Consider the following 72,089-nt stretch of genomic DNA (forward strand, 5'->3'; position numbering starts at 1 on the left):
TAAATTTTTAGAGATTATTCGAAAGTCAATTATTAAGATTAAAATATCTCCCGATCTGTAGGAATCTGAGAGACAAAACTTATGTCACTTTGAGGGAACGTGTATGTCAACTTCCTGTCAGAGTTACGTCAATGTATATCCAAGGGTTTGGAGGATAGAGACATTTAAATTTTTATAGATTATTCGAAAGTCAATTTTTAATTTGCTAATATCTCCCGATCTGTAGGAATCTGAGATACAAAACTTATGTCACTTTGAGGGAACGTATATGTAAACTTCCTGTCAGAGTCACATCAATGTATGTCCTAGGGTTTGGAGGATACAGACATTTTAATTTTTCGAGATTATTCGAAAGTCAATATTTAAAGGCAAATATCTCCCGATCTGTAGGAATCTGAGAGACAAAACTTACGTCACTTTGAAGGAACGTATATGTCAACTTCATGCCATAGTCACGTCAATGTTTGTAAAGGGTTTGGAGGATAGAGACATTTAAATTTTTAGAGATTATTCGAAAGTCAATTTCTGAAAGGCAAATATCTCCCGATCTGTAGGCACCTGAGAGACAAACCTTATGTCACTTTGAGGGAACGTATATGTCAACTTCCTGTCAGAGTCACGTCAATGTAGGTTCAAGGGTTTGGAGGATAGAGACTATGAATTTTTCGACATTATTCGAAAGTCAATTTTTAAAAGGCAAATATCTCCCGATCTGTAGGAATCTGAGAGACAAACCTTATGTCACTTTGAGGGAACGTATATGTTAACTTCATGTCAGAGTCTCGTCAATGTATGTCCAAAGGTTTGGAGGATAGAGACATTTTAATTTTTCGACATTATTCCAAAGTCAATATGTAAGGGAAATATCTCCCGATCTGTAGAATCTGAGAGACAACCCTTATGTCACTTTGAGGGAACGCATATGTCAACTTCATGTCACAGTCACGTCAATGTATGTCCAAGGGTTTGGAGGATAGAGACATTTCAATTTTTCGAGATTATTCGAAAGTCAATTTTTAAAAGGCAAATATCTCCCGATCTGTAGGAATCTGAGAGACAAACCTTATGTCACTTTGAGGGAACGTATATATCAACTTCCTGTCAGAGTCACGTCAACGTATGTCCAAGGGTTTGGAGGATAGAGACATTTTAATTTTACGAGATTATTCGAAAGTCAATTTTTAAAAGGCAAATATCTCCCGATATGTAGGAATCTGTGAGACTAACCTTATGTCGCTTTGAGGGAACGTATATGTCAACTTCATATCAGAGTCTCGTCAATGTATGTCCAAAGGTTTGGAGGATAGAGACATTTGAATTTTTCGAGATTATTCGAAAGTCAATTTTTAAAAGGCAAATATCTCCCGATCTGTAGGCATCTGAGAGACAAGCCTTATTAAACTTTGAGGGAACGCAAATGTTAACTTCATGTCATAGTCACGTCAATGTATGGCCAAGGGTTTGGAGGATAGAGACATTTAAATTTTTAGAGATTATTCGAATGTCAATTATTAATAGGCAAATATCTCCCGATCTGTAGAAATCTGAGAGACAAACCTTTTGTCACTTTGAGGGAACGTACATGTCAACGTCCTGTCAGAATCATGTCAATGTAGGTCCAAGGGTTTGGAGGATAGAGACATTTGAATTTTTTGACATTATTCGAAAGTCAATTTTTAAAAGGCAAATATCTCCCGATCTGTATGAATCTGAGAGACAACCCTTATGTCACTTTGAGGGAACGTATATGTCAACGTTCTGTCAGAGTCACGTCAATGTATGTCCTAGGGTTTGGAGGAAAGAGACATTTAAATTTTTAGAGATTATTCGAAAGTCAATTATTAATAGGCAAATATCTTCCGATCTGAAGGAATCTGAGAGACAAACCTTATGTCACTTTGAGGGAACGTATATGTCAACGTCCTGTCATAGACACGTAAATGTATGTCCAAGGGTTTGGAGGATAGAAACATTTAAATTTTTAGAGATTATTCGCAAGTCAATTTTTAAAAGGCAAATATCTCCCGATCTGTAGGAATCTGAGAGACAACCCTTATGTCACTTTGAGGGAACGCATATGTCAACTTCATGTCAGAGTCACGTCAATGTATGTCCAAGGGTTTGGAGGATAGAGACATTCAAATTTTTAGAGGTTATTCGAAAGTCAATTTTTAAAAGGCAAATATCTCCCGATCTGTAGGGATCTGAGAGACAAACCTTATGTCACTTTGAGGGAACGAACATGTCAACGTCCTGTCAGAGTCACGTCAATGTATGTCCAAGGGTTTGGAGGATAGATACATTTAAATTTTTAGAGATTAATCGAAAGTCAATTTTTAAAAGGCAAATATCTCCCGATCTGTAGGAATCTGCGAAACATAACGTATGTCACTTTGAGGGAACGCATATGTCAACGTCCTGTCAGAGTCACGTCAATGTAGGTCCAAGGGTTTGGAGGATAGAGACATTTGAATTTTTCGACATTATTCGAAAGTCAATTTTTAAAAGGCAAATATCTCGCGTTCTGTAGGAATCTGAGAGACAAACCTTATGTCACTTTGAGGGAACGTACATGTCAACTTCATGTCATAGACACGTCAATGTATGTCCAAGGGTTTGGAGGATAGAGACATTTAAATGTTTCGAGATTATTCAAAAGTCAATTTTTAAAAGCCAAATATTTCCCGATCTGTAGGAATCTGAGAGACAACCCTTATGTCACTTTGAGGGAACGCATATGTGAACTTCATGTCAGAGTCACGTCAATGTATGTCCAAGGGTTTGGAGGATAGAGACATTTAAATTTTTCGAGATTATTCGAAAGTCAATTTTTAAAGGGCAAATATCTCCCGATCTGTAGGAATCTGAGAGACAAAACTTATGTCACTTTGAGGGATCGTATACGTCAACTTCCTGTCAGAGTCACGTCAATGTATGTTTAAGGGTTTGGAGGATAGAAACATTTAAATTTTTATAGATTATTCGAAAGTCAATTTTTAAAAGGCAAATATCTCCCGATCTGTAGGAATCTGAGATACAAAACTTATGCCGCTTTGAGGGAATGTATATTTCAACTTCATGTCGCAGTGACGTCAATGTATGTAAAAGGGTTTCGAGGATAGAGACATTTAACTTTTTAGAGATTATTCGAAAGTCAATTATTAAGATTCAAATATCTCCCGGTCTGTAGGAACCTGAGAGACAAAACTTATGTCACTTTGAGGGAACGTATATGTAAACGTCCTGTCAGTGTCACGTCAATGTATGTCCTAGGGTTTGGAGGATACAGACATTTTAATTTTTCGAGATTATTCGAAAGTCAATTTGTGAAAAGGCAAATATCTCCAGATCTGTTGGAATCTCAGAGACAAAGCATATGTCACTTTGAGGGAACGCATATGTCAACTTCATGTCAGAGTCACGTCAATGTATGTCCAAGGGTTTGGATAGAGACATTTTAATTTTTCGAGATTATTCAAAAGTCAATTTTTAAAGGCAAATATCTCCCGATCTTTAGGAATCAGAGACAAAACTTATGTCACTTTGAGGGAACGTATATGTCAACTTCATGTCATAGTCACGTCAATGTATGTCCAAGGGTTTGGAGGATAGAGACATTTAAATTTTTAGAGATTATTCGAAAGTCAATTTTAAAAAGGCAAATATCTCCCGATCTGTAGACATCTGAGAGACAAGCCTTATGTCACTTTGAGGGAACGTATATGTCAACTTCATGTCAGAGTCTCGTCAATGTATGTCCAAAGGTTTGCAGGATAAAGACATTTGAATTTTTCGAGATTATTCGAAAGTCAATTTTTTAAAGGCAAATATCTCCCGATCTCTAGGCAACTGAGAGACAAACCTTATGTAACTTTGAGGGAACGCAATTGTCAACTTCATGTCATAGTCACGTCAATGTATGGCCAAGGGTTTGGATGATAGAGACATTTAAATTTTTAGAGATTATTCGAAAGTCAATTATTAATAGGCAAATATCTCCCGATCTGTAGGAATCTGAGAGACAAACCTTATGTCACTTTGAGGGAACTTATATGTCAATTTCCTGTCAGAGTCACGTCAATGTATGTCCTAGGGTTTGGAGGATAGAGACATTTAAATTTTTAGAGATTATTCGAAAATCAATTTTTAAAGGGCAAATATCTCCCGATCTGTATGAATCTGAGATACAAAACGTATGTCACTTTGAGGGAACGCATATGTCAACGTCGTGTCAGAGTCACGTTAATGTAGGTCCAAGGGTTTGTAGGCTAGAGACATTTGAATTTTTCGACATTATTCCAAAGTCAATTTTTTAAAGGCAAATATCTCCCGATTAGTAGAATCTGAGAGACAACCCTTATGTCACTTTGAGGGAACGCGTATGTCAACTTCATGTCAAAGTCACGTCAATGTATTTCCAAGGGTTTGGAGGATAGAGACATTTAAATTTTTCGAGATTATTCGAAAGTCAATTTTTAAATTGCAAATATCTCCCGATCTGTATGAATCTGAGATACAAAACTTATGTCACTTTGAGGGATCATATATGTCAACTACCTGTCAGAGTCACGTCAATGTATGTTCAAGGGTTTGGAGGATAGAGACATTTAAATTTTTAGAGATTATTCGAAAGTCAATTTTTAAAGGCAAATATCTCCCGATCTGTAGGGATCTGAGAGATAAACCTTATGTCACTTTGAGGGAACGTATATGTCAACATCCTATCAGAGTCACGTCAATGTATGTCCAAGGGTTTGGAGGATAGAGACATTTAAATTTTTAGAGATTAATCGAAAGTCAATTTTTAAAAGGCAAATATCTCCCGATCTGTAGGAATCTGAGAGACAAAACGTATGTCACTTTGAGGTAACATATATGTCAACTTCCTGTCAGAGTCATGTCAATGTATGTCCAAGGGTTTGGAGGATAGAGACATTTGAATTTTTCGACATTATTCCAAAGTCAATTTTTTAAAGGCAAATATCTCCCGATCTGTAGAATCTGAGACACAACCCTTATGTCACTTTGAGGGAACGCATATGTCAACTTCATGTCACAGTCACGTCAATGTATGTCCAAGGGTTTGGAGGATAGAGACATTTAAATTTTTCGAGATTATTCGAAAGTCAATTTTTAAAAGGCAAATATCTCCCGATCTGTAGGAATCTGAGAGACAAACCTTATGTCACTTTGAGGGAACGTATATATCAACTTCCTGTCAGAGTCACGTCAACGTATGTCCAAGGGTTTGGAGGATAGAGACATTTTAATTTTTCGACATTATTCCAAAGTCAATATTTAAAGGCAAATATCTCCCGATCTGTAGAATCTGAGAGACAACCCTTATGTCACTTTGAGGGAACGCATATGTCAACTTCATGTCACAGTCACGTCAATGTATGTCCAAGGGTTTGGAGGATAGAGACATTTCAATTTTTCGAGATTATTCGAAAGTCAATTTTTAAAAGGCAAATATCTCCCGATCTGTAGGAATCTGAGAGACAAACCTTATGTCACTTTGAGGGAACGTATATATCAACTTCCTGTCAGAGTCACGTCAACGTATGTCCAAGGGTTTGGAGGATAGAGACATTTTAATTTTACGAGATTATTCGAAAGTCAATTTTTAAAAGGCAAATATCTCCCGATATGTAGGAATCTGTGAGACTAACCTTATGTCGCTTTGAGGGAACGTATATGTCAACTTCATATCAGAGTCTCGTCAATGTATGTCCAAAGGTTTGGAGGATAGAGACATTTGAATTTTTCGAGATTATTCGAAAGTCAATTTTTAAAAGGCAAATATCTCCCGATCTGTATTCATCTGAGAGACAAGCCTTATTAAACTTTGAGGGAACGCAAATGTTAACTTCATGTCATAGTCACGTCAATGTATGGCCAAGGGTTTGGAGGATAGAGACATTTAAATTTTTAGAGATTATTCGAATGTCAATTATTAATAGGCAAATATCTCCCGATCTGTAGAAATCTGAGAGACAAACCTTTTGTCACTTTGAGGGAACGTATATGTCAACGTCCTGTCAGAATCATGTCAATGTAGGTCCAAGGGTTTGGAGGATAGAGACATTTGAATTTTTTGACATTATTCGAAAGTCAATTTTTAAAAGGCAAATATCTCCCGATCTGTATGAATCTGAGAGACAACCCTTATGTCACTTTGAGGGAACGTATATGTCAACGTTCTGTCAGAGTCACGTCAATGTATGTCCAAGGGTTTGGAGGAAAGAGACATTTAAATTTTTAGAGATTATTCGAAAGTCAATTATTAATAGGCAAATATCTCCCGATCTGTAGGAATCTGAGAGACAAACCTTATGTCACTTTGAGGGAACGTATATGTCAACGTCCTGTCATAGACACGTAAATGTATGTCCAAGGGTTTGGAGGATAGAAACATTTAAATTTTTAGAGATTATTCGCAAGTCAATTTTTAAAAGGCAAATATCTCCCGATCTGTAGGAATCTGAGAGACAACCCTTATGTCACTTTGAGGGAACGCATATGTCAACTTCATGTCAGAGTCACGTCAATGTATGTCCAAGGGTTTGGAGGATAGAGACATTCAAATTTTTAGAGGTTATTCGAAAGTCACTTTTTAAAAGGCAAATATCTCCCGATCTGTAGGGATCTGAGAGACAAACCTTATGTCACTTTGAGGGAACGAACATGTCAACGTCCTGTCAGAGTCACGTCAATGTATGTCCAAGGGTTTGGAGGATAGATACATTTAAATTTTTAGAGATTAATCGAAAGTCAATTTTTAAAAGGCAAATATCTCCCGATCTGTAGGAATCTGCGAAACAAAACGTATGTCACTTTGAGGGAACGCATATGTCAACGTCCTGTCAGAGTCACGTCAATGTAGGTCCAAGGGTTTGGAGGATAGAGACATTTGAATTTTTCGACATTATTCGAAAGTCAATTTTTAAAAGGCAAATATCTCGCGTTCTGTAGGAATCTGAGAGACAAACCTTATGTCACTTTGAGGGAACGTACATGTCAACTTCATGTCATAGACACGTCAATGTATGTCCAAGGGTTTGGAGGATAGAGACATTTAAATGTTTCGAGATTATTCAAAAGTCAATTTTTAAAAGCCAAATATTTCCCGATCTGTAGGAATCTGAGAGACAACCCTTATGTCACTTTGAGGGAACGCATATGTGAACTTCATGTCAGAGTCACGTCAATGTATGTCCAAGGGTTTGGAGGATAGAGACATTTAAATTTTTCGAGATTATTCGAAAGTCAATTTTTAAAGGGCAAATATCTCCCGATCTGTAGGAATCTGAGAGACAAAACTTATGTCACTTTGAGGGATCGTATATGTCAACTTCCTGTCAGAGTCACGTCAATGTATGTCCAAGGGTTTGGAGGATAGAGACATTCAAATTTTTAGAGATTATTCGAAAGTCAATTTTTAAAAGGCAAATATCTCCCGATCTGTATGAATCTGAGAGACAAAACTTATATAACTGTGAGGGAACGTATATGTCAAATTCCTGTCAGAGTCACGTCAATGTATGTTTAAGGGTTTGGAGGATAGAGACATTTAAATTTTTATAGATTATTCGAAAGTCAATTTTTAAAACGCAAATATCTCCCGATCTGTAGGAATCTGAGATACAAAACTTATGCCGCTTTGAGGGAATGTATATTTCAACTTCATGTCGCAGTGACGTCAATGTATGTAAAAGGGTTTCGAGGATAGAGACATTTAACTTTTTAGAGATTATTCGAAAGTCAATTTTTAAGATTCAAATATCTCCCGGTCTGTAGGAACCTGAGAGACAAAACTTATGTCACTTTGAGGGAACGTATATGTAAACGTCCTGTCAGTGTCACGTCAATGTATGTCCTAGGGTTTGGAGGATACAGACATATTAATTTTTCGAGATTATTCGAAAGTCAATTTGTGAAAAGGAAAATATCTCCAGATCTGTTGGAATCTCAGAGACAAACCTTATGTCACTTTGAGGGAACGCATATGTCAACTTCATGTCAGAGTCACGTCAATGTATGTCCAAGGGTTTGGATAGAGACATTTTAATTTTTCGAGATTATTCAAAAGTCAATTTTTAAAGGCAAATATCTCCCGATCTTTAGGAATCAGAGACAAAACTTATGTCACTTTGAGGGAACGTATATGTCAACTTCATGTCATAGTCACGTCAATGTATGTCCAAGGGTTTGGAGGATAGAGACATTTAAATTTTTAGAGATTATTCGAAAGTCAATTTTTAAAAAGGCAAATATCTCCCGATCTGTAGACATCTGAGAGACAAGCCTTATGTCACTTTGAGGGAACGTATATGTCAACTTCATGTCAGAGTCTCGTCAATGTATGTCCAAAGGTTTGCAGGATAGAGACATTTGAATTTTTCGAGATTATTCGAAAGTCAATTTTTAAAAGGCAAATATCTCCCGATCTCTAGGCATCTGAGAGACAAACCTTATGTAACTTTGAGGGAACGCAATTGTCAACTTCATGTCATAGTCACGTCAATGTATGGCCAAGGGTTTGGATGATAGAGACATTTAAATTTTTAGAGATTATTCGAAAGTCAATTATTAATAGGCAAATATCTCCCGATCTGTAGGAATCTGAGAGACAAACCTTATGTCACTTTGAGGGAACGTATATGTCAACGTCCTGTCAGAGTCACGTCAATGTATGTCCAAGGGTTTGGAGGATAGAGACATTTAAATTTTTAGAGATTATTCGAAAGTCAATTTTTTAAAGGCAAATATCTCCCGATCTGTAGGAATCTGAGAGACAAAACTTATGTCACTTTGAGGGAACTTATATGTCAATTTCCTGTCAGAGTCACGTCAATGTATGTCCTAGGGTTTGGAGGATAGAGACATTTAAATTTTTAGAGATTATTCGAAAATCAATTTTTAAAGGGCAAATATCTCCCGATCTGTATGAATCTGAGATACAAAACTTATGTCACTTTGAGGGATCGTATATGTCAACGTCGTGTCAGAGTCACGTTAATGTAGGTCCAAGGGTTTGTAGGCTAGAGACATTTGAATTTTTCGACATTATTCCAAAGTCAATTTTTTAAAGGCAAATATCTCCCGATTAGTAGAATCTGAGAGACAACCCTTATGTCACTTTGAGGGAACGCATATGTCAACTTCATGTCAAAGTCACGTCAATGTATTTCCAAGGGTTTGGAGGATAGAGACATTTAAATTTTTCGAGATTATTCGAAAGTCAATTTTTAAAAGGCAAATATCTCCCGATCTGTAGGAATCTGAGAGACAAACCTTATGTCACTTTGAGGGAACGTATATGTCAACTTCCTGTCAGAGTCACGTCAACGTATGTCCAAGGGTTTGGAGGATAGAGACATTTTAATTTTACGAGATTATTCGAAAGTCAATTTTTTAAAGGCAAATATCTCCCGATATGTAGGAATCTGTGAGACTAACCTTATGTCGCTTTGAGGAAACGTATATGTCAACTTCATATCAGAGTCTCGTCAATGTATGTCCAAAGGTGTGGAGGATAGAGACATTTGAATTTTTCGAGATTATTCGAAAGTCAATTTTTAAAAGGCAAATATCTCCCGATCTGTAGGCATCTGAGAGAAAAACCTTATTTAACTTTGAGGGAACGCAAATGTTAACTTCATGTCATAGTCACGTCAATGTATGGCCAAGGGTTTGGAGGATAGAGACATTTAAATTTTTAGAGATTATTCGAAAGTAAATTATTAATAGGCAAATATCTCCCGATCTGTAGAAATCTGAGAGACAAACCTTTTGAAACTTTGAGGGAACGTATATGTCAACGTCCTGTCAGAATCATGTCACTGAAGGTCCAAGGGTTTGGAGGATAGAGACATTTGAATTTTTTGACATTATTCGAAAGTCAATTTTTAAAAGGCAAATATCTCCCGATCTGCAATAATCTGAGAGACAAAACTTATGTCACTTTGAGGGAACGTAAATGTCAACGTTCTGTCAGAGTCACGTCAATGTATGTCCAAGGGTTTGAGGAAAGAGACACTTAAATTTTTAGAGATTATTCGAAAGTCAAATATTAATAGGCAAATATCTCCCGATCTGTAGGAATCTGAGAGACAAACCTTATGTCACTTTGAGGGAACGTATATGTCAACGTCCTGTCACAGACACGTAAATGTATGTCCAAGGGTTTGGAGGATAGAGACATTTAAATTTTTAGAGATTATTCGAAAGTCAATTTTTAAAAGGCAAATATCTCCCGATCTGTAGGAATCTGAGAGACAACCCTTATGTCACTTTGAGGGAACGCATATGTCAACTTCATGTCAGAGTCACGTCAATATATGTCTAAGGGTTTGGAGGATAGAGACATTTAAATTTTTAGAGATTATTCGAAAGTCAATTATTAAAAGGCAAATATCTCCCGATCTGTAGGAATCTGAGAAACAAAACGTATGTCACTTTGAGGGAACGCATATGTCAACGTCCTGTCAGAGTCACGTCAATGTACGTCCAAGGGTTTGGAGGATAGAGACATTTGAATTTTTCGACATTATTCGAAAGTCAATTTTTAAAAGGCAAATATCGCCCGATCTGTACGAATCTGAGAGACAAACCTTATGTCACTTTGAGGGAACGTACATGTCAACTTAATGTCATAGACACGTCAATGTATGTCCAAGGGTTTGGAGGATAGAGACATTTAAATTTTTCGAGATTATTCGAAAGTCAATTTTTAAAGGCAAATATCTCCCGATCTGTAGGAATCTGAGAGACAAAACTTATGTCACTTTGAGGGAACGTATATGGCAACTTCCTGTCAGAGTCACATCAATGTATGTCCTAGGGTTTGGAGGATAGAGACATTTAAATTTTTAGAGATTATTCGAAAGTTAATTCTTAAAGGGCAAATATCTCCCGATCTGTAGGAATCTGAGAGACAAAACTTATGTCACTTTGAAGGATCGTATATGTCAACTTCCTGTCAGAGTCACGTCAATGTATGTCCAAGGGTTTGGAGGATAGAGACATTCAAATTTTTAGTGATTATTCGAAAGTCAATTTTTAAAAGGCAAATATCTCCCGATCTGTAGGAATCTGAGAGACAAAACTTATATAACTGTGAGGGAACGTATATGTCAAATTCCTATCAGAGTCACGTCAATGTATGTCCAAGGGTTTGGAGGATAGAGACATTTAAATTTTTAGAGATTATTCGAAAGTCAATTTTTGAAAAGGCAAATATCTCCCGATCTGTAGGCATCTGAGAGACAAACCTTATGTCACTTTGAGGGAACGTATATGTAAACGTCCTGTCAGTGTCACGTCAATGTATGTCCAAGGGTTTGGAGGATAGAGACATTTTTATTTTTCGAGATTATTCGAAAGCCAATTTGTGAAAAGGCAAATATCTCCAGATCTGTTGGAATCTCAGAGACAAAGCATATGTCACTTTGAGGGAACGCATATGTCAACTTCATGTCAGAGTCACGTCAATGTATGTCCAAGGGTTTGGATAGAGACATTTTAATTTTCGAGATTATTCAAAAGTCAATATTTAAAGGCAAATATCTCCCGATCTGTAGGAATCAGAGACAAAACATATGTCACTTTGAGAGAACGTATATGTCAACTTCATGTCATATTCACGTCAATGTATGTCCAAGGGTTTGAATAGAGACATTTAAATTTTTAGAGATTATTCGAAAGTCAATTTTTGAAAAGGCAAATATCTCCCGATCTGTAGGAATCTGAGAGACAAACCTAATGTCACTTTGAGGGAACGCAAATATCAACTTCATGTCATAGTCACGTCAATGTATGGCGAAGGGTTTGGATGATAGAGACATTTAAATTTTTAGAGATTATTCGAAAGTCAATTATTAATAGGCAAATATCTCTCGATCTGTAGGAATCTGAGAGACAAACCTTATGTCACTTTGAGGGAACGTATATGTCAACGTCCTGTCAGAGTCACGTCAATGTATGTCCAAGGGTTTCGAGGATAGAGACATTTAAATTTTTAGAGATTAATCGAAAGTCAATTTTTATAAGGGCAAATATCTCCCGATCTGTAGGAATCTGAGAGACAAAACGTATGGCACTTTAAGGGAACGCATATGTCAACTTCCTGTCAGAGTCACGTCAATGTAGGTCCAAGGGTTTGGAGGATAGAGACATTTGAATTTTTCGACATTATTCGATAGTCAATTTTTAAAAGGCAAATATCTCCCGATCTGTAGGAATCTGAGAGACAAAACTTATGTCACTTTGAGGGAAAGTATATGTCAACTTCATGTCATAGACACGTCAATGTATGTCCAAGGGGTTGGAGGATAGAGACATTTAAATTTTTAGAGATTATTCGAAAGTCAATTTTTAAAAGGCAAATATCTCCCGATCTGTATTAATCTGAGAGACAAGACTTATATAACTTTGAGGGAACGTATATGTCAAATTCCTGCAAGAGTCACGTTAATGTATGTCCAAGGGTTTGGAGGATGGAGACATTTAAATTTTTATAAATTATTCGAAAGTCAATTATTAAAAGGCAAATATCTCCCGAACTGTAGGAATCTGAGAGACAAAACTGATGCCGCTTTGACGGGAATGTATATGTCAACTTCATGTCGCAGTGACGTCAATGTATGTCCAAGGGTTTGGAGGATAGAGACATTTAAATTTTTAGAGATTATTCGAAAGTCAATTATTAAGATTAAAATATCTCCCGATCTGTAGGAATCTGAGAGACAAAACTTATATCATTTTGAGGGAACGTATATGTCAACTTCCTGTCAGAGTCACGTCAATGTATATCCAAGGGTTTGGAGGAAAGAGACATTTAAAATTTTCGAGATTATTCGAAAGTCAATTTTTTAAAGGCAAACATCTCCCGATCTGTAGGAATCTGAGATTCAAAAGTTATATCACTTTGAGGGAACGTATATGTCAAATTCCTGTCAGTGTCACGTCAATGTATGTCCAAGGGTTTGGAGGATAGAGACATTTAAATTTTTATAGATTATTCGAAAGTCAATTTTTAAAAGGCAAATATCTCTCGATCTTATGAATCTGAGAGACAAAACTTATGCCACTTTGAGGGAATGTATATGTCAACTTCATGTCATAGTCACGTCAATGTATGTCCAAGGGTTTGGAGGATAGAGACATTTAAATTTTTAGAGATTATTCGAAAGTCAATTATTAAGATTAAAATATCTCCCGATCTGTAGGAATCTGAGAGACAAAACTTATGTCACTTTGAGGGAACGTGTATGTCAACTTCCTGTCAGAGTTACGTCAATGTATATCCAAGGGTTTGGAGGATAGAGACATTTAAATTTTTATAGATTATTCGAAAGTCAATTTTTAAAATGCTAATATCTCCCGATCTGTAGGAATCTGAGATACAAAACTTATGTCACTTTGAGGGAACGTATATGTAAACTTCCTGTCAGAGTCACATCAATGTATGTCCTAGGGTTTGGAGGATACAGACATTTTAATTTTTCGAGATTATTCGAAAGTCAATTTTTAAAGGCAAATATCTCCCGATCTGTAGGAATCTGAGAGACAAAACTTACGTCACTTTGAAGGAACGTATATGTCAACTTCATGCCATAGTCACGTCAATGTTTGTAAAGGGTTTGGAGGATAGAGACATTTAAATTTTTAGAGATTATTCGAAAGTCAATTTCTGAAAGGCAAATATCTCCCGATCTGTAGGCACCTGAGAGACAAACCTTATGTCACTTTGAGGGAACGTATATGTCAACTTCCTGTCAGAGTCACGTCAATGTAGGTTCAAGGGTTTGGAGGATAGAGACTATGAATTTTTCGACATTATTCGAAAGTCAATTTTTAAAAGGCAAATATCTCCCGATCTGTAGGAATCTGAGAGACAAACCTTATGTCACTTTGAGGGAACGTATATGTTAACTTCATGTCAGAGTCTCGTCAATGTATGTCCAAAGGTTTGGAGGATAGAGACATTTGAATTTTTCGAGATTATTCGAAAGTCAATTTTTAAAAGGCAAATATCTCCCGATCTGTAGGAATCTGAGATACAAACCTTATGTCACTTTGAGAGAACGCAAATGTCAACTTCATGTCATAGTCACGTCAATGTATGTCCAAGGGTTTGGAGGATAGAGACATTTAAATTTCTAGAGATTATTCGAAAGTCACTTTTTAAAAGGCAAATATCTCCCGATCTGTAGAATCTGAGAGACAAAATGTATGTCACTTTGAGTGTATGCATATGTCAACTTCCTATCAGAGTCACTTCAATGAAGGTCCAAGGGTTTGGAGGATAGAGACATTTGAATTCTTCGAGATTATTCGAAAGTCAATTTTTAAAAGGCAAATATCGCCCGATCTGTAGGAATCTGAGAGACAAAACTTATGCCACATTTACGGAATGTATATGTCAACTTCATGTCATAGTCACGTCAATGTATGTCCAAGGGTTTGGAGGAAAGAGACATTTAAATTTTTGGAGATTATTCGAAAGTCATTATTTTAGATTCAAATATCTGCCGATCTGTAGGAATCTGAGAGAGAAAACTTATGTCACTTTGAAGGAACGTATATGTCAACTTCCTGTCAGAGTTACGTAAATGTATGTCCAAGGGTTTGGAGGATAGAGACATCTAAATTTTTAGAGATTATTCGAAAGTCAATTTTTAAAAGGCAAATATCTCCCGATCTGTAGGAATCTGAGAGACAAAACTTATGTCACTTTGAGGGAACGTATATGTAAACTTTCTGTCAGAGTCTCGTCAATGTATGTCCTAAGGTTTGGAGGATACAGACATTTTAATTTTTCGAGATTATTCGAAAGTCAATTTGCGAAAAGGCAAATATCTCCCGATCTGTAGGAATCTAAGAGACAAACCATATGTCACTTTGAGGGAACGAATATGTCAACTTTATGTCAGAGTCACGTCAATGTATGTCCAAGGGTTTGGAGGATAGAGACATTTAAATTTTTATAGATTATTCGAAAGTCAATTTTTAAAAGGCAAATATCTCCCGATCTTAGGAATCTGAGAGACAAAACTTATGTCTCATTGAGGGAACGTTTATGTCAGAGTCATGTCATAGTCACGTCAATGTATGTCCAAGGGTTTGGAGGATAGAGACATTTAATTTTTTATAGATTATTCGAAAGTCAATTTTTAAAAGGCAAATATCTCCCGATCTTAGGAATCTGAGAGACAAAACTTATGCCACTTTGAGGGAATGTATATGTCAACTTCATGTCATAGTCACGTCAATGTATGTGCAATGGTTTGGAGGATAGAGACATTTAAATTTTTAGAGATTATTCGAAAGTCAATTTTTAAGATTCAAATATCTCCCGATCTGTAGTTATCTGAGAGACAAAACTTATGTCACTTTGAGGGAACGTATATGTCAACTTCCTGTCACTGTTACGTCAATGTATGTCCAAGGGTTTGGAGGAAAGAGAAATTTAAATTTTTAGAGATTATTCGAAAGTCAATTTTTAAGATTCAAATATCTCCCGATCTGTAGGAATCTGAGAGACAAAACTTATGTCACTTTGAGGGAACGTATATGTAAACTTCCTGTCAGAGTCACTTCAATGTATGTCCTAGGGTTTGGAGGATACAGACATTTAAATTTTTCGAGATTATTCAAAAGTCAATTTGTGAAAAGGCAAATATCTCCTGATCTGTAAGAATAACAGAGACAAACCTTGTGTCACTTTGAGGGAACGCATATGTCATCTTCATGTCAGAGTCACGTTAATGTATATCCAAGGGTTTGGATAGAGACATTTTAATTTTTATAGATTATTCGAAAGTCAATTTTTAAAGGCAAATATCTCCCGATCTGTAGGAATCTGAGTAACAAAACTTAAGTCACTTTGAAGGAACGTATATGTCAACTTCATGTCATAGTCACGTCAATGTATGTGAAGGGTTTGGAGGATAGAGACATTTAAATTTTTAGAGATTATTCGAAAGTCAATTTTTGAAAAGGCAAATATCTCCCGATCTATAGGCACCTGAGAGACAAAAATTATGTCACTTTGAGGGAACGTACATGTCAACTTCTAGTCAGAGTCTCGTCAACGTATGTCCGAGGGTTTGGAGGATAGAGACATTTTAATTTTACGAGATTATTCGAAAGCCAATTTTTAAAAGTCAAATATCTCCCGATCTGTAGGAATCTGAGAGACAAACCTTATGTCACTTTGAGGGAACGTATATGTCAACTTCATGTCAGAGTCTCGTCAATGTATGTCCAAAGGTTTGCAGGATAGAGACATTTGAATTTTTCGAGATTATTCGAAAGTCAATTTTTAAAAGGCAAATATCTCCCGATCTGTAGGAATCTGAGAGACAAAACTTATATCATTTTGAGGGAATGTATATGTCAACTTCCTGTCAGAGTCACGTCAATGTATATCTAAAGGTTTGGAGGAAAGAGACATTTAAAATTTTCGAGATTATTCGAAAGTCAATTTTTTAAAGGCAAACATCTCCCGATCTGTAGGAATCTGAGAGGCAAAAGTTATATCACTTTGAGGGAACGTATATGTCAAATTCCTGTTAGTGTCACGTCAATGTATGTCCAAGGGTTTGGAGGATAGAGACATTTAAATTTTTATAGATTATTCGAAAGTCAATTTTTAAGATTCAAATATCTCCCGATCTCTAGGAATCTGAGAGACAAAGCTTATGTCACTTTGAGGAAACGTATATGTCAACTTCCTGTCAGAGTTACGTCAATGTATGTCCAAGGGTTTGGAGTATAGAGACATTTAAATTTTTAGAGATTATTCGAAAGTCAATTTCTGAAAGGCAAATATCTCCCGATCTGTAGGCACCTGAGAGACAAACCTTATGTCACTTTGAGGGAACGTATATGTCAACTTCCTGTCAGAGTCACGTCAATGTAGGTTCAAGGGTTTGGAGGATAGAGACTATGAATTTTTCGACATTATTCGAAAGTCAATTTTTAAAAGGCAAATATCTCCCGATCTGTAGGAATCTGAGAGACAAACCTTATGTCACTTTGAGGGAAAGAATATGTCAACTTTATGTCAGAGTCACGTCAATGTATGTCCAAGGGTTTGGAGTAAAAAAACATTTAAATTTTTAGAGATTATTCGAAAGTCAATTATTTAAAGGCAAACATCTCCCGATCTGTAGGAATCTGAGTGGCAAAAGTTATATCACTTTGAGGGAACGTATATGTCAAATTCCTGTCAGTGTCACGTCAATGTATGTCCAAGGGTTTGGAGGATAGAGACATTTAAATTTTTATAGATTATTCGAAAGTCAATATTTAAAAGGCAAATATCTCCCGATCTTAGGAATCTGAGAGACAAGACTTATGCCACTTTGAGGAAATGTATATGTCAACTTCATGTCATAGTCACGTCAATGTATGTCCAAGGGTTTGGAGGATAGAGACATTTAAATTTTTAGAGATTATTCGAAAGTCAATTTTTAAGATTCAAATATCTCCCGATCTGTAGGAATCTGAGAGACAAAACTTATGTCACTTTGAGGGAACGTATATGTCAACTTCCTGTCAGAGTTAAGTCAATGTATGTCCAAAGGTTTGCAGGATAGAGACATTTGAATTTTTCGAGATTATTCGAAAGTCAATTTTTAAAAGGCAAATATCTCCCGATCTGTAGGAATCTGAGATACAAACCTTATGTCAGTTTGAGGGAACGCAAATGTCAACTTCATGTCATAGTCACGTCAATGTATGTAAAAGGGTTTGGAGGATAGAGACATTTAAATTTTTAGAGATTATTCGAAAGTCAATTTTTAAAAGGCAAATATCTCCCGGTCTGTAGGAATCTGAAAGACAAAACGTATGTCACTTTGAGGGTATGCATATGTCAACTTCCTGTCAGAGTCACGTCAGAGAAGGTCCAAGGGCTTGGAGGATAGAGACATTTGAATTCTTCGAGATTATTCGAAAGTCAATTTTTAAAAGGCAAATATCTCCCGATCTGAAGGAATCTGAGAGACAAAACTTTCGTCACTTTGAGGGAACGCATATGTCAACTTCATGTCATAGATACGTCAATGTATGTCCAAGGGTTTGGAGGATAGAGACATTTAAATTTTTAGAGATTATTCAAAAGTCAATTTTTAAAAGGCAAATATCTCCCGATCTGTAGGAATCTGAGAGACAACCCTTATGTCACTTTGATGGAACGCATATGTCAACTTCATGTCAGAGTCACGTCAATGTATGTCCAAGGGTTTGGAGGATAGAGACATTTAAATTTTTAGAGATTATTCGAAAGTCAATTTTTAAGATTCAAATATCTCCCGATCTGTAAGAATCTGAGAGTCAAAACTTATGTCACTTTGAGGGAACGTTTATGTCAACTTCCTGTCCGAGTTACGTCAATGTATGTCCAAGGGTTTGGAGGATAGAGACATCTAAATTTTTAGAGATTATTCGAAAGTCAATTTTTAAAAGGCAAATATCTCCCGATCTGTAGGAATCTGAGAGACAAAACTTATGTCACTTTGAGGGAACGTATATGTAAACTTTCTGTCAGAGTCACGTCAATGTATGTCCTAGGGTTTGGAATATACAGACATTTTAATTTTTCGAGATTATTCGAAAGTCAATTTGCGAAAAGGCAAATATCTCCCGATCTGTAGGAATCTCAGAGACAAACCTTATGTCACTTTGAGGGAACGAATATGTCAACTTTATGTCAGAGTCACGTCATTGTATGTCTAAGGGTTTGGAGTAAAAAAACATTTTAATTTTTCGAGATTATTCGAAAGTCAATATTTAAAGGCAAGTATCTCCCGATCTGTAGGAATCTGAGAGACAAAACTTTTGTCACTTTGAGGGAACGTATATGTCAACGTCCTGTCATAGTCACGTCAATGTGTGTCCAAGGGTTTGGAGGAAAGAGACATTTAAATTTCTAGAGATTATTCGAAAGTCAATTTTTGAAAAGGCAAATATCTCCCGATCTGTAGGCATCTGAGAGACAAAACTTGAGTCACATTGAGGGAACGTTTATGTCAGAGTCGTGTCATAGTCACGTCAAAGTATGTCCAAGGGTTTGGAGGATAGAGACATTTTAATTTTTCGAGATTATTCGAAAGTCAATTTTTAAAAGGCAAATATCTCCCGATCTGTAGGAATCTGAGAGAAAAGCCTTATTCCACTTTGAGGGAACGTATATGTCAACTTCATGTCAGAGTCTCGTCAATGTAAGTCCAAAGGTTTGGAGGATAGAGATATTTGAATTTTTCGAGATTATTCAAAAGTCAATTTTTAAAAGGCAAATATCTCCCGATCTGTAGGCATCTGATAGACAAACCTTATATCACTTTGAGGGAACGCAAATGTCAACATCATGTCATAGTCACGCCAATGTATGTCCAAGGGTTTGGAGGATAGAGACATTTAAATTTTTAGAGATTATTCGAAAGTCAATTATTAATAGGAAAATATCTCCCGATCTGTAGGAATCTGAGAGACAAAACTTATGTCACTTTGAGGGAACGCGTATGTCAACGTCCTGTCAAAGTCACGTCAATGTATGTCCAAGGGTTTGGAGGATAGAGACATTTAAATTTTTAGAGATTATTCGAAAATCAATTTTTAAAAGGCAAATATCCCCCGATCTGTAGGAATCTGAGAGACAACCCTTATGTCACTTTGAGGGAACGCATATGTCAACTTCATGTCAGAGTCATGTCAATGCATGTCCAAGGGTTTGGAGGATACAGACATTTAAATTTTTAGAGATTATTCGAAAGTCAATTTTTAAAGGGCAAATATCTCCCGATCTGTAGGAATCTGAGAGACAAAACTTATGTCACTTTGAAGGATCGTATATGTCAACTTCCTGTCAGAGTGACGGCAATGAATGTCCAAGGGTTTGGAGGAAAGAGACATTTAAATTTTTAGAGATTATTCGAAAGTCAATTTTTAAAAGGCAAATATCTCCCGATCTGTAGGAATCTGAGTGACAAAACTTATATCACTTTGAAGGAACGTATATGTCAACTTCCTGTCAGAGTCCCGTAAATGTATATCCAAGGGTTTGGAGGATAGAGACATTTAAAATTTTCGAGATTATTCGAAAGTCTATTTTTTAAAGGCAAATATCTCCCGATCTGTAGACGTCTGAGAGACAAAACTTATGTCACTTTGAGGGAACGTATATGTAAACTTCCTGTCAAAGTCACTTCAATGTATGGCCTAGGGTTTGGATGATACAGACATTTTAATTTTTCGAGATTATTCGAAAGTCAATTTGTGAAAAGGCAAATATCTCCCGATCTGTAGGAATATCAGAGACAAACCTTATGTCACTTTGAGGGAACGCAAATGTCAACTTCATGTCAGAGTCACGTCAATGTATGTCCAAGGGTTTGGAAAGATACATTTTAATTTTTCGAGATTATTCGAAAGTCAATTTTTAAAGGCAAATATCTCCCGATCTGTAGGAATCTGAGAGACAAAACTTATGTCACTTTGAAGGAACGTATATGTCAACTTCCTGTCAGAGTCACGTCAACGTATGTCCAAGTGTTTGCAGGATAGAGACATTTAAATTTTATGAGATTATTCGAAAGTCAATTTTTAAAAGGCAAATATCTCCCGATCTGTAGGAATCTGAGACACAAAACTTATGCCACTTTCAGGGAATATATATGTAAACTTCATGTCATAGCCACGTCAATGTATGTCCAAGGTTTTGGATGATAGATAAATTTAAATTTTTAGAGATTATTCGAAAGTCAATTTTTAAAGGGCAAATATCTCCCGATCTGTAGGAATCTGAGAGACAAAACTTATGTCACTTTGAGGGATCGTATATGTCAACTTCCTGTCAGAGTCACTTCAATGTATGTCCTAGGGTTTGGATGATACAGACATTTTAATTTTTCGAGATTATTCGATAGTCAATTTGTGAAAAGGCAAATATCTCCCGATCTGTAGGAATATCAGAGACAAACCTTATGTCACTTTGAGGGAACGCATATGTCAACTTCATGTCAGAGTCACGTCAATGTATGTCCAAGAGTTTGGATAGAGACATTTTAATTTTTCGAGATTATTCGAAAGTCAATTTTTAAAGGCAAATATCTCCCGATCTGTAGGAATCTGAGAGACAAAACTTATGTCACTTTGAAGGAACGTATATGTCAACTTCCTGTCAGAGTCACGTCAACGTATGTCCAAGTGTTTGCAGGATAGAGACATTTAAATTTTATGAGATTATTCGAAAGTCAATTTTTAAAAGGCAAATATCTCCCGATCTGTAGGAATCTGAGAGACAAACCTTATGTCACTTTGAGGGAACGTATATGTCAACTTCATATCAGAGTCTCGTCAATATATGTCCAAAGGTTAGCAGGATAGAGATTTGAATTTTTCGAGAATATTCGAAAGTCAATTTTTAAAAGGCAAATATCTCCCGATCTGTTGGAATCTGAGATACAAACCTTATGCCACTTTGAGGCAACGTATATGTCAACTTCATGTCAGAGTCTCGTCAATGTATGTCCAAAGGTTTGCAGGATAGATACATTTGAATTTTTCGAGATTATTCGAAAGTCAATTTTTAAAAGGCAAATATCTCCCGATCTTAGGAATCTGAGAGGCAAAACTTATGCCACTTTGAGGGAATGTATATGTCAACTTCATGTCATAGTCACGTCAATGTATGTCCAAGGGTTTGGAGGATAGAGACATTTAAATTTTTAGAGATTATTTGAAAGTCAATTATTAAGATTCAAATATCTTCCGATCTGTAGGAATCTGAGAGACAAAACTTATGTCACTTTGAGGGAACGTATATGTCAACTTCCTGTCAGAGTTACGTCAATGTATGTCCAAGGGTTTGGAGGATAGAGAAATTTAAATTTTTAGAGATTATTCAAAAGTCAATTTTTAAAATGCAAATATCTATCGATTTGTAGGAATCTGAGGGACAAAACTCATGTCACTTTGAGGGAACGTATATGTAAACTTCCTGTCAGAGTCACTTCAATGTATGTCCTAGGGTTTGGAGGATACAGACATTTTAATTTTTCGAGATTATTCAAAAGTCAATTTGTGAAAAGGCAAATATCCCCCGATCTGTAGGAATATCAGAGACAAACCTTATGTCACTTTGAGGGAACGCATATGTCAACTTCATGTCAGAGTCACGTCAATGTATGTCCAAGGGTTTGGATAGAGACATTTTAATTTTTCGAGATTATTCGAAAGTCAATATTTAAAGGCAAATATCTCCCGATCTGTAGGAATCTGAGAGACAAAACTTATGTCACATTGAGGGACCGTTTATGTCAGAGCATTGTCATAGTCAATTCAATGTATGTCCAAGGGTTTGGAGGATAGAGACATTTAAATTTTTCGAGATTATTCGAAAGTCAATATTTAAAGGCAAATATCTCCCGATCTGTAGGAATCTGACAGACAAACCTTATGTCACTTTGAGGGAACGTATATGTCAACTTCATGTCATAGACACGTCAATGAATGTGCAAGGGTTTGGAGGATAGAGACATTTAAATTTTTCGAGATTATTCTAAAATCAATTTTTAAAAGGCAAATATCTCCCGATCTGTAGGCATCTGATAGACAAACCTTATATCACTTTGAGGGAACGCAAATGTCAACTTCATGTCATAGTCACGTCAATGTATGTCCAAGGGTTTGGAGGATAGAGATATTTAAATTTTTAGAGATTATTCGAAAGTCAATTATTAATAGGCAAATATCTCCCGATCTGTAGGAATCTGAGAGACAAAACTTATGTCACTTTGAGGGAACGCGTATGTCAACGTCCTGTCAGAGTCACGTGAATGTATGTCCAAGGGTTTGGAGGATAGAGAAATTTAAATTTTTATCGATTATTCGAAAGTCAATTTTTAAAAGGCAAATATCTCCCGATCTGTAGGAATCTGAGAGAAAAAACTTATGCCACTTTGAGGGAATATATATGTAAGCTTCATGTCATAGCCACGTCAATGTATGTCCAAGGTTTTTTAGGATAGATACAATTAAATTTTTAGAGATTATTCGAAAGTCAATTTTTAAAGGGCAAATATCTCCCGATCTGTAGGAATCTGAGAGACAACCCTTACGTCACTTTGAGGGAACGCATATGTCAACTTCATGTCAGAGTCACGTCAATGTATGTCATAGGGTTTGGAGGATAGAGACATTTTAATTTTTCGAGATTATTCGAAAGTCAATTTGTGAAAAGGCAAATATCTCCCGATCTGTAGAAATATCAGAGACAAACCTTATGTCACTTTGAGGGAACGCATATGTCAACTTCATGTCAGAGTCACGTCAATGTATGTACAAGAGTTTGGATAGAGACATTTTAATTTTTCGAGATTATTCGAAAGTCAATTTTTAAACGCAAATATCTCCCGATCTGTAGGAATCTGAGAGACAAAACTTATGTCACTTTGAAGGAACGTATATGTCAACTTCATGTCATAGTCACGTCAATGTATGTCCAAGGGTTTGGAGGATAGAGACATTTAAATTTTTAGAGATTATTCGAAAGTCAATTTTTGAAAAGGCAAATATCTCCCGATCTGTAGGCACCTGAGAGACAAACCTTATGTCAATTTGAGGGACCGTATATGTCAACTTCCTGTCAGAGTCACGTCAACGTATGTCCAAGGGTTTGGAGGATAGAGACATTTGAATTTTACGAGATTATTCGAAAGTCAATTTTTAAAAGGCAAATATCTCCCGATCTGTAGGAATCTGAGAGACAAACCTTATGTCACTTTGAGGGAACGTATATGTCAACTTCATGTCAGAGTCTCGTTAATGTATGTCCAAAGGTTTGCAGGATAGAGACATTTGAATTTTTGGAGATTATTCGAAAGACAATTTTTAAAAGGCAAATATCTCCCGATCTGTTGGAATCTGAGATACAAACCTTATGTCACTTTGAGGGAACGCAAATGTCAACTTTATGTCATAGTCACGTCAATGTATGTCCAAGGGTTTGGAGGATAGAGACATTTAAATTTTTAGAGATTATTCGAAAGTCAATTTTTAAAAGGCAAATATCTCCCGATCTGTAGGAATCTGAGAGACAAAACGTATGTCTCTTTGAGGGTATGCATATGTCAATTTCCTGTCATAGTCACGTCAATGAAGGTCCAACGGTTTGAAGGATAGAGTCATTTGAATTTTTCGAGATTATTCGAAAGTCAATTTTTAAAAGGCAAATATCTCTCGATCTGTAGGAATCTGAGAGACAAAACTTACGTCACTTTGAGGGAACGTATATGTCAACTTCATGTCATAGACACGTCAATGTATGTCCAAAGGTTTGGAGGATAGAGACATTTAAATTTCTAGAGATTATTCGAAAGTCAATTTTTAAAAGGCAAATATCTCCCGATCTGTAGGAATCTGAGAGACAACCCTTATGTCACTTTGAAGGAACGCATATGTTAACTTCATGTCAGAGTCACGTCAATGTATGTTCAAGGGTTTGGAGGATAGAGACATTTAAATTTTTAGAGATTATTCGAAAGTCAATTATTAATAGGCAAATATCTCCCGATCTGTAGGAATCTGAGAGACAAAACTTATGTCACATTGAGGGAACGTTTATGTCAGATCATTGTCATAGTCACGTCAATGTATGTCCAAGGGTTTGCAGGATAGAGACATTTTAATTTTTCGAGATTATTCGAAAGTCAATTTTTAAAGGCAAATATCTCCCGATCTGTAGGAATCTGAGAGACAAGCCTTATGCCACTTTGAGGGAACATATATGTCAACTTCATGTCATAGTCACGTCATTGTATGTCAAAGGGTTTGGAGGATAGAGACATTTAAATTTTTAGAGATTATTCGAAAGTCAATTTTTAAGATTCAAATATCTCCCGATTTGTAGGAATCTGAGAGACAAAACTTATGTCACTTTGAGGGAACAAAGATGTCAAGTTTATGTCAGAGACACGTCAATGTATGGCCAAGGGTTTGGAGGAAAGAGACATTTTAATTTTTCGAGATTATTCGAAAGTCAATTTTTAAAGGCAAAAATCTCCCGATCTGTAGGAATCTGAGAGACAACCCTTATGTCACTTTGAAGGAACGCATATGTCAACTTCCCGTCAGAGTCACGTCAATGAAGGTCCAAGGGTTTGGAGGATAGAGACATTTTAATTTTTCGAGATTATTCGAAAGTCAATTTGCGAAAAGGCAAATATCTCCCGATCTGTAGGAATATCAGAGACAAACCTTATGTCACTTTGAGGGAACGCATATGTCAACTTCATGTCAGAGTCACGTCAATGTATGTCCAAGAGTTTGGATAGAGACATTTTAATTTTTCGAGATTATTCGAAAGTCAATTCTTAAAGGCAAATATCTCCCGATCTGTAGGAATCTGAGAGACAAAACTTATGTCACTTTGAAGGAACGTATATGTCAACTTCCTGTCAGAGTCACGTCAACGTATGTCCAAGTGTTTGCAGGATAGAGACATTTAAATTTTATGAGATTATTCGAAAGTCAATTTTTAAAAGGCAAATATCTCCCGATCTGTAGGAATCTGAGAGACAAACCTTATGTCACTTTGAGGGAACGTATATGTCAACTTCATATCAGAGTCTCGTCAATATATGTCCAAAGGTTAGCAGGATAGAGATTTGAATTTTTCGAGAATATTCGAAAGTCAATTTTTAAAAGGCAAATATCTCCCGATCTGTTGGAATCTGAGATACAAACCTTATGCCACTTTGAGGCAACGTATATGTCAACTTCATGTCAGAGTCTCGTCAATGTATGTCCAAAGGTTTGCAGGATAGATACATTTGAATTTTTCGAGATTATTCGAAAGTCAATTTTTAAAAGTCAAATATCTCCCGATCTTAGGAATCTGAGAGGCAAAACTTATGCCACTTTGAGGGAATGTATATGTCAACTTCATGTCATAGTCACGTCAATGTATGTCCAAGGGTTTGGAGGATAGAGACATTTAAATTTTTAGAGATTATTTGAAAGTCAATTATTAAGATTCAAATATCTTCCGATCTGTAGGAATCTGAGAGACAAAACTTATGTCACTTTGAGGGAACGTATATGTCAACTTCCTGTCAGAGTTACGTCAATGTATGTCCAAGGGTTTGGAGGATAGAGAAATTTAAATTTTTAGAGATTATTCAAAAGTCAATTTTTAAAATGCAAATATCTCCCGATTTGTAGGAATCTGAGGGACAAAACTCATGTCACTTTGAGGGAACGTATATGTAAACTTCCTGTCAGAGTCACTTCAATGTATGTCCTAGGGTTTGGAGGATACAGACATTTTAATTTTTCGAGATTATTCAAAAGTCAATTTGTGAAAAGGCAAATATCTCCCGATCTGTAGGAATATCAGAGACAAACCTTATGTCACTTTGAGGGAACGCATATGTCAACTTCATGTCAGAGTCACGTCAATGTATGTCCAAGGGTTTGGATAGAGACATTTTAATTTTTCGAGATTATTCGAAAGTCAATATTTAAAGGCAAATATCTCCCGATCTGTAGGAATCTGAGAGACAAAACTTATGTCACATTGAGGGACCGTTTATGTCAGAGCATTGTCATAGTCAATTCAATGTATGTCCAAGGGTTTGGAGGATAGAGACATTTAAATTTTTCGAGATTATTCGAAAGTCAATATTTAAAGGCAAATATCTCCCGATCTGTAGGAATCTGACAGACAAACCTTATGTCACTTTGAGGGAACGTATATGTCAACTTCATGTCATAGACACGTCAATGAATGTGCAAGGGTTTGGAGGATAGAGACATTTAAATTTTTCGAGATTATTCTAAAGTCAAATTTTAAAAGGCAAATATCTCCCGATCTGTAGGCATCTGATAGACAAACCTTATATCACTTTGAGGGAACGCAAATGTCAACTTCATGTCATAGTCACGTCAATGTATGTCCAAGGGTTTGGAGGATAGAGATATTTAAATTTTTAGAGATTATTCGAAAGTCAATTATTAATAGGCAAATATCTCCCGATCTGTAGGAATCTGAGAGACAAAACTTATGTCACTTTGAGGGAACGCGTATGTCAACGTCCTGTCAGAGTCACGTGAATGTATGTCCAAGGGTTTGGAGGATAGAGAAATTTAAATTTTTATCGATTATTCGAAAGTCAATTTTTAAAAGGCAAATATCTCCCGATCTGTAGGAATCTGAGAGAAAAAACTTATGCCACTTTGAGGGAATATATATGTAAGCTTCATGTCATAGCCACGTCAATGTATGTCCAAGGTTTTTTAGGATAGATACAATTAAATTTTTAGAGATTATTCGAAAGTCAATTTTTAAAGGGCAAATATCTCCCGATCTGTAGGAATCTGAGAGACAACCCTTACGTCACTTTGAGGGAACGCATATGTCAACTTCATGTCAGAGTCACGTCAATGTATGTCCTAGGGTTTGGAGGATAGAGACATTTAAATTTTTATCGATTATTCGAAAGTCAATTTTTAAAAGGCAAATATCTCCCGATCTGTAGGAATCTGAGAGACAAAACTTATGCCACTTTGAGGGAATATATATGTAAGCTTCATGTCATAGCCACGTCAATGTATGTCCAAGGTTTTTTAGGATAGATACAATTAAATTTTTAGAGATTATTCGAAAGTCAATTTTTAAAGGGCAAATATCTCCCGATCTGTAGGAATCTGAGAGACAAAACTTATGTCACTTTGAGGGATCGTATATGTCAACTTCCTGTCAGAGTCACTTCAATGTATGTCCTAGGGTTTGGATGATACAGACATTTTAATTTTTCGAGATTATTCGAAAGTCAATTTGTGAAAAGGCAAATATCTCCCGATCTGTAGAAATATCAGAGACAAACCTTATGTCACTTTGAGGGAACGCATATGTCAACTTCATGTCAGAGTCACGTCAATGTATGTCCAAGAGTTTGGATAGAGACATTTTAATTTTTCGAAATTATTCGAAAGTCAATTTTTAAACGCAAATATCTCCCGATCTGTAGGAATCTGAGAGACAAAACTTATGTCACTTTGAAGGAACGTATATGTCAACTTCATGTCATAGTCACGTCAATGTATGTCCAAGGGTTTGGAGGATAGAGACATTTAAATTTTTAGAGATTATTCGAAAGTCAATTTTTGAAAAGGCAAATATCTCCCGATCTGTAGGCACCTGAGAGACAAACCTTATGTCAATTTGAGGGACCGTATATGTCAACTTCCTGTCAGAGTCACGTCAACGTATGTCCAAGGGTTTGGAGGATAGAGACATTTGAATTTTACGAGATTATTCGAAAGTCAACTTTTAAAAGGCAAATATCTCCCGATCTGTAGGAATCTGAGAGACAAACCTTATGTCACTTTGAGGGAACGTATATGTCAACTTCATGTCAGAGTCTCGTTAATGTATGTCCAAAGGTTTGCAGGATAGAGACATTTGAATTTTTGGAGATTATTCGAAAGACAATTTTTAAAAGGCAAATATCTCCCGATCTGTTGGAATCTGAGATACAAACCTTATGTCACTTTGAGGGAACGCAAATGTCAACTTTATGTCATAGTCACGTCAATGTATGTCGAAGGGTTTGGAGGATAGAGACTTTTAAATTTTTAGAGATTATTCGAAAGTCAATTTTTAAAAGGCAAATATCTCCCGATCTGTAGGAATCTGAGAGACAAAACGTATGTCTCTTTGAGGGTATGCATATGTCAATTTCCTGTCATAGTCACGTCAATGAAGGTCCAACGGTTTGAAGGATAGAGTCATTTGAATTTTTCGAGATTATTCGAAAGTCAATTTTTAAAAGGCAAATATCTCTCGATCTGTAGGAATCTGAGAGACAAAACTTATGTCACTTTGAGGGAACGTATATGTCAACTTCATGTCATAGACACGTCAATGTATGTCCAAAGGTTTGGAGGATAGAGACATTTAAATTTCTAGAGATTATTCGAAAGTCAATTTTTAAAAGGCAAATATCTCCCGATCTGTAGGAATCTGAGAGACAACCCTTATGTCACTTTGAAGGAACGCATATGTCAACTTCATGTCAGAGTCACGTCAATGTATGTTCAAGGGTTTGGAGGATAGAGACATTTAAATTTTTAGAGATTATTCGAAAGTCAATTATTAATAGGCAAATATCTCCCGATCTGTAGGAATCTGAGAGACAAAACTTATGTCACATTGAGGGAACGTTTATGTCAGATCATTGTCATAGTCACGTCAATGTATGTCCAAGGGTTTGCAGGATAGAGACATTTTAATTTTTCGAGATTATTCGAAAGTCAATTTTTAAAGGCAAATATCTCCCGATCTGTAGGAATCTGAGAGACAAGCCTTATGCCACTTTGAGGGAACATATATGTCAACTTCATGTCATAGTCACGTCATTGTATGTCAAAGGGTTTGGAGGATAGAGACATTTAAATTTTTAGAGATTATTCGAAAGTCAATTTTTAAGATTCAAATATCTCCCGATTTGTAGGAATCTGAGAGACAAAACTTATGTCACTTTGAGGGAACAAATATGTCAAGTTTATGTCAGAGACACGTCAATGTATGGCCAAGGGTTTGGAGGAAAGAGACATTTTAATTTTTCGAGATTATTCGAAAGTCAATTTTTAAAGGCAAAAATCTCCCGATCTGTAGGAATCTGAGAGACAACCCTTATGTCACTTTGAAGGAACGCATATGTCAACTTCCCGTCAGAGTCACGTCAATGAAGGTCCAAGGGTTTGGAGGATAGAGACATTTTAATTTTTCGAGATTATTCGAAAGTCAATTTGCGAAAAGGCAAATATCTCCCGATCTGTAGGAATCTCAGAGTCAAACCTTATGTCACTTTGAGGGAACAAAGATGTCAACTTTATGTCAGAGACACGTCAATGTATGGCCAAGGGTTTGGAGGAAAGAGACATTTTAATTTTTCGAGATTATTCGAAAGTCAATATTTAAAGGCAAAAATCTCCCGATCTGTAGGAATCTGAGAGACAAAACTTATGTCACTTTGAGGGAACGTATATGTCAACGTCCTGTCATAGTCACGTCAATGTGTGTCCAAGGGTTTGGAGGATAGAGACATTTAAATTTCTAGAGATTATTTGAATGACAATTTTGGAAAAGGCAAATATCTCCCGATCTGTAGGAATCTGAGAGACAAAACATATGTCACTTTGAGGGAACGTATATGTCAACTTTATGTCATAGTCAAGTCAATATATGTCCAAGGGTTTGGAGGATAGAGACATTTAAATTTTTCGAGATTATTCGAAAGTCAATTTTTAAAAGGCAAATATCTCCCGATCTGTAGGAATCTGAGAGACAACCCTTATGTCACGTTGAGGGAACGCATATGTCAACTTCATGTCAGAGTCATATCAATGTATGTCTAAGTGTTTGGAGGATAGAGACATTTAAATTTTACGTGATTATTCGAAAGTCAATTTTTAAAAAGCAAATACATCCCGATCTGTAGTAATCTGAGAGACAAACCTTATGTCGCTTTGAGGGAACGTATATGTAAACTTCCTGTCAGAGTCACGTCAATGTATGTCCTAGGGTTTGGAGGATAGAGACATTTAAATTTATCGAGATTATTTGAAAGTCAATTTTTAAAACGCAAATATCTCCCGATCTGTAGGAATCTGAGAGACAAAACTTATGTCACTTTGAGGGAACGTATATGTCAGCTTCCTGTCAGAGTCATGTCAATGTATGTCCTAGGATTTGGAAGATAGAGACATTTAAATTTTTAGAGATTATTCGAAAGTCAATTTTTAAAGGGAAAATATCTCCCGATCTGTAGGAATCTGAAAGAAAAACATTATGTCACTTTGAGGGAAGGCATATGTAAACTTCCTGTCATAGACACGTCAATGTATGTCCAAGGGTTTGGAGGATAGAGACATTTAAATTTTTAGAGATTATTCGAAAGTCAATTTTAGAAGGCAAATATCTCCCGATCTTTAGGAATCTGAGAGACAACCCTTATGTCACTTTGAGGGAACGCATATATCAACTTCATGTCAGAGTCACGTCAATGTATGTCCAAGGGTTTGGAGGATAGAGACATTTACATTTTTCGAGATTATTCGAAAGCCAATTCTTTAAAGGCAAATATCTCCCGATCTGTAGGAATCTGAGAGACAAAACTTATGTCACTTTGAGGGAACGTAAATGTCAACTTCCTGTCAGAGTTTCGTCAATGCATGTCCAAGGGTTTGGAGAATAGAAACATTTTAATTTTTCGAGATTATTCGAAAGTCAATGAGTTAAAGGCAAATATCTCCCGATCTGTAGGAATCTGAGAGACAACCCTTATGTCACTTTGAGGGAACGCATATGTCAACTTTATGTCAGAGTCACATCAATGTATGTCCAAGGGTTTGGAGGATAGAGACATTTAAATTTTTCGAGATTATTCGAAAGTCAATTATTTAAAGGCAAATATCTCACGATCTGTAGGAATCTGAGAGACAAAACTTATGTGACTGTGAGGGAACGCATATGTCAACTTCATGTCAGAGTCTCCTTAATGTATGTCCAAGGGTTTGGAGGGTAGTGACTTTTGAATTTTTCGACATTATTCGAAAGTCAATTTTTAAAAGGCAAATATCTCCCTATCTGTAGGCATCTGAGAGACAAACCTTATGTCACTTTGAGGGAACGTATATGTCAACTTCCTGTTAGAGTCTCGTCAATGTATGTCCAAGGGTTTGGAGGATAGAGACATTTGAATTTCTCGAGATTATTCGAAAGTCAATTTCTTGAAAGGCAAATATCTCCCTATTTGTAGGCATCTGAGAAACAAACCTCATGTCACTTTGAGGGAACTTATCTGTCAACTTCATGTCAGTGTCTCGTCAATTTATGTCCAAGGGTTTGGAGGATACAGACATTTGAATTTTTCGAGATTATTCGAAAGTCAATTATTAAAGGGCAAATATCTCCCGATCTGTAGGTACCTGAGAGACAAACCTAATGTCACTTTGAGGGAACGCATATGTCAACTTCCTGTCAGAGTCACGTCAATGTATGTCTAAGGGTTTGGAGTATAGAGAAATTTAAATTTTTAGATATTATTCGAAAGACAATTTTTAAAAGGCAAATATCTCCCGATCTGTAGGCATCTGAGAGACAAACCTTATGTCACTTTGAGGGAACGTATATGTCAACTTCCTGTTAGAGTCTCGTCAATGTATGTCCAAGGGTTTGGAGGATAGAGACATTTGAATTTCTCGAGATTATTCGAAAGTCAATTTATTGAAAGGCAAATATCTCCCTATTTGTAGGCATCTGAGAAACAAACCTCATGTCACTTTGAGGGAACTTATCTGTCAACTTCATGTCAGTGTCTCGTCAATTTATGTCCAAGGGTTTGGAGGATACAGACATTTGAATTTTTCGAGATTATTCGAAAGTCAATTATTAAAGGGCAAATATCTCCCGATCTGTAGGTACCTGAGAGACAAACCTAATGTCACTTTGAGGGAACGCATATGTCAACTTCCTGTCAGAGTCACGTCAATGTATGTCCAAGGGTTTGGAGGATACAGACATTTGAATTTTTCGAGATTATTCAAAAGTCAATTATTAAAGGGCAAATATCTCCCGATCTGTAGGTATCTGAGAGACAAAACTTATGTCTCTTTGAGGGAACGTATATGTCAATTTCCTGTCAGAGTCTCGTCAATGTATGTCAAAGGGTTTGGAGGATAGAGACATTTGAATTTTTCGAGATTCTTCGAAAGTCAAGTTATGTAAAGGCAAATATCTCTCTATCTGTAGGCATCTGAGAGAAAAACCTTATGTCACTTTGAGGGAATGTATATGTCAACCTCCTATCAGAGTCACGTCAATGTAGGTCCAAGGGTTTGGAGGATAGAGACATTTAAATTTTTCGAAATTATTCTAAAGTCATTTATTAAAGGGCAAATATCTCCCGATCTGTAGGCATCTGAGAGACATACCTTATGTCACTTTGAGGGAACGTATATGTCAACTTCATGTCAGAGTATCGTCAATGTATGTCCAAGGTTTTGAGGATAGAGACATTTAAATTTTTAGAGATTATTCAAAAGTCAATTTTTAAAAGGCAAATATCTCCCGATCTGTAGGAATCTGAGAGACAACCCTTATGGCTATTAGAGGGATCGCATATGTCAACTTCATGTAAGAGTCACGTCAATGTATGTCCAAGGCTTTGGAGGATAGAGACATTTAAATTATTCGAGATTATTCGAAAGTCAATTATTAAAGGGCAAATATCTCCCGATCTGTAGGCATCTGTGAGACAAACCTTATGTCACTTTGAGGGAACGCATATATAACTTCATGTCAGAGTCTCGTCAATGTATGTCAAAGGGTTTGGAGGATAGAGACATTTGAATTTTTCGAAATTATTCGAAAGTCAATTATTAAAGGGCAAATATCTCCCGATCTGTAGGAATCTGAGAGACAAACCTTATGTCACTTTGAGGGAACGTATATGTCAACTTCATGTCAGAGTCTCATCAATGTATGTCCAAGGGTTTGGAGGATAGAGACATTTGAATTTTTTGAGATTATTTGAAAGTCAATTATTAAAGGGCAAATATCTCCCGATCTGTAGGCATCTGTGAGACAAACCTTATGTAACTTTGAGGGAACGCATATATCAACTTCATGTCAGAGTCTCGTCAATTAATGTCCAAGGGTTTGGAGGATAGAGGCATTTAAATTTTTCGAGATTATTCGAAAGTCAATTTTTAAAAGGCAAATATCTCCCTATCTGTAGGAATCTGAGAGACAAAACTTATGTCACTTTGAGGGAACGAATATGTCAACTTCATGTCTTAGTCACGTCAATGTATGTCCAAGGGTTTGGAGGATAGAGACATTTTAATTTTTCGAGGTTATTCGAATGTCAATTTTTAAAATGCAAATATCTCCCGATCTGTAGGAATCTGAGGGACAAAACTTATGTCACTTTGAGGGAAAGTATATGTAAACGTCCTGTCATAGTCACATCAATGTATGTCCTAGGGTTTGGAGGATAGAGACATTTAAATTTTTCGAGATTATTCGAAAGTCAATTTGGGAAAGGCAAATATCTCCCGATCTGTAGGAATCTAAGAGACAAAACGTATGTCACATTGAGGGAAAGCATATGTCAACTTCATGTGAGAGTCACGTTAATGTATGTCCAAGGGGTTGGAGGATAGAAACATTTAAATTTTTCGAGATTATTCGAAAGTCAATTTTTAAAAGGCAAATATCTCCCGATCTGTAGTAATCTGAGATACAGAACTTATGTCACTTTGAAGGAACGTATATGTGAACTTCATGCCATAGTCACATCAATGTATGTCCAAGGGTTTGGAGGATAGAGACATTTAAATTTTTCGAAATTATTCGAAAGTCAATTATTAAAGGACAAATATCTCCCGATCTGTAGGCATCTTAGAGACAAACCTAATGTCACTTTGAGGGAACGTATATGTCAACTTCCTGTCAGAGTCACGTCATTGTATGTCTAAGGGTTTGGAGTATAGAGAAATTTAAATTTTTAGAGATTATTCGAAAGTCAATTTTTAAAAGGCAAATATCTCCCGATCTGTAGGAATCTGAGAGACAAAACTTATGTCTCTTTGAGGGAACGTATATGTCAATTTCCTGTCAGAGTCTCGTCAATGTATGTCAAAGGGTTTGGAGGATAGAGACATTTGAATTTTTCGAGATTCTGCGAAAGTCAATTTATGAAAAGGCAAATATCTCCCTATCTGTATTCATCTGAGAGACAAACCTTATGTCACTTTGAGGGAATGTATATTTCAACCTCCTATCAGAGTCACGTCAATGTAGGTCCAAGGGTTTGGAGGATAGAGACATTTAAATTTTTCGAAATTATTCTAAAGTCAATTATTAAAGGGCAAAAATCTCCCGATCTGTAGGCATCTGAGAGACACACCATATGTCACTTTGAGGGAACGCAAATGTCAACTTCATGTCAGAGTATCGTCAATGTATGTCCAAGGGTTTGGAGGATAGAGACATTTAAATTTTTAGAGATTATTCGAAAGTCAATTTTTAAAAGGCAAATATCTCCCGATCTGTAGGAATCTGAGAGACAACCCTTATGTCTTTTGAGGGAATGCATATGTCAACTTCATGTCAGAGTCACGTCAATGTATGTACAAGGCTTTGGAGGATAGAGACATTTAAAATTTTCGAGATTATTCAAAAGTCAATTTTTAAGATTCAAATATCTCCCGATCTGTAGGAATCTGAGAGACAAAACTTATGTCACTTTGAGGGAACGTATATGTCAACTTCCTGTCAGAGTTACGTTAATGTATGTCCAAGGGTTTGGAGGATAGAGACATTTAAATTTTTAGAGATTATTCGAAAGTCAATTTTTAAAAGGCAAATATCTCCCGATCTGTAGGAATCTGAGAGACAAAACTTATGTCACTTTGAGGGAACGTATATGTAAACTTCCTGTCTGAGCACGTCAATGTATGTCCTAGGGTTTGGAGGATACAGACATTTTAATTTTTCGAGATTATTCGAAAGTCAATTTGCGAAAAGGCAAATATCTCCCGATCTGTAGGAATCTCAGAGTCAAACCTTATGTCACTTTGAGGGAACAAATATGTCAACTTTATGTCAGAGTCACGTCAATGTATGGCCAAGGGTTTGGAGGAAAGAGACATTTTAATTTTTCGAGATTATTCGAAAGTCAATTTTTAAAGGCAAAAAACTCCCGATCTGTAGGAATCTGAGAGACAAAACTTATGTCACTTTGAGGGAACGTATGTGTCAACGTCCTGTCATAGTCACGTCAATGTGTGTCCAAGGGGTTGGAGGATAGAGACATTTAAATTTCTAGAGATTATTTGAATTACAATTTTGGAAAAGGCAAATATCTCCCGATCTGTAGGCATCTGAGAGACAAAACTTATGTCACATTGAGGGAACGTTCATGTCAGAGTCATGTCATAGTCACGTCAATGTATGTCCAAAGGTTTGGAGGATAGAGATATTTGAATTTTTCGAGATTATTCAAATGTCAATTTTTGAAAAGGCAAATAACTCCCGATCTGTAGGAATCTGAGAGACAAAACGTATGTCACTTTGAGGGAACGTATATGTCAACGCCATGTCAGAGTCACGTCAATGTATGTCTCAGGGTTTGGAGGATAGAGACATTTTAATTTTTCGAGATTATTCGAAAGTCAATTTTTAAAAGGCATATATCTCCCGATCTGTAGGAATCTGAGAGACAAAACATATGTCACTTTGAGGGAACGTATATGTCAACTTTATGTAATAGTCAAGTCAATGTATGTCCAAGGGTTTGGAGGATAGAGACATTTTAATTTTTCGAGATTATTCGAAAGTCAATTTTTAAAAGGCAAATATCTCCCGATCTGTAGGAATCTGAGAGACAGCCCTTATGTCACTTTGAGGGAACGCATATGTCAACTTCATGTCAGCGTCATGTCAATGTATGTCCAAGGGTTTGGAGGATAGAGACATTTTAATTTTACGAGATTATTCGAAAGTCAATTTTTAAAAGGCAAATATCTCCCGATCTGTAGTAATCTGAGAGACAAAACTTATGTCACTTTGAGGGAACGTGTATGTCAACCTCCTGTCAGAGTCACGTCAATTTATTTCCAAGGGTTTGGTGGATAGAGACATTTAAATTTTTAGAGATTATTCGAAAGTCAATTCGTGAAAGGAAAATATCTCCCGATCTGTATGAGTCTGATAGACAAACCTTATGTCACTTTGAGGGAACGTATATGTCAACGTCCTGTCAGAGTCACGTCAATGTATGTCCAAGGGTTTGGAAGATAGAGACATTTAAATTTTTAGAGATTAATCGAAAGGCAATTTTTAAAAGGCAAATATCTCCCGATCTTTAGGAATCTGAGAGACAAAACTTATGTCACTTTGAGGGAACGTAAATGTCAACTTCCTGTCAGAGTTTCGTCAATGCATGTCCAAGGGTTTGGAGAATAGAAACATTTTAATTATTCGAGATTATTCGAAAGTCAATGAGTTAAAGGCAAATATCTCCCGATCTGTAGGAATCTGAGAGACAACCCTTATGTCACTTTGAGGGAACGCGTATGTCAACTTTATGTCAGAGTCACGTCAATGTATGTCCAAGGGTTTGGAGGATAGAGACTTTTGAATTTTTCGACATTATTCGAAAGTCAATTTTTAAAAGGCAAATATCTCCCTATCTGTAGGCATCTGAGAGACAAACCTTATGTCACTTTGAGGGAACGTATATGTCAACTTCATGTCATAGTCTCGTCATGTATATTCCTAGGGTTTGGGGGATAGAGACATTTGAATTCTTCGAGATTATTCGAAAGTCAATTATTAAAAGGCAAATATCTCCCGATCTGTAGGAATCTGAGAGACAAACCTAATGTCACTTTGAGGGAACACATATGTCAACTTCATGTCAGAGTCTCGTCAATGTATGTCAAAGGGTTTGGAGGATAGAGACATTTGAATTTCTCGAGATTATTCGAAAGTCAATTTATGAAAAGGCAAATATCTCCCTATCTGTAGGCATCTGAGAGACAAACCTTATGTCACTTTGAGGGAATGTATATGTCAACCTCCTGTCAGAGTCACGTCAATGTATGTCGAAGGGTTTGGATGATAGAGACATTTAAATTTTTCGAGATTATTCGAAAGTCAATTTGGGAAAGGCAAATATCTCCCGATCTGTAGGAATCTAAGAGACAAAACGTATGTCACTTTGAGGGAACGCATATGTCAACTTCATGTCAGAGTCACGTTAATGTATGTCCAAGGGGTTGGAGGATAGAGACATTTAAATTTTTCGAGATTATTCGAAAGTCAATTATTAAAAGGCAAATATCTCCCGATCTGTAGTAATCTGAAAGACAAACCTGATGTCAATTTGAGGGAACGTATATGTCAACGTCCTGTCAGAGTCACGTCAATGTATGTCCAAGGGTTTGGAGTATAGAGACATTTAAATTTTTAGAGATTAATCGAAAGTCTATTTTTAAAAGGCAAATATCTCCCGATCTGAAGGAATCTGAGATACAAAACGTATGTCACTTTGAGGGAAGGCATATGTCAACTTCCTGTCAGAGACACGTCAATGTATGTCCAAGGGTTTGGAGGATAGAGACATTTAAATTTTTAGAGATTATTCGAAAGTCAATTTTTAAAAGGCAAATATCTCCCGATCTGTAGGAATCTGAGAGACAACCCTTATGTCACTTTGAGGGAACGCATATATCAACTTCATGTCAGAGTCACGTCAATGTATGTCCAAGGGTTTGGAGTATAGAGACATTTAAATTTTTCGAGATTATTCGAAAGTCAATTATTTAAAGGCAAATATCTCCCGATCTGTAGGAATCTGTGAGACAAACCTTATGCCACTTTGAGGGAACACATATGTCAACTTCATGTCAGAGTCCCGTCAATGTATGTCAAAGAGTTTGGAGGATAGAGACATTTGAATTTCTCGAGATTATTCGAAAGTCAATTTATGAAAAGGCAAATATCTCCCTATCTGTAGGCATCTGAGAAACAAACCTCATGTCACTTTGAGGGAATGTATATGTCAACCTCCTGTCAGAGTCACGTCAATGTATGTCCAAGGGTTTGGAGGATAGAGACATTTAAATTTTTCTAGATTATTCGAAAGTCAATTATTAAAGGGCAAATATCTACTGATCTGTAGGCATCTGAGATACAAACCTTATGTCACTTTGAGGGAACTTATCTGTCAACTTCATGTCAGTGTCTCGTTAATTTATGTCCAAGGGTTTGGAGGATAGAGACATTTGAATTTTTCGAGATTATTCGAAAGTCAATTAATAAAGGGCAAATATCTCCCGATCTGTAGGAATCTGAGAGACAAACCTAATGTCACTTTGAGGGAACGTATATGTCAACTTCCTGTCAGAGTTTCGTCAATGCATGTCCAAGGGTTTGGAGAATAGAAACATTTTAATTTTTCGAGATTATTCGAAAGTCAATGAGTTAAAGGCAAATATCCCCCGATCTGTAGGAATCTGAGAGACAACCCTTATGTCACTTTGAGGGAACGCATATGTCAACTTTATGTCAGAGTCACGTCAATGTATGTCCAAGGGTTTGGAGGATAGAGACATTTAAATTTTTCGAGATTATTCGAAAGTCAATTTTTTAAAGGCAAATATCTCACGATCTGTAGGAATCTGAGAGACAAAACTTATGTGACTGTGAGGGAACGCATATGTCAACTTCATGTCAGAGTCTCCTTAATGTATGTCCAAGGGTTTGGAGGGTAGTGACTTTTGAATTTTTCGACATTATTCGAAAGTCAATTTTTTAAAGGCAAATATCTCCCTATCTGTAGGCATCTGAGAGACAAACCTTATGTCACTTTGAGGGAACGTATATGTCAACTTCATGTTAGAGTCACGTCAATGTATGTCCAAGGGTTTGGAGGATAGAGACATTTGAATTTCTCGAGATTATTCGAAAGTCAATTTATTGAAAGGCAAATATCTCCCTATTTGTAGGCATCTGAGAAACAAACCTCATGTCACTTTGAGGAACTTATCTGTCAAATTTCATGTCAGTGTCTCGTCAATTTATGTCCAAGGGTTTGGAGGATAGAGACATTTGAATTTTTCGAGATTATTCGAAAGTCAGTTATTAAAGGGCAAATATCTCCCGATCTGTAGGTATCTGAGAGACAAACCTAATGTCACTTTGAGGGAACGCATATGTCAACTTCCTGTCAGAGTCACGTCAATGTATGTCTAAGGGTTTGGAGTATAGAGAAATTTAAATTTTTAGAGATTATTCGAAATACAATTTTTAAAAGGCAAATATCTCCCGATCTGTAGGAATCTGAGAGACAAAACTTATGTCTCTTTGAGGGAATGTATATGTCAATTTCCTGTCAGAGTCTCGTCAATGTATGTCAAAGGGTTTGGAGGATAGAGACATTTGAATTTTTCGAGATTCTTCGAAAGTCAAGTTATGTAAAGGCAAATATCTCCCTATCTGTAGGCATCTGAGAGAAAAACCTTATGTCACTTTGAGGGAATGTATATGTCATCCTCCTATCAGAGTCACGTCAATGTAGGTCCAAGGGTTTGGAGGATAGAGACATTTAAATTTTTCGAAATTATTCTAAAGTCATTTATTAAAGGGCAAATATCTCCCGATCTGTAGGCATCTGAGAGACATACCTTATGTCACTTTGAGGGAACGTATATGTCAACTTCATGTCAGAGTATCGTCAATGTATGTCCAAGGTTTTGGAGGATAGAGACATTTAAATTTTTAGAGATTATTCAAAAGTCAATTTTTAAAAGGCAAATATCTCCCGATCTGTAGGAATCTGAGAGACAACCCTTATGTCTCTTAGAGGGATCGCATAACTCAACTTCATGTAAGAGTCACGTCAATGTATGTCCAAGGCTTTGGTGGATAGAGACACTTAAATTTTTCGAGATTATTCGAAAGTCAATTTTTAAAGGCAAATATCTCCCGATCTATAGGAATCTGAGAGACAAAACTTATGTCACTTTGAGGGACCGTATATGTCAACTTCATGTCAGAGTCTCGTCAATGTATGTCAAAGGGTTTGGAGGATAGAAACATTTTAATTTATCGAGATTATTCGAAAGTCAATTTATGAAAAGGCAAATATCTCCCTATCTGTAGGCATCTGAGAGACAAACCTCATGTCACTTTGAGGGAATGTATATGTCAACCTCCTGTCAGTGTCACGTCAATGTATGTCCAAGGGTTTGGAGGATAGAGACATTTAAATTTTTCAAAATTAATCGAAAGTCAATTTTTAAAGGGCAAATATCTCCCGATCTGTAGGAATATGAGAGACAAAACTTATGTCACTTTGAGGGAACGCATATGTGACCTTCATGGCATAGTCATGTCAATGTATGGCCAAGGGTTTGGAGGATAGAGACATTTAAAATGTTAGAGATTACTCGAAAGTCAATTTTTAAAAGGCAAATATCTTCCGATCTGTAGGAATCTGAGAGACAAACCTTATGTCACTTTGAGGGAACGTATATGTCAACTTCATGTCATAGTCACGTCAATGTATGTCCAAGGGTTTGGAGGATAGAGACATTTAAATTTTTAGAGATTATTTAAAGTCAATTCTTAAAAGGCAAATATCTCTGGATCTGTAGGAATATGAGAGGCAAAACTTATGTCACTTTGAGGGACCGTATATGTCAACTTCCTGTCAGGGTCACGTCAAAGTAAGTCCAAGGGTTTGGAGGATAGAAAGATTTTAATTTTTCGAGATTATTCGAAAGTCAATTTATGAAAAGGCAAATATCTCCCTATCTGTAGGCATCTTAGAGACAAACCTTATGTCACTTTGAAGGAATGTATATGTCAACCTCCTGTCAGAGTCACGTCAATGTATGTCCAAGGGTTTGGAGGATAGAGACATTTAAATTTTTCGAGATTATTCGAAAGTCAATTATTAAAGGGCAAATATCTCCCGATCTGTAGGCATCTGTGAGACAAACCTTATGTCACTTTGAGGGAACGCATATATAACTTCATGTCAGAGTCTCGTCAATGTATGTCAAATTGTTTGGAGGATAGAGACATTTGAATTTTTCGAAATTATTCGAAAGTCAATTATTAAAGGGCAAATATCTCCCGATCTGTAGGAATCTGAGAGACAAACCTTATGTCACTTTGAGGGAACGTATAAGTCAACTTCATGTCAGAGTCTCATCAATGTATGTCCAAGGGTTTGGAGGATAGAGACATTTGAATTTTTTGAGATTATTTGAAAGTCAATTATTAAAGGGCAAATATCTCCCGATCTGTAGGCATCTGTGAGACAAACCTTATGTCACTTTGAGGGAACGCATATATCAACTTCATGTCAGAGTGTCGTCAATGTATGTCCAAGGATTTGGAGGATAGAGGCATTTAAATTTTTCGAGATTATTCGAAAGTCAATTTTTAAAAGGCAAATATCTCCCTATCTGTAGGAATCTGAGAGACAAAACTTATGTCACTTTGAGGGAACGAATATGTCAACTTCATGTCTTAGTCACGTCAATGCATGTCCAAGGGTTTGGAGGATAGAGACATTTTAATTTTTCGAGGTTATTCGAATGTCAATTTTTAAAATGCAAATATCTCCCGATCTGTAGGAATCTGAGAGACAAAACTTATGTCACTTTGAGGGAATGTATATGTAAACTTCCTGTCATAGTCACATCAATGTATGTCCTAGGGTTTGGAGGATAGAGACATTTAAATTTTTCGAGATTATTCGAAAGTCAATTTGGGAAAGGCAAATATCTCCCGATCTGTAGGAATCTAAGAGACAAAACATATGTCACATTGAGGGAAAGCATATGTCAACTTCATGTGAGAGTCACGTTAATGTATGTCCAAGGGTTTGGAGGATAGAAACATTTAAATTTTTCGAGATTATTCGAAAGTCAATTTTTAAAAGGCAAATATCTCCCGATCTGTAGTAATCTGAGAGACAAAACTTATGTCACTTTGAGGGAACGTATATGTGAACCTCCTGTCAGTGTCACGTCAATGTATGTCCAAGGGTTTGGAGGATAGAGACATTTAAATTTTTCGAAATTATTCGAAAGTCAATTATTAAAGGGCAAATATCTCCCGATCTGTAGGCATCTTATAAACAAACCTAATGTCACTTTGAGGGAACGTATATGTCAACTTCCTGTCAGAGTCACGTCAATGTATGTCTAAGGGTTTGGAGTATAGAGAAATTTAAATTTTTAGAGATTATTCGAAAGTCAATTTTTAAAAGGCAAATATCTCCCGATCTGTAGGAATCTGAGAGACAAAACTTATGTCTCTTTGAGGGAACGTATATGTCAATTTCCTGTCAGAGTCTCGTCAATGTATGTCAAAGGGTTTGGAGGATAGAGACATTTGAATTTTTCGAGATTCTTCGAAAGTCAATTTATGAAAAGGCAAATATCTCCCTATCTGTATTCATCTGAGAGACAAACCTTATGTCACTTTGAGGGAATGTATATTTCAACCTCCTATCAGAGTCACGTCAATGTAGGTCCAAGGGTTTGGAGGATAGAGACATTTAAATTTTTCGAAATTATTCTAAAGTCAATTATTAAAGGGCAAAAATCTCCCGATCTGTAGGCATCTGAGAGACAAACCTTATGTCACTTTGAGGGAACGCAAATGTCAACTTCATGTCAGAGTATCGTCAATGTATGTCCAAGGGTTTGGAGGATAGAGACATTTAAATTTTTAGAGATTATTCGAAAGTCAATTTTTAAAAGGCAAATATCTCCCGATCTGTAGGAATCTGAGAGACAACCCTTATGTCTTTTGAGGGAACGCATATGTCAACTTCATGTCAGAGTCACGTCAATGTATGTACAAGGCTTTGGAGGATAGAGACATTTAAAATTTTCGAGATTATTCAAAAGTCAATTTTTAAGATTCAAATATCTCCCGATCTGTAGGAATCTGAGAGACAAAACTTATGTCACTTTGAGGGAAGGTATATGTCAACTTCCTGTCAGAGTTACGTCAATGTATGTCCAAGGGTTTGGAGGATAGAGACCTCTAAATTTTTAGAGATTATTCGAAAGTCAATTTTTAAAAGGCAAATATCTCCCGATCTGTAGGAATCTGAGAGACAAAACTTATGTCACTTTGAGGGAACGTATATGTAAACTTCCTGTCTGAGCACGTCAATGTATGTCCTAGGGTTTGGAGGATACAGACATTTTAATTTTTCGAGATTATTCGAAAGTCAATTTGCGAAAAGGCAAATATCTCCCGATCTGTAGGAATCTCAGAGTCTAACCTTATGTCACTTTGAGGGAACAAATATGTCAACTTTATGTCAGAGTCACGTCAATGTATGGCCAAGGGTTTGGAGGAAAGAGACATTTTAATTTTTCGAGATTATTCGAAAGTCAATTTTTAAAGGCAAAAAACTCCCGATCTGTAGGAATCTGAGAGACAAAACTTATGTCACTTTGAGGGAACGAATATGTCAACGTCCTGTCATAGTCACGTCAATGTGTGTCCAAGGGGTTGGAGGATAGAGACATTTAAATTTCTAGAGATTATTTGAATGACAATTTTGGAAAAGGCAAATATCTCCCGATCTGTAGGCATCTGAGAGACAAACCTTATGTCACATTGAGAGAACGTTCATGTCAGAGTCATGTCATAGTCACGTCAATGTATGTCCAAGGGTTTGGAGGATAGAGATATTTGAATTTTTCGAGATTATTCAAATGTCAATTTTTGAAAAGGCAAATAACTCCCGATCTGTAGGAATCTGAGAGACAAAACGTATGTCACTTTGAGGGAACGTATATGTCAACGCCATGTCAGAGTGACGTCAATGTATGTCCAAGGGTTTGGAGGATAGAGACATTTTAATTTTTCGAGATTATTCGGAAGTCAATTTTTAAAAGGCATATATCTCCCGATCTGTAGGAATCTGAGAGACAAAACATATGTCACTTTGAGGGAACGTATATGTCAACTTTATGTAATAGTCAAGTCAATGTATGTCCAAGGGTTTGGAGGATAGAGACATTTTAATTTTTCGAGATTATTCGAAAGTCATTTTTTAAAAGGCAAATATCTCCCGATCTGTAGGAATCTGAGAGACAGCCCTTATGTCACTTTGAGGGAAAGTAAATATCAACTTCCTGTCAGAGTTTCGTCAATGCATGTCCAAGGGTTTGGAGGATAGAAACATTTAAATTTTTCGACATTATTTGAAAGTCAATTTGTGAAAAGCAAATATTTCCCGATCTGTACTAATCTGAGAGACAAAACTTATGTCACTTTCAGGGAACGTATATGTCAACTTCATGTCATAGTCACGTCAATGTATGTCCAAGTGTTTGGAGGATAGAGACATTTAAATTTTTAGAGATTATTTAAAGTCAATTCTTTAAAGGAAAATATCTCTCGATCTGTAGGAATATGAGAGGAAAAACATATGTCACTTTGAGGGACCGTATATGTCAACTTCCTGTCAGAGTCACGTCAAAGTACGTCCTAGGGTTTGGAGGATAGAAAGATTTTAATTTTTCGAGATTATTCGAAAGTCAATTTATGAAAAGGCAAATATCTCCCTATCTGTAGGCATCTTAGAGACAAACCTGATGTCACTTTGAAGGAATGTATATGTCAACCTCCTGTCAGAGTCACGTCAATGTATGTCCAAGGGTTTGGAGGATAGAGACATTTAAATTTTTAGAGATTATTCGAAAGACAATATTTAAAGGCAAATATCTCCCGATCTGTAGGAATCTGAGTGACAAAACGTATTTCATATTGAGGGAACGTATATGTCAATTTCCTGTCAGAGTCTCGTCAATGTATGTCAAAGGGTTTGGAGGATAGAGACATTTGAATTTTTCGAGATTATTCGAAATCAAATTTATGAAAAGGCAAATATCTCCCTATCTGTAGGCATCTGAGAGACAAACCTTATGTTACTTTGAGGGAATGTATATGTCAACCCCCTGTCAGAGTCTTGTCAATGTATGTCGAAGGGTTTGGATGATAGAGACATTTAAATTTTTCGAGATTATTCGAAAGTCAATTATTAAAGGGCAAATATCTCCCGATCTGTAGGCATCTGTGAGACAAACCTTATGTCACTTTGAGGGAACGCATATATAACTTAATGTCAGAGTCTCGTCAATGTATGTCCAAGGGTTTGGAGGATGGAGACATTTGAATTTTTCGAGATTATTTGAAAGTCAATTATTAAAGGGCAAATATCTCTCGATCTGTAGGAATCTGAGAGACAAACCTTATGTCACTTTGATGAAATGTATATGTCAACCTCCTGTCAGAGTCACGTCAATTTATTTCCAAGGGTTTGGTGGATAGAGACATTTAAATTTTTAGAGATTATTCGAAAATCAATTCGTGAAGGCAAATATCTCTCGATCTGTATGAATCTGAGAGACAAACCTTATGTCACTTTGAGGGAACGTATATGTCAACGTCCTGTCAGAGTCACGTCAATGTATGTCCAAGGGTTTGGAGGATAGAGACATTTAAATTATTAGAGATTAATCGAAAGTCAATTTTTAAAAGGCAAATATCTCCCGATCTGTAGGAATCTGAGAGACAAAACTTATGCCACTTTGAGGGAACGTATATGTCAACTTCCTGTCAGAGTTACGTTAATGTATGTCCGAGGGTTTGGAGGATAGAAACATTTAAATTTTTCGAGATTATTCGAAAGTCAATTAGTTAAAGGCAAATATCTCCCGATCTGTAGGAATCTGAGAGACAACCCTTATGTCACTTTGAGGGATCGCATATGTCAACTTTATGTCAGAGTCACGTCAATGTATGTCCAAGGGTTTGGAGGATAGAGACATTTAAATTTTTCGAGATTATTCGAAAGTCAATTTTTTAAAGGCAAATATCTCACGATCTGTAGGAATCTGAGATACAAAACTTATGTGACCTTGAGGGAACGCATATGTCAACTTCATGTCAGAGTCTCCTTAATGTATGTCCAAGGGTTTGGAGGATAGAGACTTATGAATTTTTCGACATTATTCGAAAGTCAATTATTAAAAGGCAAATATCTCCCTATCTGTAGCCATATGAGAGACAAACCTTATGTCACTTTGAGGGAACGTATATATCAACCTCATGTCATAGTCTCGTCAATGTATGTCAAAGGGTTTGGAGGATAGAGACAATTGAATTTCTCGAGATTATTCGAAAGTCAATTTATGAAAAGGCAAATATCTCCCTATCTGTAGGCATCTGAGAAACAAACCTCATGTCACTTTGAGGGAATGTATATGTCAACCTCCTGTCAGAGTCACGTCAATGTATGTCCAAGGGTTTGGAGGATTGAGACATTTAAATTTTTCGAAATTATTCCAAAGTCAATTATTAAAGGGCAAATATCTCCCGATCTGTAGGCATCTGAGATACAAACCTTATGTCACTTTGAGGGAACTTATCTGTCAAATTCATGTCAGCGTCTCGTCAATTTATGTCCAAGTGTTTGGAGGATAGAGACATTTGAATTTTTCGAGATTATTCGAAAGTCAATTATTAAAGGGCAAATATCTCCCGATCTGTAAGCATCTGAGAGACAAACCTAATGTCACTTTGAGGGAACGTATATGTCAACTTCCTGTCAGAGTGACGTCAATGTATGTCCAAGGGTTTGGAGGATAGAGACATTTAAATTTTTCGAAATTATTCTAAAGTCAATTATTAAAGGGCAAATATCTCCCGATCTGTAGGCATCTGAGAGACATACCTTATGTCACTTTGAGGGAACGTATATGTCAACTTCATGTCAGAGTATCGTCAATGTATGTCCAAGGGTTTGGAGGATAGAGACATTTAAATTTTTAGAGATTATTCGAAAGTCAATTTTTAAAAGGCAAATATCTCCCGATCTGTAGGATTCTGAGAGACAACCCTTATGTCTCTTAGAGGGATCGCATATGTCAACTTCATGTAAGAGTCACGTCAATGTATGTCCAAGGCTTTGGAGGATAGAGGCATTTAAATTTTTCGAGATTATTCGAAAGTCAATTTTTAAAGGCAAATATCTCCCGATCTATAGGAATCTGAGAGACAAACCTCATGTCACTTTGAGGGAATGTATATGTCAACCTCCTGTCAGTGTCACGTCAATGTATGTCCAAGGGTTTGGAGGATAGAGACATTTAAATTTTTCAAAATTAATCGAAAGTCAATTTTTAAAGGGCAAATATCTCCCGATCTGTAGGTATATGAGAGACAAAACTTATGTCACTTTGAGGGAACGCATATGTGACCTTCATGGCATAGTCATGTCAATGTATGGCCAAGGGTTTGGAGGATAGAGACATTTAAAATGTTAGAGATTACTCGAAAGTCAATTTTTAAAATTCAAATATCTTCCGATCTGTAGGAATCTGAGAGACAAACCTTATGTCACTTTGAGGGAACGTATATGTGAACATCCTGTCAGAGTCACGTCAATGTATGTCCAAGGGTTTGTAGGATAGAGACATATTAATTTCTCGAGATTATTTGAAAGTCAATTTGTGAAAAGCAAATATTTCCCGATCTGTAGGAATCTGAGAGACAAAACTTATGTCACTTTGAGGGAACGAATATGTCAACTTCATGTCATAGTCACGTCAATGTATGTCCAAGGGTTTGGAGGATAGAGACATTTAAATTTTTAGAGATTATTTAAAGTCAATTCTTAAAAGGCAAATATCTCTCGATCTGTAGGAATATGAGAGGCAAAACTTATGTCACTTTGAGGGACCGTATATGTCAACTTCCTGTCAGGGTCACGTCAAAGTAAGTCCAAGGGTTTGGAGGATAGAAAGATTTTAATTTTTCGAGATTATTCGAAAGTCAATTTATGAAAAGGCAAATATCTCCCTATCTGTAGGCATCTTAGTGACAAACCTTATGTCACTTTGAAGGAATGTATATGTCAACCTCCTGTCAGAGTCACGTCAATGTATGTCCAAGGGTTTGGAGGATAGAGACATTTAAATTTTTCGAGATTATTCGAAAGTCAATTATTAAAGGGCAAATATCTCCCGATCTGTAGGCATCTGTGAGACAAACCTTATGTCACTTTGAGGGAACGCATATATAACTTCATGTCAGAGTCTCGTCAATGTATGTCAAAGGGTTTGGAGGATAGAGACATTTGAATTTTTCGAAATTATTCGAAAGTCAATTATTAAAGGGCAAATATCTCCCGATCTGTAGGCATCTGTGAGACAAACCTTATGTCACTTTGAGGGAACGCATATATAACTTCATGTCAGAGTCACGTCAATGTATGGCCAAGGGTTTGGAGGAAAGAGACATTTTAATTTTTCGAGATTATTCGAAAGTCAATTTTTAAAAGCAAAAAACTCCCGATCTGTAGGAATCTGAGAGACAAAACTTATGTCACTTTGAGGGAACGTATATGTCAACGTCCTGTCATAGTCACGTCAATGTGTGTCCAAGGGGTTGGAGAATAGAGACATTTAAATTTCTAGAGATTATTTGAATGACAATTTTGGAAAAGGCAAATATCTCCCGATCTGTAGGCATCTGAGAGACAAAACTTATGTCACATTGAGGGAACGTTCATGTCAGAGTCATGTCATAGTCACGTCAATGTATGTCCAAGGGTTTGGAGGATAGAGATATTTGAATTTTTCGAGATTATTCAAATGTCAATTTTTGAAAAGGCAAATAACTCCCGATCTGTAGGAATCTGAGAGACAAAACGTATGTCACTTTGAGGGAACGTATATGTCAACGCCATGTCAGAGTCACGTCAATGTATGTCTCAGGGTTTGGAGGATAGAGACATTTAAATTTTTCGAGATTATTCGAAAGTCAATTTTTAAAAGGCATATATCTCCCGATCTGTAGGAATCTGAGAGACATAAACATATGTCACTTTGAGGGAACGTATATGTCAACTTTATGTAATAGTCAAGTCAATGTATGTCCAAGGGTTTGGAGGATAGAGACATTTTAATTTTTCGAGATTATTCGAAAGTCAATTTTTAAAAGGCAAATATCTCCCGATCTGTAGGAATCTGAGAGACAGCCCTTATGTCACTTTGAGGGAACGCATATGTCAACTTCATGTCAGCGTCATGTCAATGTATGTCCAAGGGTTTGGAGGATAGAGACATTTTAATTTTACGAGATTATTCGAAAGTCAATTATTAAAAGGCAAATATCTCCCGATCTGTAGTAATCTGAGAGACAAAACTTATGTCACTTTGAGGGAACGTGTATGTCAACCTCCTGTCAGAGTCACGTCAATTTATTTCCAAGGGTTTGGTGGATAGAGACATTTAAATTTTTAGAGATTATTCGAAAGTCAATTCGTGAAAGGCAAATATCTCCCGATCTGTATGAGTCTGATAGACAAACCTTATGTCACTTTGAGGGAACGTATATGTCAACGTCCTGTCAGAGTTACGTCAATGTATGTCCAAGGGTTTGGAGGATAGAGACATTTAAATTTTTAGAGATTAATCGAAAGGCAATTTTTAAAAGGCAAATATCTCCCGATCTGTAGGAATCTGAGAGACAAAACTTATGTCACTTTGAGGGAACGTAAATGTCAACTTTATGTCAGAGTCACGTCAATGTATGTCCAAGGGTTTGGAGGATAGAGACATTTAAATTTTTCGAGATTATTCGAAAGTCAATTTTTTAAAGGCAAATATCTCACGATCTGTAGGAATCTGAGAGACAAAACTTATGTGACTTTGAGGGAACGCATATGTCAACTTCATGTCAGAGTCTCCTTAATGTATGTCCAAGGGTTTGGAGGATAGAGACTTTTGAATTTTTCGACATTATTCGAAAGTCAATTTTTAAAAGGCAAATATCTCCCTATCTGTAGGCATCTGAGAGACAAACCTTATGTCACTTTGAGGGAACGTATATGTCAACTTCATGTCATAGTCTCGTCATGTATATTCCTAGGGTTTGGGGGATAGAGACATTCGAATTCTTCGAGATTATTCGAAAGTCAATTATTAAAAGGCAAATATCTCCCGATCTGTAGGAATCTGAGAGACAAACCTAATGTCACTTTGAGGGAACACATATGTCAACTTCATGTCAGAGTCTCGTCAATGTATGTCAAAGGGTTTGGAGGATAGAGACATTTGAATTTCTCGAGATTATTCGAAAGTCAATTTATGAAAAGGCAAATATCTCCCTATCTGTAGGCATCTGAGAGACAAACCTTATGTCACTTTGAGGGAATGTATATGTCAACCCCCTGTCAGAGTCACGTCAATGTATGTCGAAGGGATTGGATGATAGAGACATTTAAATTTTTCGAGATTATTCGAAAGTCAATTTGGGAAAGGCAAATATCTCCCGATCTGTAGGAATCTAAGAGACAAAACGTATGTCACTTTGAGGGAACGCATATGTCAACTTCATGTCAGAGTCACGTTAATGTATGTCCAAGGGGTTGGAGGATAGAGACATTTAAATTTTTCGAGATTATTCGAAAGTCAATTTTTTAAAGGCAAATATCTCACGATCTGTAGGAATCTGAGAGACAAAACTTATGTGACTTTGAGGGAACGCATATGTCAACTTCATGTCAGAGTCTCCTTAATGTATGTCCAAGGGTTTGGAGGATAGAGACTTTTGAATTTTTCGACATTATTCGAAAGTCAATTTTTAAAAGGCAAATATCTCCCTATCTGTAGGCATCTGAGAGACAAACCTTATGTCACTTTGAGGGAACGTATATGTCAACTTCATGTCATAGTCTCGTCATGTATATTCCTAGGGTTTGGGGGATAGAGACATTCGAATTCTTCGAGATTATTCGAAAGTCAATTATTAAAAGGCAAATATCTCCCGATCTGTAGGAATCTGAGAGACAAACCTAATGTCACTTTGAGGGAACACATATGTCAACTTCATGTCAGAGTCTCGTCAATGTATGTCAAAGGGTTTGGAGGATAGAGACATTTGAATTTCTCGAGATTATTCGAAAGTCAATTTATGAAAAGGCAAATATCTCCCTATCTGTAGGCATCTGAGAGACAAACCTTATGTCACTTTGAGGGAATGTATATGTCAACCCCCTGTCAGAGTCACGTCAATGTATGTCGAAGGGATTGGATGATAGAGACATTTAAATTTTTCGAGATTATTCGAAAGTCAATTTGGGAAAGGCAAATATCTCCCGATCTGTAGGAATCTAAGAGACAAAACGTATGTCACTTTGAGGGAACGCATATGTCAACTTCATGTCAGAGTCACGTTAATGTATGTCCAAGGGGTTGGAGGATAGAGACATTTAAATTTTTCGAGATTATTCGAAAGTCAATTATTAAAAGGCAAATATCTCCCGATCTGTAGTAATCTGAAAGACAAACCTGATGTCAATTTGAGGGAACGTATATGTCAACGTCCTGTCAGAGTCACGTCAATGTATGTCCAAGGGTTTGGAGGATAGAGACATTTAAATTTTTAGAGATTAATCGAAAGTCAATTTTTAAAAGGCAAATATCTCCCGATCTGAAGGAATCTGAGATACAAAACGTATGTCACTTTGAGGGAAGGCATATGTCAACTTCCTGTCATAGACACGTCAATGTATGTCCAAGGGTTTGGAGGATAGAGACATTTAAATTTTTAGAGATTATTCAAAAGTCAATTTTTAAAAGGCAAATATCTCCCGATCTGTAGGAATCTGAGAGACAACCCTTATGTCACTTTGAGGGAACGCATATATCAACTTCATGTCAGAGTCACGTCAATGTATGTCCAAGGGTTTGGAGTATAGAGACATTTAAATTTTTCGAGATTATTCGAAAGTCAATTATTTAAAGGCAAATATCTCCCGATCTGTAGGAATCTGTGAGACAAACCTTATGCCACTTTGAGGGAACACATATGTCAACTTCATGTCAGAGTCCCGTCAATGTATGTCAAAGGGTTTGGAGGATAGAGACATTTGAATTTCTCGAGATTATTCGAAAGTCAATTTATGAAAAGGCAAATATCTCCCTATCTGTAGGCATCTGAGAAACAAACCTCATGTCACTTTGAGGGAATGTATATGTCAACCTCCTGTCAGAGTCACGTCAATGTATGTCCAAGGGTTTGGAGGATAGAGACATTTAAATTTTTCGAGATTATTCGAAAGTCAATTATTAAAGGGCAAATATCTACTGATCTGTAGGCATCTGAGATACAAACCTAATGTCACTTTGAGGGAACGTATATGTCAACTTCCTGTCAGAGTTTCGTCAATGCATGTCCAAGGGTTTGGAGAATAGAAACATTTTAATTTTTCGAGATTATTCGAAAGTCAATGAGTTAAAGGCAAATATCTCCCGATCTGTAGGAATCTGAGAGACAACCCTTATGTCACTTTGAGGGAACGCATATGTCAACTTTATGTCAGAGTCACGTCAATGTATGTCCAAGGGTTTGGAGGATAGAGACATTTAAATTTTTCGAGATTATTCGAAAGTCAATTTTTTAAAGGCAAATATCTCACGATCTGTAGGAATCTGAGAGACATAACTTATGTGACTGTGAGGGAACGCATATGTCAACTTCATGTCAGAGTCTCCTTAATGTATGTCCAAGGGTTTGGAGGGTAGTGACTTTTGAATTTTTCGACATTATTCGAAAGTCAATTTTTAAAATGCAAATATCTCCCTATCTGTAGGCATCTGAGAGACAAACCTTATGTCACTTTGAGGGAACGTATATGTCAACTTCATGTTAGAGTCACGTCAATGTATGTCCAAGGGTTTGGAGGATAGAGACATTTGAATTTCTCAAGATTATTCGAAAGTCAATTTATTGAAAGGCAAATATCTCCCTATTTGTAGGCATCTGAGAAACAAACCTCATGTCACTTTGAGGGAACTTATCTGTCAAATTTCATGTCAGTGTCTCGTCAATTTATGTCCAAGGGTTTGGAGGATAGAGACATTTGAATTTTTCGAGATTATTCGAAAGTCAGTTATTAAAGGGCAAATATCTCCCGATCTGTAGGTATCTGAGAGACAAACCTAATGTCACTTTGAGGGAACGCATATGTCAACTTCCTGTCAGAGTCACGTCAATGTATGTCTAAGGGTTTGGAGTATAGAGAAATTTAAATTTTTAGAGATTATTCGAAAGACAATTTTTAAAAGGCAAATATCTCCCGATCTGTAGGAATCTGAGAGACAAAACTTATGTCTCTTTGAGGGAATGTATACGTCAATTTCCTGTCAGAGTCTCGTCAATGTATGTCAAAGGGTTTGGAGGATAGAGACATTTGAATTTTTCGAGATTCTTCGAAAGTCAAGTTATGTAAAGGCAAATATCTCCCTATCTGTAGGCATCTGAGAGAAAAACCTTATGTCACTTTGAGGGAATGTATATGTCATCCTCCTATCAGAGTCACGTCAATGTAGGTCCAAGGGTTTGGAGGATAGAGACATTTAAATTTTTCGAAATTATTCTAAAGTCATTTATTAAAGGGCAAATATCTCCCGATCTGTAGGCATCTGAGAGACATACGTTATGTCACTTTGAGGGAACGTATATGTTAACTTCATGTCAGAGTATCGTCAATGTATGTCCAAGGTTTTGGAGGATAGAGACATTTAAATTTTTAGAGATTATTCAAAAGTCAATTTTTAAAAGGCAAATATCTCCCGATCTGTAGGAATCTGAGAGACAACCCTTATGTCTCTTAGAGGGATCGCATATGTCAACTTCATGTAAGAGTCACGTCAATGTATGTCCAAGGCTTTGGAGGATAGAGACACTTAAATTTTTCGAGATTATTCGAAACTCAATTTTTAAAGGCAAATATCTCCCGATCTATAGGAATCTGAGAGACAAAACTTATGTCACTTTGAGGGACCGTATATGTCAACTTCATGTCAGAGTCTCGTCAATGTATGTCAAAGGGTTTGGAGGATAGAAACATTTTAATTTATCGAGATTATTCGAAAGTCAATTTATGAAAAGGCAAATATCTCCCTATCTGTAGGCATCTGAGAGACAAACCTCATGTCACTTTGAGGGAATGTATATGTCAACCTTCTGTCAGTGTCACGTCAATGTATGTCCAAGGGTTTGGAGGATAGAGACATTTAAATTTTTCAAAATTAATCGAAATTCAATTTTTAAAGGGCAAATATCTCCCGATCTGTAGGAATATGAGAGACAAAACTTATGTCACTTTGAGGGAACGCATATGTGACCTTCATGGCATAGTCATGTCAATGTATTCCAAGGGTTTGGAGGATAGAGACATTTAAAATGTTAGAGATTACTCGAAAGTCAATTTTTAAAAGGCAAATATCTTCCGATCTGTAGGAATCTGAGAGACAAACCTTATGTCACTTTGAGGGAACGTATATGTCAACTTCATGTGATAGTCACGTCAATGTATGTCCAAGGGTTTGGAGGATAGAGACATTTAAATTTTTAGAGATTATTTAAAGTCAATTCTTAAAAGGCAAATATCTCTCGATCTGTAGGAATATGAGAGGCAAAACTTATGTCACTTTGAGGGACCGTATATGTCAACTTCCTGTCAGGGTCACGTCAAAGTAAGTCCAAGGGTTTGGAGGATAGAAAGATTTTAATTTTTCGAGATTATTCGAAAGTCAATTTATGAAAAGGCAAATATCTCCCTATCTGTAGGCATCTTAGAGACAAACCTAATGTCACTTTGAAGGAATGTATATGTCAACCTCCTGTCAGAGTCACGTCAATGTATGTCCAAGGGTTTGGAGGATAGAGACATTTAAATTTTTCGAGATTATTCGAAAGTCAATTATTAAAGGGCAAATAACTCCCGATCTGTAGGCATCTGTGAGACAAACCTTATGTCACTTTGAGGGAACGCATATATAACTTCATGTCAGAGTCTCGTCAATGTATGTCAAATTGTTTGGAGGATAGAGACATTTGAATTTTTCGAAATTATTCGAAAGTCAATTATTAAGGGCAAATATCTCCCGATCTGTAGGAATCTGAGAGACAAACCTTATGTCACTTTGAGGGAACGTATATGTCAACTTCATGTCAGAGTCTCATCAATGTATGTCCAAGGGTTTGGAGGATAGAGACATTTGAATTTTTTGAGATTATTTGAAAGTCAATTATTAAAGGGCAAATATCTCCCGATCTGTAGGCATCTGTGAGACAAACCTTATGTCACTTTGAGGGAACGCATATATCAACTTCATGTCAGAGTCTCGTCAATGTATGTCCAAGGGTTTGGAGGATAGAGGCATTTAAATTTTTCGAGATTATTCGAAAGTCAATTTTTAAAAGGCAAATATCTCCCTATCTGTAGGAATCTGAGAGACAAAACTTATGTCACTTTGAGGGAACGAATATGTCAACTTCATGTCTTAGTCACGTCAATGTATGTCCAAGGGTTTGGAGGATAGAGACATTTTAATTTTTCGAGGTTATTCGAATGTCAATTTTTAAAATGCAAATATCTCCCGATCTGTAGGAATCTGAGAGACAAAACGTATGTCACATTGAGGGAAAGCATATGTCAAATTCATGTGAGAGTCACGTTAATGTATGTCCAAGGTTTGGAGGATAGAAACATTAAAATTTTTGAGATTATTCGAAAGTCAATTTTTAAAAGGCAAATATCTCCCGATCTGTAGTAATCTGAGAGACAAAACTTATGTCACTTTGAGGGAACGTATATGTGAACCTCCTGTCAGTGTCACGTCAATGTATGTCCAAGGGTTTGGAGGATAGAGACATTTAAATTTTTCGAAATTATTCGAAAGTCAATTATTAAAGGGCAAATATCTCCCGATCTGTAGGCATCTTAGAGACAAACCTAATGTCACTTTGAGGGAACGTATATGTCAACTTCCTGTCAGAGTCACGTCAATGTATGTCTAAGGGTTTGGAGTATAGAGAAATTTAAATTTTTAGAGATTATTCGAAAGTCAATTTTTAAAAGGCAAATATCTCCCGATCTGTAGGAATCTGAGAGACAAAACTTATGTCTCTTTGAGGGAACGTATATGTCAATTTCCTGTCAGAGTCTCGTCAATGTATGTCAAAGGGTTTGGAGGATAGAGACATTTGAATTTTTCGAGATTCTTCGAAAGTCAATTTATGAAAAGGCAAATATCTCCCTATCTGTATTCATCTGAGAGACAAACCTTATGTCACTTTGAGGGAATGTATATTTCAACTTCCTATCAGAGTCACGTCAATGTAGGTCCAAGGGTTTGGAGGATAGAGACATTTAAATTTTTCGAAATTATTCTAAAATCAATTATTAAAGGGCAAAAATCTCCCGATCTGTAGGCATCTGAGAGACAAACCTTATGTCACTTTGAGGGAACGCAAATGTCAACTTCATGTCAGAGTATCGTCAATGTATGTCCAAGGGTTTGGAGGATAGAGACATTTAAATTTTTAGAGATTATTCGAAAGTCAATTTTTAAAAGGCAAATATCTCCCGATCTGTAGGAATCTGAGAGACAACCCTTATGTCTTTTGAGGGAACGCATATGTCAACTTCATGTCAGAGTCACGTCAATGTATGTACAAGGCTTTGGAGGATAGAGACATTTAAAATTTTCGAGATTATTCAAAAGTCAATTTTTAAGATTCAAATATATCCCGATCTGTATTAATCTGAGAGACAAAACTTATGTCACTTTGAGGGAACGTATATGTCAACTTCCTGTCAGAGTTACGTCAATGTATGTCCAAGGGTTTGGAGGATAGAGACCTCTAAATTTTTAGAGATTATTCGAAAGTCAATTTTTAAAAGGCAAATATCTCCCGATCTGTAGGAATCTGAGAGACAAAACTTATGTCACTTTGAGGGAACGTATATGTAAACTTCCTGTCTGAGCACGTCAATGTATGTCCTATGGTTTGGAGGATACAGACATTTTAATTTTTCGAGATTATTCGAAAGTCAATTTGCGAAAAGGCAAATATCTCCCGATCTGTAGGAATCTCAGAGTCTTACCTTATGTCACTTTGAGGGAACAAATATGTCAACTTTATGTCAGAGTCACGTCAATGTATGGCCAAGGGTTTGGAGGAAAGAGACATTTTAATTTTTCGAGATTATTCGAAAGTCAATTTTTAAAGGCAAAAAACTCCCGATCTGTAGGAATCTGAGAGACAAAACTTATGTCACTTTGAGGGAACGTATATGTCAACGTCCTGTCATAGTCACGTCAATGTGTGTCCAAGGGGTTGGAGGATAGAGACATTTAAATTTCTAGAGATTATTTGAATGACAATTTTGGAAAAGGCAAATATCTCCCGATCTGTAGGCAACTGAGAGACAAAACTTTTGTCACATTGAGGGAACGTTCATGTCAGAGTCATGTCATAGTCACGTCAATGTATGTCCAAGGGTTTGGAGGATAGAGACATTTTAATTTTTCGAGATTATTCGAAAGTCAATTTTTAAAAGGCATATATCTCCCGATCTGTAGGAATCTGAGAGACAAAACATATGTCACTTTGAGGGAACGTATATGTCAACTTTATGTAATAGTCAAGTCAATGTATGTCCAAGGGTTTGGAGGATAGAGACATTTAAATTTTTCGAGATTATTCGAAAGTCAATTTTTAAAAGGCAAATATCTCCCGATCTGTAGGAATCTGAGAGACAGCCCTTATGTCACTTTGAGGGAACGTAAATATCAACTTCCTGTCAGAGTTTCGTCAATGCATGTCCAAGGGTTTGGAGGATAGAAACATTTAAATTTTTCGACATTATTTGAAAGTCAATTTGTGAAAAGCAAATATTTCCCGATCTGTACTAATCTGAGAGACAAAACTTATGTCACTTTCAGGGAACGTATATGTCAACTTCATGTCATAGTCACGTCAATGTATGTCCAAGGGTTTGGAGGATAGAGACATTTAAATTTTTAGAGATTATTTAAAGTCAATTCTTTAAAGGAAAATATCTCTCGATCTGTAGGAATATGAGAGGAAAAACATATGTCACTTTGAGGGACCGTATATGTCAACTTCCTGTCAGAGTCACGTCAAAGTACGACCAAGGGTTTGGAGGATAGAAAGATTTTAATTTTTCGAGATTATTCGAAAGTCAATTTATGAAAAGGCAAATATCTCCCTATCTGTAGGCATCTTAGAGACAAACCTTATGTCACTTTGAAGGAATGTATATGTCAACCTCCTGTCAGAGTCACGTCAATGTATGTCCAAGGGTTTGGAGGATAGAGACATTTAAATTTTTCGAGATTATTCGAAAGTCAATTATTAAAGGGCAAATATCTCCCGATCTGTAGGCATCTGTGAGACAAACCTTATGTCACTTTGAGGGAACGCATATATAACTTCATGTCAGAGTCTCGTCAATGTATATCAAATTGTTTGGAGGATAGAGACATTTGAATTTTTCGAAATTATTCGAAAGTCAATTATTAAAGGGCAAATATCTCCCGATCTGTAGGAATCTGAGAGACAAACCTTATGTCACTTTGAGGGAACGTATATGTCAACTTCATGTCAGAGTCTCATCAATGTATGTCCAAGGGTTTGGAGGATAGAGACATTTGAATTTTTTGAGATTATTTGAAAGTCAATTATTAAAGGGCAAATATCTCCCGATCTGTAGGCATCTGTGAGACAAACCTTATGTCACTTTGAGGGAACGCATATATCAACTTCATGTCAGAGTCTCGTCAATGTATGTCCAAGGGTTTGGAGGATAGAGGCATTTAAATTTTTCGAGATTATTCGAAAGTCAATTTTTAAAAGGCAAATATCTCCCTATCTGTAGGAATCTGAGAGACAAAACTTATGTCACTTTGAGGGAACGAATATGTCAACTTCATGTCTTAGTCACGTCAATGTATGTCCAAGGGTTTGGAGGATAGAGACATTTTAATTTTTCGAGGTTATTCGAATGTCAATTTTTAAAATGCAAATATCTCCCGATCTGTAGGAATCTGAGAGACAAAACTTATGTCACTTTGAGGGAACGTATATGTAAACTTCCTGTCATAGTCACATCAATGTATGTCCTAGGGTTTGGAGGATAGAGACATTTAAATTTTTCGAGATTATTCGAAAGTTAATTTGGGAAAGGCAAATATCTCCCGATCTGTAGGAATCTAAGAGACAAAACGTATGTCACATTGAGGGAAAGCATATGTCAAATTCATGTGAGAGTCACGTTAATGTATGTCCAAGGTTTGGAGGATAGAAACATTAAAATTTTTGAGATTATTCGAAAGTCAATTTTTCAAAGGCAAATATCTCCCGATCTGTAGTAGTCTGAGAGACAAAACTTATGTCACTTTGAGGGAACGTATATGTGAACCTCCTGTCAGTGTCACGTCAATGTATGTCCAAGGGTTTGGAGGATAGAGACATTTAAATTTTTCGAAATTATTCGAAAGTCAATTATTAAAGGGCAAATATCTCCCGATCTGTAGGCATCTTAGAGACAAACCTAATGTCACTTTGAGGGAACGTATATGTCAACTTCCTGTCAGAGTCACGTCAATGTATGTCTAAGGGTTTGGAGTATAGAGAAATTTAAATTTTTAGAGATTATTCGAAAGTCAATTTTTAAAAGGCAAATATCTCCCGATCTGTAGGAATCTGAGAGACAGAACTTATGTCTCTTTGAGGGAACGTATATGTCAATTTCCTGTCAGAGTCTCGTCAATGTATGTCAAAGGGTTTGGAGGATAGAGACATTTGAATTTTTCGAGATTCTTCGAAAGTCAATTTATGAAAAGGCAAATATCTCCCTATCTGTATTCATCTGAGAGACAAACCTTATGTCACTTTGAGGGAATGTATATTTCAACCTCCTATCAGAGTCACGTCAATGTAGGTCCAAGGGTTTGGAGGATAGAGACATTTAAATTTTTCGAAATTATTCTAAAATCAATTATTAAAGGGCAAAAATCTCCCGATCTGTAGGCATCTGAGAGACAAACCTTATGTCACTTTGAGGGAACGCAAATGTCAACTTCATGTCAGAGTATCGTCAATGTATGTCCAAGGGTTTGGAGGATAGAGACATTTAAATTTTTAGAGATTATTCGAAAGTCAATTTTTAAAAGGCAAATATCTCCCGATCTGTAGGAATCTGAGAGACAACCCTTATGTCTTTTGAGGGAACGCATATGTCAACTTCATGTCAGAGTCACGTCAATGTATGTACAAGGCTTTGGAGGATAGAGACATTTAAAATTTTCGAGATTATTCAAAAGTCAATTTTTAAGATTCAAATATCTCCCGATCTGTAGGAATCTGAGAGACAAAACTTATGTCACTTTGAGGGAACGTATATGTCAACTTCCTGTCAGAGTTACGTCAATGTATGTCCAAGGGTTTGGAGGATAGAGACCTCTAAATTTTTAGAGATTATTCGAAAGTCAATTTTTAAAAGGCAAATATCTCCCGATCTGTAGGAATCTGAGAGACAAAACTTATGTCACTTTGAGGGAACGTATATGTAAACTTCCTGTCTGAGCACGTCAATGTATGTCCTAGGGTTTGGAGGATACAGACATTTTAATTTTTCGAGATTATTCGAAAGTCAATTTGCGAAAAGGCAAATATCTCCCGATCTGTAGGAATCTCAGAGTCTAACCTTATGTCACTTTGAGGGAACAAATATGTCAACTTTATGTCAGAGTCACGTCAATGTATGGCCAAGGGTTTGGAGGAAAGAGACATTTTAATTTTTCGAGATTATTCGAAAGTCAATTTTTAAAGGCAAAAAACTCCCGATCTGTCGGAATCTGAGAGACAAAACTTATGTCACTTTGAGGGAACGTATATGTCAACGTCCTGTCATAGTCACGTCAATGTGTGTCCAAGGGGTTGGAGGATAGAGACATTTAAATTTCTAGAGATTATTTGAATGACAATTTTGGAAAAGGCAAATATCTCCCGATCTGTAGGCATCTGAGAGACAAAACTTATGTCACATTGAGGGAACGTTCATGTCAGAGTCATGTCATAGTCACGTCAATGTATGTCCAAGGGTTTGGAGGATAGAGATATTTGAATTTTTCGAGATTATTCAAATGTCAATTTTTGAAAAGGCAAATATCTCCCGATCTGTAGGAATATCAGAGACAAACCTTATGTCACTTTGAGGGAACGCATATGTCAACTTCATGTCAGAGTCACGTCAATGTATGTCCAAGAGTTTGGATAGAGACATTTTAATTTTTCGAGATTATTCGAAAGTCAATTTTTAAAGGCAAATATCTCCCGATCTGTAGGAATCTGAGAGACAAAACTTATGTCACTTTGAAGGAACGTATATGTCAACTTCCTGTCAGAGTCACGTCAACGTATGTCCAAGTGTTTGTAGGATAGAGACATTTAAATTTTATGAGATTATTCGAAAGTCAATTTTTAAAAGGCAAATATCTCCCGATCTGTAGGATTCTGAGAGACAAACCTTATGTCACTTTGAGGGAACGTATATGTCAACTTCATATCAGAGTCTCGTCAATATATGTCCAAAGGTTAGCAGGATAGAGATTTGAATTTTTCGAGAATATTCGAAAGTCAATTTTTAAAAGGCAAATATCTCCCGATCTGTTGGAATCTGAGATACAAACCTTATGCCACTTTGAGGCAACGTATATGTCAACGCCATGTCAGAGTCACGTCAATGTATGTCTCAGGGTTTGGAGGATAGAGACATTTTAATTTTTCGAGATTATTCGAAAGTCAATTTTTAAAAGGCATATATCTCCCGATCTGTAGGAATCTGAGAGACAAAACATATGTCACTTTGAGGGAACGTATATGTCAACTTTATGTAATAGTCAAGTCAAGGTATGTCCAAGGGTTTGGAGGATAGAGACATTTTAATTTTTCGAGATTATTCGAAAGTCAATTTTTAAAAGGCAAATATCTCCCGATCTGTAGGAATCTGAGAGACAGCCCTTATGTCACTTTGAGGGAACGTAAATATCAACTTCCTGTCAGAGTTTCGTCAATGCATGTCCAAGGGTTTGGAGGATAGAAACATTTAAATTTTTCGACATTATTTGAAAGTCAATTTGTGAAAAGCAAATATTTCCCGATCTGTACTAATCTGAGAGACAAAACTTATGTCACTTTCAGGGAACGTATATGTCATCTTCATGTCATAGTCACGTCAATGTATGTCCAAGGGTTTGGAGGATAGAGACATTTAAATTTTTAGAGATTATTTAAAGTCAATTCTTAAAAGGAAAATATCTCTCGATCTGTAGGAATATGAGAGGAAAAACATATGTCACTTTGAGGGACCGTATATGTCAACTTCCTGTCAGAGTCACGTCAAAGTACGTCCAAGGGTTTGTAGGATAGAAAGATTTTAATTTTTCGAGATTATTCGAAAGTCAATTTATGAAAAGGCAAATATCTCCCTATCTGTAGGCATCTTAGAGACAAACCTGATGTCACTTTGAAGGAATGTATATGTCAACCTCCTGTCAGAGTCACGTCAATGTATGTCCAAGGGTTTGGAGGATAGAGACATTTAAATTTTTAGAGATTATTCGAAAGACAATATTTAAAGGCAAATATCTCCCGATCTGTAGGAATCTGAGTGACAAAACGTATTTCATATTGAGGGAACGTATATGACAATTTCCTGTCAGAGTCTCGTCAATGTATGTCAAAGGGTTTGGAGGATAGAGACATTTGAATTTTTCGAGATTATTCGAAATCAAATTTATGAAAAGGCAAATATCTCCCTATCTGTAGGCATCTGAGAGACAAACCTTATGTTACTTTGAGGGAATGTATATGTCAACCCCCTGTCAGAGTCTTGTCAATGTATGTCGAAGGGTTTGGATGATAGAGACATTTAAATTTTTCGAGATTATTCGAAAGTCAATTATTAAAGGGCAAATATCTCCCGATCTGTAGGCATCTGTGAGACAAACCTTATGTCACTTTGATGGAACGAATATGTCAACTTCATGTCTTAGTCACGTCACTGTATGTCCAAGGGTTTGGAGGATAGAGACATTTAAATTTTTCGAGATTATTCGAAAGTCAATTATTAAAGGGAAAATATCTCCCGATCTGTAGGAATCTGAGAGACAAAACTTATGTCACTTTGAGGGAACGAATATGTCAACTTCATGTCTTAGTCACGTCAATGTATGTCCAAGGGTTTGGAGGATAGAGACATTTAAATTTTTCGAGATTATTCGAAAGTCAATTATTAAAGGGAAAATATCTCCCGATCTGTAGGAATCTGAAAGACAAACCTTATGTCACTTTGATGGAATGTATATGTCAACCTCCTGTCAGAGTCACGTCAATTTATTTCCAAGGGTTTGGTGGATAGAGACATTTAAATTTTTAGAGATTATTCGAAAATCAATTCGTGAAGGCAAATATCTCTCGATCTGTATGAATCTGAGAGACAAACCTTATGTCACTTTGAGGGAACGTATATGTCAACGTCCTGTCAGAGTCACGTCAATGTATGTCCAAGGGTTTGGAGGATAGAGACATTTAAATTATTAGAGATTAATCAAAAGTCAATTTTTAAAAGGCAAATATCTCCCGATCTGTAGGAATCTGAGAGACAAAACTTATGCCACTTTGAGGGAACGTATATGTCAACTTCCTGTCAGAGTTACGTTAATGTATGTCCAAGGGTTTGGAGGATAGAAACATTTAAATTTTTCGAGATTATTCGAAAGTCAATTAGTTAAAGGCAAATATCTCCCGATCTGTAGGAATCTGAGAGACAAAACTTATGTCACTTTGAGGGAACGTATATGTAAACTTCCTGTCTGAGCACGTCAATGTATGTCCTAGGGTTTGGAGGATACAGACATTTTAATTTTTCGAGATTATTCGAAAGTCAATTTGCGAAAAGGCAAATATCTCCCGATCTGTAGGAATCTCAGAGTCTAACCTTATGTCACTTTGAGGGAACAAATATGTCAACTTTATGTCAGACTCACGTCAATGTATGGCCAAGGGTTTGGAGGAAAGAGACATTTTAATTTTTCGAGATTATTCGAAAGTCAATTTTTAAAGGCAAAAAACTCCCGATCTGTAGGAATCTGAGAGACAAAACTTATGTCACTTTGAGGGAACGTATATGTCAACGTCCTGTCATAGTCACGTCAATGTGTGTCCTAGGGGTTGGAGGATAGAGACATTTAAATTTCTAGAGATTATTTGAAAGACAATTTTGGAAAAGGCAAATATCTCCCGATCTGTAGGCATCTGAGAGACAAAACTTATGTCACATTGAGGGAACGTTCATGTCAGAGTCATGTCATAGTCACGTCATTGTATGTCCAAGGGTTTGGAGGATAGAGATATTTGAATTTTTCGAGATTATTCAAATGTCAATTTTTGAAAAGGCAAATAACTCCCGATCTGTAGGAATCTGAGAGACAAAACGTATGTCACTTTGAGGGAACGTATATGTCAACGCCATGTCAGAGTCACGTCAATGTATGTCTCAGGGTTTGGAGGATAGAGACATTTTAATTTTTCGAGATTATTCGAAAGTCAATTTTTAAAAGGCATATATCTCCCGATCTGTAGGAATCTGAGAGACAAAACATATGTCACTTTGAGGGAACGTATATGTCAACTTTATGTAATAGTCAAGTCAATGTATGTCCAAGGGTTTGGAGGATAGAGACATTTTAATTTTTCGAGATTATTCGAAAGTCAATTTTTAAAAGGCAAATATCTCCCGATCTGTAGGAATCTGAGAGACAGCCCTTATGTCACTTTGAGGGAACGTAAATATCAACTTCCTGTCAGAGTTTCGTCAATGCATGTCCAAGGGTTTGGAGGATAGAAACATTTAAATTTTTCGACATTATTTGAAAGTCAATTTGTGAAAAGCAAATATTTCCCGATCTGTACTAATCTGAGAGACAAAACTTATGTCACTTTCAGGGAACGTATATGTCAACTTCATGTCATAGTCACGTCAATGTATGTCCAAGGGTTTGGAGGATAGAGACATTTAAATTTTTAGAGATTATTTAAAGTCAATTCTTTAAAGGAAAATATCTCTCGATCTGTAGGAATATGAGAGGAAAAACATATGTCACTTTGTGGGACCGTATATGTCAACTTCCTGTCAGAGTCACGTCAAAGTACGTCCAAGGGTTTGGAGGATAGAAAGATTTTAATTTTTCGAGATTATTCGAAAGTCAATTTATGAAAAGGCAAATATCTCCCTATCTGTAGGCATCTTAGAGACAAACCTGATGTCACTTTGAAGGAATGTATATGTCAACCTCCTGTCAGAGTCACGTCAATGTATGTCCAAGGGTTTGGAGGATAGAGACATTTAAATTTTTAGAGATTATTCGAAAGACAATATTTAAAGGCAAATATCTCCCGATCTGTAGGAATCTGAGTGACAAAACGTATTTCATATTGAGGGAACGTATATGTCAATTTCCTGTCAGAGTCTCGTCAATGTATGTCAAAGGGTTTGGAGGATAGAGACATTTGAATTTTTCGAGATTATTAGAAATCAAATTTATGAAAAGGCAAATATCTCCCTATCTGTAGGCATCTGAGAGACAAACCTTATGTTACTTTGAGGGAATGTATATGTCAACCCCCTGTCAGAGTCTTGTCAATGTATGTCGAAGGGTTTGGATGATAGAGACATTTAAATTTTTCGAGATTATTCGAAAGTCAATTATTAAAGGGCAAATATCTCCCGATCTGTAGGCATCTGTGAGACAAACCTTATGTCACTTTGATGGAACGAATATGTCAACTTCATGTCTTAGTCACGTCAATGTATGTCTAAGGGTTTGGAGGATAGAGACATTTAAATTTTTCGAGATTATTCGAAAGTCAATTATTAAAGGGAAAATATCTCCCGATCTGTAGGAATCTGAGAGACAAAACTTATGTCACTTTGAGGGAACGAATATGTCAACTTCATGTCTTAGTCACGTCAATGTATGTCCAAGGGTTTGGAGGATAGAGACATTTAAATTTTTCGAGATTATTCGAAAGTCAATTATTAAAGGGAAAATATCTCCCGATCTGTAGGAATCTGAAAGACAAACCTTATGTCACTTTGATGGAATGTATATGTCAACCTCCTGTCAGAGTCACGTCAATTTATTTCCAAGGGTTTGGTGGATAGAGACATTTAAATTTTTAGAGATTATTCGAAAATCAATTCGTGAAGGCAAATATCTCTCGATCTGTATGAATCTGAGAGACAAACCTTATGTCACTTTGAGGGAACGTATATGTCAACGTCCTGTCAGAGTCACGTCAATGTATGTCCAAGGGTTTGAAGGATAGAGACATTTAAATTATTAGAGATTAATCGAAAGTCAATTTTTAAAAGGCAAATATCTCCCGATCTGTAGGAATCTGAGAGACAAAACTTATGCCACTTTGAGGGAACGTATATGTCAACTTCCTGTCAGAGTTACGTTAATGTATGTCCAAGGGTTTGGAGGATAGAAACATTTAAATTTTTCGAGATTATTCGAAATCAATTAGTTAAAGGCAAATATCTCCCGATCTGTAGGAATCTGAGAGACAACCCTTATGTCACTTTGAGGGATCGCATATGTCAACTTTATGTCAGAGTCACGTCAATGTATGTCCAAGGGTTTGGAGGATAGAGACATTTAAATTTTTCGAGATTATTCGAAAGTCAATTTTTTAAAGGCAAATATCTCACGATCTGTAGGAATCTGAGATACAAAACTTATGTGACCTTGAGGGAACGCATATGTCAACTTCATGTCAGAGTCTCCTTAATGTATGTCCAAGGGTTTGGAGGATAGAGACTTTTGAATTTTTCGACATTATTCGAAAGTCAATTATTAAAAGGCAAATATCTCCCTATCTGTAGCCATCTGAGAGACAAACCTTATGTCACTTTGAGGGAACGTATATGTCAACTTCATGTCATAGTCTCGTCAATGTATATTCCTAGGGTTTGGGGGATAGAGACATTTGAATTTTTCGAGATTATTCGAAAGTCAATTATTAAAAGGCAAATATCTCCCGATCTGTAGGAATCTGAGAGACAAACCTTATGCCACTTTTAGGGAACACATATGTCAACTTCATGTCAGAGTCTCGTCAATGTATGTCAAAGGGTTTGGAGGATAGAGACATTTGAATTTCTCGAGATTATTCGAAAGTCAATTTATGAAAAGGCAAATATCTCCCTATCTGTAGGCATCTGAGAAACAAACCTCATGTCACTTTGAGGGAATGTATATGTCAACCTCCTGTCAGAGTCACGTCAATGTATGTCCAAGGGTTTGGAGGATTGAGACATTTAAATTTTTCGAAATTATTCGAAAGTCAATTATTAAAGGGCAAATATCTCCCGATCTGTAGGCATCTGAGATACAAACCTTATGTCACTTTGAGGGAACTTATCTGTCAAATTCATGTCAGCGTCTCGTCAATTTATGTCCAAGTGTTTGGAGGATAGAGACATTTGAATTTTTCGAGATTATTCGAAAGTCAATTATTAAAGGGCAAATATCTCCCGATCTGTAAGCATCTGAGAGACAAACTTAATGTCACTTTGAGGGAATGTATATGTCAACTTCCTGTCAGAGTGACGTCAATGTATGTCCAAGGGTTTGGAGGATAGAGACATTTAAATTTTTAGAGATTATTCGAAAGTCAATTTTTAAAAGGCAAATATCTCCCGATCTGTAGGAATCTGAGAGACAACCCTTATGTCTCTTTGAGGGAACGCATGTCAACTTCATGTCAGAGTCACGTCAATGTATGTCCAAGGCTTTGGAGGATAGAGACATTTAAATTTATCGAGATTATCCGAAATCAAATTTATGAAAAGGCAAATATCTCCCTATCTGTAGGCATCTGAGAGACAAACCTTATGTCACTTTGAGGGAATGTATTTGTCAACCTCCTGTCAGAGTCACGTCAATGTATGTCGAAGGGTTTGGATGATAGAGACATTTAAAATTTTCGAGATTATTCGAAAGTCAATTTGGGAAAGGCAAATATCTCCCGATCTGTAGGAATCTAAGAGACAAAACGTATGTCACTTTGAGGGAACGCATATGTCAACTTCATGTCAGAGTCACGTTAATGTATGTCCAAGGGGTTGGAGGATAGAGACATTTAAATTTTTCGAGATTATTCGAAAGTCAATTTTTAAAAGGCAAATATCTCCCGATCTGTAGTAATCTGAGAGACAAAACTTATGTCACTATGAGGGAACGTACATGTGAACTTCCTGTCAGACTCTCGTTAATATATGTCCAATCGTTTGGAGGATAGAGACATTTAACTTTTTAGAGATTATTCGAAAGTCAATTTTTGAAAAGGCAAATATGTCCCGATCTGTAGGAATCTGAGAGACGAAACTTATTTCACTTTGAGGTAACGTATATGTGAACTTTCTTTCAGAGTCTCGTCAATGTATGTCCAAGGGTTTGGAGGATAGAGTCATTTGAATTTTTAGAGATTACACGAAAGTCAATTTTTAAAAGGCAAATATCTTCCGATCTGTAGGAATCTGAGAGACAAAACTTATGTCACTTTGAGGGAACGTAAATGTCAACTTCATGTCATAGTCTCGTCAATGTATATTCCTAGGGTTTGGGGGATAGACACATTTGAATTTTTCGAGATTATTCGAAAGTCAATTATTAAAAGGCAAATATCTCCCGATCTGTGGGAATCTGACAGACAAACCTTATGCCACTTTGAGGGAACACATATGTCAACTTCATGTCAGAGTCTCGTCAATGTATGTCAAAGGGTTTGGAGGATAGAGACATTTGAATTTCTCGAGATTATTCGAAAGTCAATTTATGAAAAGGGAAATATCTCCCGACCAGTAGGAATCTAAGAGACAAATCTTATGTCACTTTGAGGGAACGTAAATGTCAACTTCATGTCAGAGTCACGTCAATGTATGTCCAAGGGTTTGGAGGATAGAGACATTTAAATTTTTCGAGATTATTAGAAAGACAATTTTTGAAAAGACAAATATCTCCCGATCTGTAGGAATCTGAGAGACAAAACTTATGTCATTTTGAGGAAACGTATATGTCAACTTCATGTCAGAGTCACGTCAATGTATTTCCAAGGGTTTGGAGGATAGAGACATTTAAATTCTTCTAGATTATTCGAAAGTCCTTTTATGAAAAGGCAAATACCTCCCGATCTGTTGGAATCTGAGAGACAAAAATTATGTCACTTTGAGGGAACGTATATGTCAACTTCATGTCAGAGTCACGTAAAAGTATGTCCAAGAGTTTGGAGGATAGAGGCATTTTAATTTTGTGAGATTATTCGAAAGACAATTTTTAAAAGGCAAATATCTCCCGATCTGTAGGAATCTGAGAGACAAAACTTATGTCTCTTTGAGGGAACGTATATGTCAATTTCCTGTCAGAGTCTCGTCAATGTATGTCAAAGGGTTTGGAGGATAGAGACATTTGAATTTTTCGAGATTCTTCGAAAGTTAATTTATGAAAAGGCAAATATCTCCCTATCTGTAGGCATCTGAGAGACAAACCTTATGTCACTTTGAGGGAATGTATATGTCAACCTCCTATCAGAGTCTCGTCAATGTAGGTCCAAGGGTTTGGAGGATAGAGACATTTAAATTTTTCGAAATTATTCTAAAGTCAATTATTAAAGGGCAAATATCTCCCGATCTGTAGGCAACTGAGAGACATACCTTATGTCACTTTGAGGGAACGTATATGTCAACTTCATGTCAGAGTATCGTCAATGTATGTACAAGGGTTTGGATGATAGAGACATTTAAATTTTTAGAGACTATGCGAAAGTCAATTTAAAAGGCAAATATCTCCCGATCTGTAGGCATCTGAGAGACAAACCTTATGTCACTTTGAGGGAACGTATATGTCAACTTGATGTCAGAGTCACGTCAATGTATGTAGAAGGGTTTGGAGGATAGAGACATATTAATTTCTCGAGATTATTCGAAAGTCAATTTATGAAAAGCAAATATCTCCCGATCTGTAGGAATCTGAGAGACAAAACTTATGTCACTTTGAGGGAACGTATATGTCAACTTCATGTCATAGTCACGTCAATGTATGTCCAAGGGTTTGGAGGATAGAAACATTTAAATTTTTAGAGATTATTCGAAGGTCAATTTTTAAAATGCAAATATCTCCCGATCAGTGGGAATCTTAGAGACAAAACTTATGCAGCTTTGAGGGAATGCACTTGTCAACTTCATGTCAGAGTCTCGTCAATGTATGTCCAAGGGTTTCGAGGATAGAGACATTTGAATTTTTCGAGATTATTCGAAAGTCAATTTTTAAAAGGCAAATATCCCCCGATCTGTAGGAATCTGAGAGACAAAACTTATGTCACTTTGAGGGAACGTATATGTCAACTTCATGTCATAGTCACGTCAAGGTATGTCCAAGGGTTTGGAGGATAGAGACATTTAAATTTTTAGAGATTATTCGAAAGTCAATTTTTAAAAGGCAAATATTTCTCGATCTGTAGGAATATGAGATGCAAAACTTATGTCACTTTGAGGGAACGTATATGTCAACTTCATGTCATAGTCACGTCAATGTAGGTCCAAGGGTTTGAAGGATAGAAACATTTTAATTTTTCGAGATTATTCGAAAGCAATTTATGAAAAGGCAAATATCTCTCTATCTGTAGGCATCTGAGAGACAAGCCTTATGTCATTTTGAGGGAATGTATATGTCAACATCCTGTCAGAGTCACGTCAATATATGTCCAAGGGTTTGGAGGATAGAGACATTTAAATTTTTAGAGATTATTCGAAAGACAATTTTTAAAGGCAAATATCTCCCGATCTGTAGGAATCTGAGAGACAAACCTTATGTCACTTTGAGGGAACGTATATGTCAACTTCATGTCAGAGTCTCGTCAATGTATGTCCAAGGGTTTGGAGGATAGAGATATTTGAATTTTTCGAGATTATTTGAAAGTCAATTATTTAAGGGCAAATATCTCCCGATCTGTAGGCATCTGTGAGACAAACCTTATATCACTTTGAGGGAACGCATATATCAACTTCATGTTAGAGTCTCGTCAATGTATGTCCAAAGGTTTGGTGGATAGAGGCATTTTAATTTTTCGAGATTATTCGAAAGTCAATTTTAAAATTCAAATATCTCCCGATCTGTAGGAATCTGAGAGACAAAACTTATGTCACTTTGAGGGAACGTATATGTCAACTTCATGTCATAGTCACGTCAATGTATGTCCAAGGGTTTCGAGGATAGAGACATTTGAATTTTTCGAGATTATGCGAAAGTCAATTTGGGAAAGGCAAATATCTCCCGATCTGTAGGAATCTGAAAGACAAAACGTATGTCACGTTGAGGGAACGTATATGTCAACTTCATGTCATAGTCACGTCAATGTATGTCTAAGGGTTTGGTGGATACAGACATTTAACTTTTTAGAGATTATTCGAAAGTCAATTTTTGAAAAGGCAAATATCTCCCGA

This window comes from Zootermopsis nevadensis, unplaced genomic scaffold (genome assembly GCF_977971745.1).
Source record: "Zootermopsis nevadensis isolate Lab colony 2312 unplaced genomic scaffold, Znev_1.0 Znev_ptg000044l, whole genome shotgun sequence".
In the NCBI taxonomy this organism is placed as follows: Eukaryota; Metazoa; Arthropoda; class Insecta; order Blattodea; family Termopsidae; genus Zootermopsis; species Zootermopsis nevadensis.